The 72,089-nt window shown below is 31.7% G+C and overlaps 1 protein-coding gene and 1 long non-coding RNA gene across 2 annotated transcripts; both read left to right on the top strand.

Annotated features, from left to right (window-relative positions):
* Window positions 1-5,846: 5,846 nt before the first annotated feature.
* On the top strand, window positions 5,847-9,070 carry LOC139487049 (uncharacterized). The gene is made up of 3 exons (XR_011655723.1): window positions 5,847-6,223; window positions 7,545-7,646; window positions 8,969-9,070. It is a non-coding gene; the product is annotated as an uncharacterized lncRNA (long non-coding RNA).
* A 29,712-nt stretch (window positions 9,071-38,782) lies between these two features.
* On the top strand, window positions 38,783-68,201 carry LOC139485921 (leucine-rich repeat transmembrane neuronal protein 3-like). The gene is made up of 17 exons (XM_071270591.1): window positions 38,783-39,131; window positions 39,898-40,015; window positions 42,380-42,491; window positions 47,601-47,786; window positions 49,503-49,574; window positions 51,035-51,106; window positions 52,466-52,537; window positions 54,537-54,608; window positions 56,298-56,369; window positions 57,430-57,501; window positions 61,441-61,512; window positions 61,754-61,825; window positions 63,975-64,046; window positions 64,318-64,472; window positions 65,331-65,498; window positions 66,521-66,558; window positions 67,600-68,201. Exons 4-17 carry the CDS (start codon window positions 47,623-47,625, stop codon window positions 67,609-67,611), a joined length of 1,185 nt encoding a protein of 394 aa, XP_071126692.1. The 5' UTR covers window positions 38,783-39,131; window positions 39,898-40,015; window positions 42,380-42,491; window positions 47,601-47,622; the 3' UTR covers window positions 67,612-68,201.
* The last annotated feature ends 3,888 nt before the right edge of the window (window positions 68,202-72,089 follow it).

The raw sequence follows: 72,089 nt of genomic DNA, 5'->3' as shown, positions 1-72,089 counted from the left end.
AATTTTTATTTAGTCAGTAGTTCATGATGTTTTTTTTTAAACAGAACTATTTAAGGGCATCATCCAACACTCACATCACTGATTCATATACTTTATTTTGAAATGAAAAGTACATGTATGAGAAGTTCTCTTCTTGAAAAGGTATACTGACTATACTGTTAATATAATTTGAAGAAGGAAGATGATTGGTTTTGTTTGTAGCCTTACGTCCAGTGGCAAATATTTCATTCATGTTCAGATCGAGTATATTTTTCTGACGTTCCAGACTCCCAGATATTATTCATTATCGTTATGGATAAGTTTGGCAACGAGATAATGCAAATCTGAGACCTCAGTGCAAATCTCGAGGTGCAAATGTACATAGTTTTCTTGCGTTTAACAACACGGCTGTGTTCATTACTATGATATCCCATAATTCATCCACTGTACAATTTTCGTTTGAGCATTTGTCCAAACAGAATCTTAAATCATGAATGTAAATCCAAGGCAAACAAGGTAAATTAAGATTAAATTTACTTGAATTAAATGCAGAGTTATATTTACGAAGAGACTGTTAAAAACGGGGAACGAAGAAACGTAAACAATGATGTTTCATTTGCAATCTCATAAAAATATTTCTCCGATGAGTTGGATAACCTCCTATCCACCGATATTTGTTTATGTAAATTTTGATCAGTAAAAAATATAGAAAAATCTGCCATTATATATAGTAAAGTAATTGGAACTGATTTTTTCTTCTAAATTCTAAATTGCCCTTTCTGCAGTGACGTCATTTAGAGTTACTGTTCTACAATCCTGACTGATTTAGTCAGTTCTGCTGACAGTTCTACGGTTAGAACTGATTTGGTCAGTTCTACCTAGAACTGATCCTGACAGTTCTACCCTAGAACTGATCCTGACAGTTCTACCTAGAACTGATTTAGTCAGTTCTACCTAGAACTGATCCTGACAGTTCTACCTAGAACAGTTCTAGGGTAGAACTGTTCTAGCTAGAACTGTTCTAGGACAGGTTAGAACAGTTCTATGACAGAATATTCTGACAGTTCTAATGAGAGGTTAGAAGTGATCTCCACTGTATGTAGACCTGTAATATGAAAATCTTCCGCATACTTTCAATAAATTAAAATTAGTCCAATGCAGTTCACAGAAGTAACGGCACTAAAGTTGAGGATTACCCTCCGTCAATAAACAATTTGATGTTCGCAAATGCAGTTTTACTGTCGATGCTAAGGGGAGACAGTAAACGGAAATTTGCAACCGTCAAATCAAAATCGATTGTGGCTACCCTTCAATAACAGTAATGTAATTCCGGTTCTAATGCATTACAAAAAAGAAATAATACGTTCGAGCTTATAAATGGGGAATGCGTCCATGGGACATTGATGATGACCCCTCTTGCATAAACATAAAACATTATAAAGCATTAAGTATAACTTTTATAGCATTTGGTTGAAGCATACTAAACGTATAGAGCAGAAACGAAAAATTCAGAAAACGACCTCATACAAATACTCCTAGCGTCGTAACTACTTCATTATGATCTCTTATATACGGAGAAAATCTAAAACCTAACATTTTCTAGGATTTAAAGTGAGTCCGTGCATGTGTTGAGACACATGTTACCATCCTTGTTTTTATATAAATTGATTCAAAGTTGACTGATATGCATAGAAGTTTGTTTGATTAGTGGTTGTAAAATGTCCAGTGGCAAACACTTCAAGCATGTTCAGGACGACACAATACATTAGCTGTAGATATAGGAAGATGTAGTGTGAGTGCCAATGAGACAACTGTCCATCCAATAACAATTTAAAAAAGTTAACCATTATAGGTCAATGTACGGCCTTCAACACGGAATCTTGGCTTACCCCGAACAACAAGCTATGCAAGAGCCCCAACATTACTGGTGTAAAACCATTCAAACGGGAAAACCAACGGTCTAATCTATATAAAACAAACGGGAACGAGAAACACGTATACACTACATAAACAAACGACAACTACTGTACATCAGTTTCCTTACTAAGGACAGGTGCAAACATTTGCAGTGGTATAAAACGTTTTAATGGTACCAAACCTTCTCCCTTTTTTCTGAAACAATAGCATAACATCACAACATAGAAAAACACACGATAAAATATAAATTGGCAGGCTTAACTCAATCAAAAAACGTAAATCAATACACTAAGAACGAATAAATTTGATCTGCGATATCTGAATGTAAATGCAGAGTTAACATGGTAAATAAAACATTAGGTACAAACATTCAAGGCAAAAAAGCAAACAAACAACAAATTCAAACAAAGCCATGGCAAGACAACACTGCCAAATAGTTAACCCTTCGAAAATTATCACTTTTGTAAAAACACGGTTTTAATAATACAGGTAAATCTTGAAGTTTATACAAATGTAGTAAGTGAAAATTAGAAGACAGTTCAAATAATCAAAGCTGGTATATAGACGATAAAATAGTTGTGTCAAATCTTGAAGTTTATACAAATGTAGTAAGTGAAAATTAGAAGACAGTTCAAATAATCAAAGCTGGTATATAGACGATAAAATAGTTGTGTCAATCATATTTAGATGACGATGATGAAGATGATAATGATGTATTCATCTGTGGGAGACGTGAGACTACTTTTAATTCGGTTTCATCTTTTACAAGCCATAAAAAAACTTCAACATATGTTGTTGGAAAGAACGAAAGGATAACCAACATAAGGATGTGAGTACATTTATTTAAGTATTGATTTAATATGATATAAGAATGTAGGTTTGTATAATTGCCAGTGCATCTGTACAGCAAAAATAAATCGCTAATGGCATCGATTTTATTATTCTAGTCACGTGGTTTTTTTTAGTTTAATACATAAACTTGCTTGAGCAACGGCATTGACGCCACATAATAGTTTCGTTCACCATTACGTGTTGGTTACCCAAAATATTGTTGGTGTCTTAACTCACTGTCGACATGTTTTCGCTGTCTTTGGTTGATAGTTACTAGTTTCGTCGTATGAGTTGGAATTCTACCGACTGTGACCTGTTTCCGATTGTGTAATTTTGATATATGTATAGCAATAGACGCGTAGTTACTAATGTCGACGTATTCGGTTTGCTCCTTTCGATTTCACACGATACTCTCAGTGTTTAATTTATACTTTTGATTTTCTCTATTAGATCGGTTTACAAGATTTCAACATCAGTTACATAATGGTGCTTAAAGATATTGCATTAATATCTCATAAATGTAATATCAAATTTAAGAAATCAATTCTATCCTTGTTTAAAAGAGGGACGAAAGACACCAGAGGAACGGTCAAACTCATAGCTCGAAATTAAACTTACAGCGCCATGGCTGAAAAAGAAAAAGACCTTTTAACAGACGCTAAAAGTACACAACCACAACATAGATAAATAAAATCTAAGCAATACGCGAACCCACACAAAATTGGAAATGTAAGCAGATACTGCTACGCATGTGGTACCGTCGTGTTCCTCATCTTATTACAAACCATTTGTGTTTCTCTTATTGGAAGTTTTCCTAATGGTCGAATATCTTTGAAAACTACTTCAAAATATTGTTATTTCTTATTCATCTGGAATCAAGATTTAACTTTTAAATTTCAAAATACTGGCTTTATCAACTTTGCACAAGCATACACATGGTTACAATCATCTATGTATTTAAATTATTTTATAGACATTAACGTCTTTTTTTGTGATCGCCATTAATCGATTTATCTATAAGTTCTAGTATTAGTAAGGGAATTATCTTGCCGGTAACCTAACATAATTATTATTCTAAAATCTGTTTTTGAATGTGTTGTTCATGTTGTTTAAACTTCTTCTTTGCATTAAATTGATAGATCAGTATCATATGTATATGACAGCATAATGAAATATCAATGTCGTCCTTTAAATTGTATTACAGGATTGCACCAACAGTAGAAAGAATCAGAGACCATCATTCAAAGGTTTGGTGCTATGTTATGTGAGATTTTAAAAGAATTTACGACCGTCAATTAAACACTTGCTTTATTTCAGTATACCGACCGTGCAAGGGCTGTATAGCCTGTCAATGTCGTTTAAAACTTCAATTTGTTTTTTTTTTTAGCAGAGGTATACAGACGTACACTGCGTACTGCTCAGAGTCTAAAATATATCATCTTCGGTGCTCCACCAGTAAGATCGATCACAAATAATCGCAACATCACTTTACTGTACTTAATTGTACTCGACTTTTGTCTCGAATTTAAACTTAGTAATTTTTTTCTCAACTAGAGTTGGCATGTTTATACCTGTCTCGACTAGTCTTAGCCTTTTAAACATATTATCTACTTTTCTAATGAAAGAGTCTGTTCCTTTCAATTGTATATTGATATTACAGAATGCCATGTTGTTTGGTTATTTGATTTATTGCTGTCTAAATTGAAGAAATTTATTCAACAGGTAGAACAAGATTACAACCTTTAAATTAGTTTAAAATCAGAACTTGCCATTCAACAATGTGTCTAACATTTAAATCAAGTTTGATTTTCATAAAACTCTACAATTTTTTACATTGTATTTATTTATCTTACAAATTGCTAGGTTTATAGTAGTTTTGTGAATTTCTCTAATTTTGTGATTTAATTTGTAATTAAAGAATGCGTACTTTTCAATTAGGATTTAATGCAGATAGTCGCCTTTGAAACATTTCTATACCTTTTTTTCAATTCAACTCAGATTTTCAGAACTTCCTGCTTTGGAACCTGTCATATTCTGATTTAACAGAATACTCGGTTATTTTGGTAGATTGATGTATTGCAGTGTCACTTTAGGATATAATGAATAAGTAGAAAAAGCAAGAAGTTTCAGTTCAGACTAATACATAAAGTCACCTTTACAATTTCTATAACGCTTTCAAATCAATTTGGATTTTGATAATTGTTTACAGATATTTAAATTATATATTAATCTTACAAAATACCAGGTTAAATGCTGGTTGATTTGTAATTCCCAGAGAGTATCACCAGCCCAGTAGTCAGCACTTTTTTGCTGACAGGAATCATCGTTGATATGGTCATATTTATAAATAAACTGTTTAGTCTCTGGGAGATAAAACGCGCGTCTGACATAAATACAAAATGTAATCCTGGTATCTAAGTTGAGTTTGTCATGTTTGTTTACAACCACTGGGTCGATGCCACTGCTAGTGGAGTTTTAATTCCCCAATGGTATCACAAACGTTTCAATTTCATAGTAACTACATGGTTAGCACAGCCTGCCCCTGCTATTACCCTCATCTTCTTGCCAGTCTTTGGCATTATTGTATGATCAAGTCAGCCGACCAACATATGCTGCTTTTACTCAAATTAGCAGTCAGAATGTGTCTCGTGGCAAGTCACCTTTTTTTAAAAGTTATCCACATACAGTTTATAAATTTTTTTATGAAATTGAAAAAGGAAATGAAGAATAGGCACAGCAGACAACAATCCGACCAAAAAGCATAAAATAGCCCAATGCAACCAAAGGGTCTATAACACAGCCAGGAAATCCCGCACACGGAGGCAGATTTTAGCTGGCCACTTAACACAAATGCGTACTATTTCAGTGAAATTTTGTACTTAACTCCATAACATATAACATGTATAAATGAACTAAAATTTCGGAAAACATACAAAATAAACCTAACTTGGGACAGAAGCAAAAATGATGCTAAAATACATATATTTGGTAATATACCAACCATCCTCCTATCCAATATACTTCTAAGTTAAGCGGAAAAGAACAAACACACAGCAATTCGCACACCTGATATGTCATTCTCTTCCAAAATTATTACTTTAATTTTAAGATGAAACATGGATATCATATCTTGGAACTAGTACGTAAACAAAACAAAATATGTATGAAAAGAGGCGTGGTTTGTGAATAAGCTGTTCTTACAAAGTGAAAAATGTGTGTGTATACATGATTGAATCCTAATTACCTTTGCCGAGTTTGCAAGTCGATTATTTTATATGATATGTTTAAAAAACATTGCACGTCCATAAAACAAACTTGAATAAGAATGTATAGTCTGATTGTTCTTGTTGAAAGTATTGTTTACGCCTGACGACACATATGTATTTATTGTATGTTATTGTTCAAATAGTTGATAGTTATTAACCACGATCACCACTGCCACCAAAGCCTTTGAAGTCACAAACAAGGACACTAGAGAAGAGTGGTTCTTTTCCTGGTAAGATGTTACTATCAATCGATAAACAAATATAAAATAAGTTATTTTTTTTTCAATATATGCCTATGAATGCTGCATCAGTGTACATATATTACTACCATCACATGTTTATCGCCAGCAAATTATATATGTTAATGTCAAAAGCCAAGAATCTGAAATGTTTTGGGTGCAGAAGGAACTTGTCTATTATTTAGATTCTGACTTTCATCAGCATATTTAAAGCATTAGAATTGAGAATTGAAAAAGGGAATGTGCCAAAGAGACAAAAACCCGAGCAAAGAGTAAAAACACCTGATGGTCACTATTTGGTCTTTAACACAACGAAAAAATCCAGCACCCGAAGGCGTGCTTCAGATTGACCCTACATTAACAATGTTCTAATTCAGTGATAATGAAGAACATTCCGAACTCCAAAATATGTAAATGAACTAAAATCAAAGAACACATTCAACACAAACATAATTTGGGACAGGTGCAAAAAATGCGTTTGAAATACATATCTGTAATAAAATCTAAAAAATCTTCTTACACCTGTAGGGAAAGTGGAATATACAAACACACAGCAATACGCACACTTAATATGTCATACCTGTCGAACACTTATACTACAATTTTAACATAAATGCTTTCACCATTCATACCAAAAACGTTTTTGCAATGCATCAACAGAAACGTTATAAGACTAATAGTTTACCTTTAAAGGTTGTACTTCTGTAAATATAGACAATGTAATTTCCTATAGGAACCATCTTTGATGGCTCAAACTGTATCCCTTTTACTATGAATTTTCGTTGAAAATCATATCCTAGAATAGAAACTTGATGTGCTCTTTTGTTTTATTTATCAGCTTCAAAACATACATTGTTTGTAGTAGAGGCGGGCATGTTTTCAACATTTATATGGCCTGACCTTCTTAATGCTTCAACTGATTCTAAAATACTATACTACCCGTTTTTCAATTTTGTGTTTTCTTCAGAATTCATATTTTGCAGCTACATTTTATATCATGTGGTCTCATTAAGACGAAACATAGAGATCATTTTTGGGAACCAATACGTAAACAAAATAAAATATATTGTAAAGAGGCGTGGGTTGTGAATAAGCGTTTTTTTTTTAACTTGGAACAAATAACAAAACAAATCCGTTTGTATACATAATTGAATTCTGATAAGCTTTGCAGAATTTGCAAGTAGATTATATTATATAGTATGTGTGAAAAAACATAGCACGTCCATAAAACAAACTTTATTACAAAGTATATTATGATTTATATTGTTGACATTACTGTTTACACCTGATGAAACACATCTATTTATTGTAGGTATTGTTGCAATAATTGACCGTTCTTTATCACCACCACCCCTGCCACCAAAGCCTTTGAAGAAACAAACAAGGACACAAGAAAATAGTGGTTATTCTCCTGGTAAGATGTGACTATAATCGATAAACAAATCCAAAATCTTTTCAATTTATTTTTTTATATATATGCATATAAATGCCGCATCAGTGTACATATGGTACTTCAACCACTAGTTTATCGCCAGGAGATTTTATATGTGAATGTCAAAAGCAAAGAATCTGTATGGTTTTGGGTGCAGAAGAAACTTGTGTCTTATTTTGATTCTGACTGTCATCAGCATATTTGAAGCATTAGAATTGAGAATTGAAATAGGGAATGTGCCAAAGAGACAAAAACCCGAGCAAAGAGTACAAACACCTGATGGTCACGATTTGGTCTTCAACACAACGTAAAACTCCAGCGCCCGAAGGCGTGCTTCAGATTGACCCTACATTAACAATGTTCTAATTAAGTGATTATGGAGAACATTCTGAACTCAAAAATATATAAATGAACTAAAATCAAAGAACACATTCAACACAAACATAACTTGGAACAGGTGCAAAATACGTTTGAAATTCATATCTCTAATAAAATCTAAAAAATCTTCTTACACCTGTAGGGAAATTGGAATATACAAACACACAGCAATACACACACTTAATATGTCATACCTGTCGAACATTAATACAACAATTTTAACATAAATGCTTTCACCATTCATACCAAAAACGTTTTTGCAATGCATCAACAGAAACGTTATAAGACTAATAGTTTACCTTTAAAGGTTGTACTTCTGTAAATATAGACAATGTAATTTCCTATAGGAACCCTCTTTGATGGCTCAAACTGTATCCCTTTTACTATGAATTTTCGTTGAAAATCATTCCCTAGAATAGAAACTTGATGTGCTCTTCTGTTTTATTTATCAGCTTCAAAACATACATTGTTTGTAGTAGAGGCGGGCATGTTTTCAACGTTTATATGGCCTGACCTTCTAAATGCTTCAACTGATTTTAAAATACTGTACTACCCGTTTTTCAATTTTGTGTTTTCTTCAGAATTCAGTTTTGCAGCTACATTTTATACCATGTGGTCTCATTAAGATGAAACATAGAGATCATTTTTGGGAACCAGTACGTAAACAAAATGAAAAAATATTGTAAAGAGGCGTGGGTTGTGAATAAACGTCTTTTTTTTACAAATTGGAACACATAACAAAACAAATCCGTTTGTATACATAATTGAATTCTGATAAGCTTTGACGAATTTGAAATTAGATTATATCATATAGTATGTGTAAATACATAGCATATCCATAAAACAAACCTTATTAGAAAGTATATCATGATGAATATTGTTGAAATTACTGTTTACACCTTATGAAACAAATCTATTTATTGTAGTTATTGTTGAAACAATGGACGGTTCTCTATTACCACCACCACTGCCACCAAAGCCTTTGGAGAAACAAACAAGGATACAAGCAAATAATGGTTCTTCTCCTGGTATCAATCGATAAACAAATCCAAAATCTTTTCATTTTTTTTCTTCAAATATATGCATATGAATGCCGCATCAGTGTACATATGGTACTTTAACCACTAGTTTATCGCCAGCAGAATGTATATGTGAATGTCAAAAGCCAAGAATCTGTATGTTTTTTGGTGCAGAAGAAACTTGTGTATTATTTTGTTTCTGACTTTCATAAGCATTTTCGGAACATATAAATGAACTCAAATTAACTATTAGACAAAATTAATATATGTGAGAAGCTGCTGACTTGAGACAGTGCACAATTATATGGAGTTAAACATGTTTTCAGATATCCCAACCCTTTTCAGACCTGAAGCAATTGTAGAAAACACATATACACATCAACACGTCCAGTAAAAACTCGTATGATAGAAGTCCAAGTCCGATGTCAGGGTAGGTAACAAAAGAAACTACACAAAACTAAAAAAATACATAAATAAACAAAGGTCAACTAGCAGTAATTGACATTCCAGCTGCAGACCGCAATTTGACTAATTGAGAGATTATGTCTTCATTATAAAAACATCAAGTAGAATCCTTCCCATTAGCGGTTTAGTATCAACTATCATAAGATTTATGCGAGAAACATAACGCATTATATGTCAATAATTTTAATTTCCATATAGAAAAAATTAAAAGTAAAACTCATATAAGACCAACAAAGGCTTGGGACAGGCGCAAAAATATTGCAGGGTTAAACATGTTTTAAAGAACTCAACCATCGCCTTATGCCCCTAGCCAATTTAAACATAAGCATAGAAAAAACATGCATAGTTAGACTCAGTTAAAAAGAAATCCGAGTCTAATGTCAGAATAGGTAACAAAATAAACTGAACAAAATTAAAATGTTTCATATTTAAACAAAAGACTACTCGCAATTACTGACATGCAAACTGAAGACATCAATTACACTTATTGAAAGATTACACATTTATCATATGAATATCAAGCACACGTTAGGGATTTAGTATCATACTATCATAAAATATATGAGACGAACAGAACCCATATCATGCAGATAGCCGGTTTTATAATAAATGTGTTTATTTTCTACGCAAAGACCCTATAAGTGAATCAATATCAATACCGCAATCTTTAATGACCGGCCAACAGTATCGTAAACACATATTTCTTAATACTTTTCTGAAACGATTGGTTTGGTGAAATTCCACATTTTTGTGCTTTGTTAAGATTATTACTATAAAACATTGGATTTGATATATCCGAGCGTATAAGATAGCAGCATGCTGATTTATATTCACGAATAATGCCCTTGTATCGATGATAAAAGTTAGGAAATGTGTTGAGTAGTTTGTGATATTGAAAACCCTGGTGGAATAAATTTTCAGTAATACATGCATTGTAATTTGTATGCCATAAGTTTAGATTTGTCTTTGGGACCTTTAATTTACGAGGTGAAGATACCTACACAAGATTACTCGAGTTCAATGCGAAGTATTTTGCATCCGAAATACTATTGTATTGAACTTATTCGTCAGATATAGATTTCGTTTAAGGTCTAAATTGTCCGTTTAAAATGTAATTAGCACACAAAACAGTTTAAAGATCGGCAAAATATAGCACACATTGTGATGCGACAAAAGAACTGAACGTTATACGGCGTGATATAGGGCTGTATCATAATAAATGATGTGACATCTTTTACTCTGCGGCTGTTTTCCATAAAAGTGTAACATGTGTAATACAAAATAGAAGTACGATATGATTTACACTAATTTTCAATATTTTTGGTTGTATACAGTTATATAGAATGTAGGATCCATGTCCATCATGTTTAAACGGATTATTAAGCTCTTGTAAAAAACGGAATTCACCAACATGCAGATCTTTGTATATATATTTCTTCTTCATATCATTTATAATTAGCTTCGTTGACCGAAAAACAGTTGTATCCCCGTTTAATTAAGACAATACTGACTATGTTGCGTCATAATGCAGTTTTGTGCACATCTGCTAGATAATGGATGTTTGACTAATTGTTTGATTTGCGTACCGTATAACTCCATAGTACAACTTATTTACGTACGTTTGATTCAATGCACATGTGAATATGACTCGCCGTCATAGTGGAAACATTTGTCAAATGAAAATATGTATTGTCTTTTTCAACTGGTCTTCAACATGTTCTAAGTTTGTTTAATGTGAACTTATATAACGTAAGGCGACAAACCAGATATATTCAATATTGGAATAAGACAATCGAATACTTAATGCAACTGTTAACCGCTCATCGCTATCAGATTATACATATACTTTGTTGTGTAGTATGTAGTTGTCTATGTTGTGTCTTGTGAACTATTGATTGTCTGTTTGTCTTTTTCTTGTTTTAGCCATATCGTTGTCAGTTTATTTTCGATCTATGAGTTGTAATGTCCTTGTATCTTTCGCCACTCTTTTAAAGAAACAGTACATTCATTCTTTATTAAATAATAAGAATACATAAACATGTATTGTATTATCTCCAAAAGAAGTAAAATACCTTGTGAAACGACAGATAACATGTTACATGTATGATATGCATGTACCACAATGCCTATAATCAAAATATGATGGAAAAAGGTACAAGCAAGGAATCTACAGATCGAAATTTTTGCAAGTATCTTAGATCCAGGACAGCGCATTTTTAACAGAGACATACCTGTGCAAATGTTTTACATAGTTTTTTTTGTTATGTCGTATATCATGTATATACAATTGAGAATGGAAATGGGGAATGTGTCCAAGAGACAACAACCCGACCATAGAGCAGACATATTGCTATATTAACATTAGCGATGCAACATTCCGTCGATATCGACATTGGAAAAATCATGGATTTTTTTAATTAATCCGTTGGATGTATAAGATTGAAGTATATTTTATTTGTTATTTTTTGCTGATATGGTGGGCTGAGAATTGTTTAACTGATAATATTTTTTTATAATCATCTGTTTTGCTGTTACAATACTGTGTTTGTGTATTGGGAGGATTTGCTCGAAAAACTGTTTATATCAAACTCATTCTTTTTGAGCCTATCCTATCTCTGGAACAAATAATGGATGGTTGTCGTTTCTTGTTATGTTGTAGTATTATATATGATTATATTGCATTGTTTTGTGCATAAATAAGACCCTTTGATCGTTACAATGAACGAATGAATGAATAAATAGTTTATTAGAGTGTAATCTGAATATATACATTGAGTATTGACATAATGATTCAGCCTGCCAAATAGGCTTATGATGCACTATCATGTTTTAACTTTAAATATTACAGATATAACAAAATGAGGTCAAAATTATAACATTTAAAAAAATGTTGACATGCGTCTACTTCGATATTTACTATAGAAAGATTAAACAGTTATATAAATTCACGTCTTATATTGGAAAATTCTAAAATAAAGTTTGCTACAAGTTTGGTATTAGCATTTAAGAGTACTGTAATGGCTTCGTTTGGAGGTAGCTCATCAATGTGAATAGAAGGTAACTCCCGTAACAGTCTGTTTCGTGATTCAGTATAACGGTCATAATAGATGAGGAAATGTGTTTCATCTTCAATCGAACCTGAATTACACAATTTACATATACGTAGATTAGGTGGAATGTTTCTGTAACGACCTTGCTCAATTTCTAGTGGAAAAGTTCCAGAACGTTGCACCCTTGATAAATGTCTTTTTACATATGGTTCCGTTGAGAATTCGGACTTAAAAGTTTTATACGTTCTCAGTTTTGGCATTGTTCGCAATTCGTTACCCCATCTATCTTTGAAGTCATCTACACATTTACTTTTGGCTGTTTCTAAAACGTAGTTTGTAGAAATATTCTCGCCACTGTAGTTGATCAAATGCGTAAGATTACAAGTATTCAAAACTGTCTTGATATTGTTAAACCAGGTATTGTTGTAGCGTGTAGAGGTTGCAATGTCCCAACAGAACACTTTACGACAAAGTCTATTGTCTGGCATTTTCATGAGGCGACACCATAGGCGTATCGCATTACACTGCGTATGAATATATACAGGTAGCCAACCTATATCCCCTAAGACAACAGGAATCGGAGCACATTTGCTAATGCCAAGGAATGTCCTTATAGCTCTGTATTGTAATCTCTCAAGTGAGTCATAGCGCTTGATACCCCAGATACCAGAGGCATAATCCATAACCGGAATGACTGTGTTGTCATATATCTTTGTGTATATTTCGAAGTCCATATTACCCATATGCAAGAATTTTGATGTTAACGATCCTAATGATCTGCTAGCTGCCGCTGACAGTTCATTAACAGACACCTTATAGTCGATGTTTTCGGACAGTGTTAGGCCTAAATAACGGTACTTTTCTACGTAATCTAATTCCTTTTGTCCGAGTCTGAATAAAACATCTGATCTACTGGAAGATGCCTTACGAACATGCATAGCTTTGGTTTTTTCAATGTTCACATTTAGAAGATGTTTCTTTGTCCATTCATGTAGAACGTTGAGTTGAGACTGTAAGCCTTCACTTGAGTCCGAAATGAGAACGACGTCATCCGCGTAAAATAAACAACTAATCATGTCGTTTCCAACTAATACTCCTTGCGAAAGACCTTTGATAAGTGGCACACGATCGTCAATGAATAACGCAAACAATGTAGGTGCGAGGTTATCTCCTTGACGTACACCGGAATCTACCGAAAACCAGTCTGTGAACATCATTGGCGAAAGTCTAATAGCACTTTTCAAGATTGAATAAAGACATGTTATAACTTTGAACATGTTACCGTGAACACCCGCACCTAAGATAGTGTGGTTTACTGAATCGAATGCCTTGCTAAAGTCAACAAAACAAAGATATGTGTCGAGGTTCATTAATTTTCGGTTTCTCAGTATAGTACATACAGAATAAATGTGGTCAAGGCAAGATCTAAGACGTCGAAATCCATTTTGTTCCTCGCTTAATAGTTTGTTGTTTGCCAGATACTTCATCAATCTACCATTTAGTATTTGACTGAAGACCTTTGCAACGGTTGACATCAGACTTATACATCTGTAACGTAATGGATCACGATAGTCTTTTCCTTTTTTAAGTAATGGACAGATAATACTTTGGTACCAGGCATCAGGCACTATGCCATTCGAAAAGCAGACGTTGAACAGTTCAAGTAATACATGAATCAATTTCTCACTTTTTAAAAATTCGTTAGGCAAATTGTCCATACCAGTTGCTTTCCCGTTTTTAAAATTAAGTAATGCCCTTTTAAGTTCTTGGAATGAGATCGACTCATTAACTTTCGTAATGCCCGTGGTGTCATCTACTTCCTGAATATCACAATTATCAAGTTCTTGTTGGAGTTGTTGATTAAGTGTTTGCACTTGCGCTATGAACTGATTATCGACATTTACAACTTCGCTAGAGAACAGATTAGAGTACCCTTCTTTCCACCTTTGCAGGATGTCTGTGGGATTATGAGACACGGACCCATCAAGCATATTTACGCAGTCAATATAAGTGCGCGTTTTTCCAGGACCTAGTTTGTTAATTTCTCGCCAGAATTCTTTTGGATTGCCGCTGTTGAAAGATTTTATGTTGTTTAGTCTTTGTATTTTGTATTTGCGTTCTTCTTGTCGTAAACTTTTGTCAAATTGTCTTCTCTTTATTTTAAATATGTCTCTCAGTTCCGATTTCTCACGTCGATTTCCTTTAAATTTTAAAAAAACCTTTTCGGCTTTATCCACATCAGCCAGCTGATTACGTAAACTATCGTTCAAATACGGCCTCGCCTTACTTCGCTTACGTGTGCTTCTGTTTTGAATAAAGTCTTTATAGTACGTTTTATCATCCATTTCATCATGAAGAACATTGATTAAGGTATTGTATATAGTATTGATTTGGTTTTCTATATTTCGGATGTTTAGTAAAGAGTCAACTACCTTTTCAAGACTTCTGACGCAACGTTCGCTGCCAAAAATATCACTAGGAATGTTCGATACATTATATTTTCGAAATTGTGTTTTGTTTCCAGAAGACACTTGAGATTGGTTTTCAGATACTGTTTGAAGTTCACTGATGTTTTCGTATTCACAATTCTTAAAAGTGCAAGTAAGAACCGAGTGATCAGGGAACCTCGAGTCGGAGTACACATCAATATCGTAGTCTATAAGTAAGTCTGAGATAAGCTTTACCTCAAAATTGTTATATTTATCAGTGTCGCTGTACGGTATAATCATATAGTCAACAACGGACTTTCCTTGTGTAGACACATATGTGAAATTGTCATTCGAAGGGTCTCCGCGACCGTTTAACATACAGCAGTTTGCAACTGACAAGAAATCTAGCAAATGTTCACCAAACGCATTCTTTTGCTCGTCTATATATTGTCGTTTCGGTAAATCGTCTAGCGAATCGTTAAAATCCTGCGAGTCTCCTATTCGTCCATTGAAATCGCCACAAATAAAAATAGGATTGCCTGTGTTATAAAGATACAGTTGCGAGAGTAAATGCTGGAAAACTCTTGAGAAATGTTCCCTCTACTAGATCTCTCAGGTTGTAAATAGCATACACTGAAGTATAAGACTAAGTTCGGATCATTTACAGATTTTAAATATATCCAAAGTATATCATCTCTACTTTTGTCGAGAATGTCAATTTCAAAATATTCAAATATAGAGTTTTTAATAAGGAATCCTACGCCCCCGCTTCCTCGCCAAGCCTTATTTGAAATAACATTTCTATTATTACCTATCCAAGTGTAACCATTCATATTGATTGTCTGATTGTCTCTTAGATGACTTTCGCATATACCAACAATATCACAGTTTAGAATGTTTAATATATTTTCCCTTAAAATTCGTACCATTGACATACCAGCCATTGCAATTCCAGCTACCAATAGTTAATTTTGTATCTTCTCTATTTGACTAGCGTTGCTGTTAATTTTGTTTTTTAATAACCCGTACGTTTTTAAATTGTAGATTTGGAATAGATTTTGCTAAGCGTCGAAAGTTTGCCTCTTGCGATCTTTCTTGACGAGAACGATCCGTTTCTATATATATGTTTTTAAGATCATCAATACCTTTCAGTTTTCTTTTATTCTTTAGCACATCAACGCAATGTTTTCCCTCTTGGAATGACACAATAACGGGTTTCGTTCTAATTTGATTGCCCGTATTGGCTGTACCGTTATTTTGACCGATCTGTTGAACATCAATTACATTAAAATATAATCCAATAGAATGTACGATACCGTTAACGTATGCCTTACGGCTCTCTTGATCGTTGTTTTCGAGTTTCATGTTTTTAAATACCAGTTTATGTTGTGAGTTGTTCTCGTTTGTAACCGATTGTAAACTGTCTGTATTATGACCTGATTCATATTTTGACATCTTTGATTGTAGTTCCTTTATTTTATTGTCAACATGTGCAAATTCTAATGTCATTTCATCTTTCAGAGATTTTACATGTCGTTGTATCTCTTGTGTAAACTTAGACTCCAAGTTTGTTATTCTATGTTTTAATGAAGTTCTGAGAGAGTCTTGGTTTTCTTTAATGGTCAGCATTAGTTGATATAAATCATTTGTGGAGATTGTGTTATCTTTCGACGGGTCAGACATGACTGGTTTTAAAGAAATATCAACAGGAGCAGTGTACGATTGTGTGTTCACTCGTTTAGGTGGTGGACGATATAATTCACTATCAGTGTCTGAGGAACTGTATCGTGGCCTACGAGGACCGTTTTTGTATCTATGCATATTTTCGAGAGTGTGGAATGTGTGTATACTTTCCTAGTCTATATAGCAAACTTAGACGTATCATTGACAGTTCAAATACACCAATACTACTAAAGTTATTTAGATATCTATCGGACAAAAACATAAACGTCCATCTTGACGAGCCTCATTTTCATTACAAGTGGGGTTTTTTTTGCGACTTTGCTACCTTTCTATTCCATTGTATTCGGTATGGCTTTTTTCATTGTTGTAGACCGAAAGGTTTTATTACAGCTGCAATCGTCTACGTCATATTGTATCACCAGCAAGGATACCACAACTTTTCATTTTTTATATCGAATCTTACATCACAATATGTGTTAACCATTCCAGTCGCGTAAAAGCTGTTTAGTCGGGAACGCATAACTATTAGTGAAGTTCGTATAGTGTGTGAATGCAGCAGTGTAAAGCGGAAATATAAATATATGAACGGAATACAATCAAGAAGCATGTGTCATGCATACTATTGCGAATTAGTACCTGTTTATAGGTGACCTTAAAACATTGCAATTTTCATAGATTTGTCTTCTCCTTGTGTCAATACCAAAGAAAAATATCAAAATGTAAAGTACTCTTCTGGTTTCCGTAGACTCTTTAAAACTGTGATAGTATTGTTTGTGAACACATAGATTCCCCAAATGGTCCACATTTAAATTTTGCAATAGTATTTGTTGGTCGAATCAATGCGATTTTTGTCAGTGCAAAACACCTAACATGAGCTGTGTATTCACGATTCCTTTTTTCTGGAGGAAACGGCATGTGTACTGGTACTTAGAAGATGTAATCGATTTCTTAATTAAACAAAAGTTTCGACACAAGAGTAGATTTTAGCTTTCCAATTGCAAACTTTCTTTTTCTTCATAGAAACATTCCTGCGTTGGCCTCATACGGATTATATATAAACCTGGGTATGCAATACTTCAGGGCTAGAAATTCACCTCAAAATTTCATTGACTAGGGTTGCACTTATAAAACTAAGTATTTCCAAGAGGTGAAGTAAAATTCAGCCCTTTTGAATTCATTTGGTAGATCAGAAAACAAATGATATATTCCGACACGTCATACATACAATCCAAATTTCTTTTCTCCAAATGTGACCTACTGAATGAGACATACAACCTGGTTTGTATGTACATGAACATCACGACAGGTGTCACATGTGGAAGAGAATGTGCTTAATCTCTTGATATTACCCCCTTTTTTGATGGGGTTCTTGTTTTTCAGTCTTTAGTTGTATAAGATGTGTTTAGTATAGTTGCTTGTTTTTTTGGGGTCTTTTTCTTTTCTAGTGTACTGGAATGAATTGTCGAAACCTTTCTCAAACTATATATTTACAAATTAACTTAGTGTTTCAACTGCTGTAGACAGTGTTAACTCTCGATGAATTTTTGTTTTGATTTCTTATATCCATTTTAGTCATATTTCTTTATATGGTTTTGATCTTGTATAAACGTGTCCAACATTTGAGTTTGAAAAGAGGGACGAACGATACAAAAGGGACAAATACAGAGGTAGAAAAGCCTTAGTAATTTCAAAAAATTCAATATTTTGTAAACAGTAAATTTATAAAGTCGATCTGAATGTAAAATCAACGAGATTTTGCTTATTCCTGTGAATTTGTTTCCCCAAGAAGCTATTTTTTAATAATTTTTAATCTTTGCTTAAAGTCATAGCTTACAGACCAAAGTATTTACTTTCAGGTTTTTACACGGTCAATGCTTTTTCTAAGTATATTCAAATTTAATTTTTCTTTAACACAATTTTTTACCACCTCAGTGAAAAAGAAGTCTCGGTAAATAAATATCGGTGCAATTTAGTATAAATTTGAAAACCATTTCACGCATCAGCCATGTTAGCTGTGCATTTTGTATATAAGACGTATATAAATATGTATTGTGCGTAATCATTTTGATACATTTTGTCTTATTTAGAAATTCATGCATTGTGAATGTAATGTAGGGTTAAAAGGTAAATAAATAAAGTTGATACGCGTCAATTAGTTTTGCATTGAAAAGAAAAGCTGGAGCAATTTTATTTTCTACTACTTGTTACTAAGAAAAATATAATTCGAATAGTAATAAAAAAAAGGAAAATATTGAACTCATAAATCTAAAACAACTGACAACACCATGGCTAAAAATGAAAAAAAGACAAACAGAAAAACAATAGTACACATGACACAACATAGAAAACTAAAGAATAAACAACACGAACCCCACCAAAAACTAGAGCAGATCCTGCTCCACATGTGGCACCCGTCCTGTTGATTACAAATCCGGTAAATAGTCTAATTCGGTAGGTCACGTTCATGAAAGGGAAGGGGATTGTAGTGATCATCTCTGGTGGATTAAAATTAACTGATTTCTGTACACTAATGGTAAAAACTGATAAAAACCTTTGACATGTTTACGTACCTTCACAGGGATTTTAATTCCTACTTGAAGTCGGTTTTGTGTGACAGTCATTCTCTTTTTCATTTTCTGTCATTTTTTTAATATAGAGAAGGTCGTTAGTTTTTCTCGTTTGATTTGTTTTACATTGTCATTTCGAGGCCTTGTATAGCTGACTATGCGGTATGGGCTTTGTTCACTGTTAAAGGCCGTACGGTGACCTATACATTTTTTGTAGTTTGTAATTTCTGTGTCATTTTGGTCTCTTGTGGACAGTTGGTTCATTGGCAATCATACCACATCTTTCTTTTTTATATTCATACATTTACAGAACATCACGGCTACAAATAGGTATAAATAAACTCATCATAGATACCATGACCAAATTTTGTATATACGCCAAACACGCGTTTCGTCTTCAAAAGACTCATCAGTGACGCTCGAATCCTAAACATTTAAAAAGGCCAGATACAGTACGAAGTTGAAGATCATTGAGGACCAAAATTCCTAAAATATGTTAAGACATTAGAAAATGTGATATGAGTGCCGTGGAGACAACTCTCCGTCGAAATAAGAATGCGTAAAAAGTAAACAATTATAGGTCAGACAAGACACTCGAGACGGAGCCTTTGCTCTTTTGCTAAAAGTTCCGTTAACATACTTTGAAATAAGTTCGAATATGTCTTTTTGTAAATTACCCCGTTTTGTCTGTATTCAGCACACACCTACATGCACACCATTTGAACTATTCATGATTCATTTCAATAAAAAAAATGTCAGAAACAGTAACGTTTGGTGAGAGGTGTCACATTTGCTACAGGCTTTGTCAAGTAAAATTAAGAATGGTTATTATCTTATATGCAAGGAAATGGTATGTGAAATTTTGTCTCTAGTACTAGACACGATAAAACTGTTTTCATGTACTCATATATTTTGTTTATTTGAAACACAATTTGCACTAAGTGGAAAATTGACAAAGACTTAAAGTGGTGGTATTACACCTTAACTTGTCTTTTAAAACGAGTTTGAAAGTTTCTTTTCTCTTTAATGAAACAACATGTACGTAACGTTATGTTTTTTTTTTGTGTGTATTCTTCTTGTCATAATGGCTGTAACTTGTTCTAACAATAGAAACAAGTTTATAAACATTTTTTTTAGAAAATCTAGACTCAAAACAGCAGTATGCTATATCAAGTAGGATAATACACATGTTTTTATTGGCGTATTATTGTTTACTTCCACTCAGTAGCAAATTTTTCACGCATATCTAAGACGAGAACAAACCAATATTAAATCAGAGAGCTACGTTCTGCAATAGATTAACCAGAGAAATGGCAGGAATTTTTATAGTTGCTTAAAATAGAGGTATTTTAGATACGGACAGAAACATTTCCTCGAATTTATGTATTATTCACAGCCAAACAGATTGCCTCTTTATAGAATAAGTATTTCCAACTCAATTTTGTTTATGTCTAGTAACGGACAGGTATATGAATTTCTTCCTCTCGAATGTCCAAAGAATCCTTGGATCTTTAACCTTGAAATGATCTAATGCATCATTAGTTAACCAATGTCAAATCTTGAAAATCGAACATGATGAAAGACAATAACAATCTAAACCAAGGGGTAAACTAAGACTAAAAAAACCAAGGGACATTTACATTAAAAGTTATAAATAATGAATAAGAAACAACACGAACTCAATTTAAAACCAGGAGTGAAATCAGTTCCATTTCCTGCACCGTATACGGCTACCGTCGTGTTATTTATTTGTTCAGTTTGGTAATGATGGAATGTAATTATGACTGAAGAAGAATATCGGATATGATTTCTGACACACTTTTGTCATAATGGCGAATCAGCTCATGATGGCGACCATTATATTTCTTGAGTGATGACCCTAATTTGATTGATGTATAGCCCCATCTAAGCAACTTTTAAGAAAGCAGTATTCCTAGTTAAACAAAATCAACGTACTTTGAGCTAGCCTTATAGGAACGTTTCACTTGAGACACATATACTCCATATGCTGGTGCCGCTGGGATGTTGCTACATAGAAATGGAAAGTTGACCATAGGACAATTAAAATCATCGCGTTTGTCATAAATTTTGGTATTCAACCTACCAACAGTTGTCATTTCGAGAAAAACTGTTTAAATGTGAGGCAGATTTATCTGTGTCGGTAGTATCTTTTATTTCAAGTTCACTTGAATATATTAAATGTAAGTGATCACTGAACCAAATACAGTAATCCCAATATGGAAAGTGTCCCCTGTTTGGATGCATCAGCCGATATTCGTGTATCTGCCTCACCCTATTATATTTCATGATAGCGTAAGATATATCAGTCAATCTTATCAATGTTATCTGACATTGCAGATGTTGGAAACACATATTAATGTGTCTGATTTTTGCCAAGCGTTTATTTTTTTTTATCAGAAAAGGTATTGCCAAAGCTGCATGTGTGATAGACAGGGTTTAACCAGATGGCGTTGTAGTGTTAGACGCGATTTTATTCCAAACAATGTATTTAAAAAAAACCCAGGACCAATGTGTTACATATCCTGCCATCGAAACATTCTTTAAAATGAAATGAAAAATTAAGTAACTGTCTATTATGAACTAGTAAACAATTCAGTAAATCCATTAGTAATCATGATTAATTCTTTTGGTTTCTGAGATAATGATTCATTCTATTAAATAATTTCAGGCATTTCAATTATACCTTTCAATTTGTCCAGGTATTTTGTAATATGCAGATACAAACTAGTAAATATTATTTAGAAAATTCCTAAATTATATAAGCATTTTACAAAATGGCTTAATTTAGGAAAATGCATGTAAAATATAATAATTTATGTCATTATCTAATAACACCGTTTTTTTTCTCTCACACAACAGGTATGAACAAAATAAAATACTCATATACGCATTTATTTTTCAAGTATTGTAACCTATTATCAAATACAAATGTGTTATTCATTAGAACAAACTATTCAGAAAATATCTTACACAGATACGGATGACCGTTACGAATTACGAAGAAGGGGAAGAGTATTGTTACACCATGAAAAGTTTGGGTATGCAACCTCTAAATCAGTTAGAATTGAAAACCTATGTTAAAGTTTTATTATTTTTATTTTATTACGTTTTTTTTTAATTCTTATCTTTTCAAATTAATGCATTTCATATAAGAAAGAAGATGTGGTATGATTGCCAATAAGACAACTCTCTTAATAAGCTACCGCCTTTATATAATTTCAGAGAATAAACTCCAGTATGATCAAGACACTAATGATGAAGCAATCTCGGATGAACCAGTAATTTATGAAGACCCACTCTGGGATGATGCTCAAGACATTTATGATGAAGCACTCTATGGTGATGACGCAATCTCGGGTGATCAAGAAACTTATGAGGACCCGGACTCAACTGTTGAATATGTCACTGAGGAATGTGAAGGTATAAAAAATCAAAGTTCATTTCAACATCAAATAACATGAGCTTTTTGTGCCCAATTTATACGAGTTATGTTTTCTGGTCTGTGAATCCGTTTGTCCGTCCACTCGTCCGTTTGTCCGTTCGTCCGTTTGGTCGTCGGTCTGTCCCGCTGTAGGCTACAAATGTTGATCGAAGACTCGAAGTCGTTTTCGAGGAATTTGAAGTCCAATAAAATCGAAACCTGCGACACATATTACCTATGATAAGATATGTCTAATTGTATTGCCAAATTAGAGATTTTATCCAATTTTCACGGTCCACTGAACATAGAAAACTATAGTGCATATTGGGCATATTGTACTATGGACACATTATTGTTTCATAGTGATTAATATATATTAAATAATGTTAAAGCATGTACAAGCATTTCAATTGAAAAGAACTAAATAAACAAGATAATATCATATAACATGTATAATGTATCGGCATTTTGTTCTGTATAAATGTGTAGATGAAAAATGCTACTGAAACATAATGTCAGCTCATTGAACATTACAAAACTGTGTGTTTGAATGCATAACGTCAAGAAACAATATCATCATATTTGCAATAAAGAGTAACAAGAAAATGATGTTCACGAACACGTCACATTTAAAGATGAAACACTGCAAACTTGTTTAAGCAATCGTGTGTTTTTAGGTTAAAAAACAAAAAAATTACAAAGACGCATAGGTGGTAATTAAGGTTCGACTTGTTGGAACTTAAATTTCTAAAATCAAAAAGTTGCATAAATGTACCAAGTTCCATCCTTCAGATGTTCAAAAAATATCAGTCTTTCAGACATTCTTATTTATGTTTTTGAATGTTGTCCTGGTTTTATTTTTGCACACGAGCTTCAATGTATTACATTTATTGACCAAACAAAGCCAAAACTACTAAACATTCATGTTCAGAGCTTATATTCATATATCTGCAAAAATAGTTTGCCACACAATGCATAATACAGAATTTGTTTGAGTTAAATATCTGATGCGGTAAAGCTGTTGCTCGTTTATACTTTGACCAAACAGCTAACTTGAACTGAGGTTTTAAATATATTATATTCCTACATGTGTATGAATTTAAACTAAGACGTTGCGGTTGGTTAAAACCCTATCACAAGTACAATCATATGGATCTGTCGGGGGTTGGTAAATTTCATATGGCTGTTAATGAAGTCACGTCTTCTGTGTTAATGGTTACGTCATCTATTGATTTTGTTGTATTTCATTGTTTATTGTTCTTTAAATCGCGTCAGAAAAAGTTCTTTGTTCGAAACATTTGCTATACGGTTCACTACTGACACCATACAAACCATAGATCATTTATAAAATCTGTATGAGATTCCGACTTCGGACTCAACCCCTTTTGTATTTCACAAACCCTCTATGGTCCTTAAGGGGTCAGTAGTAAACCGTATAAACCATTTATCGGTTCCGTAGAGGAATTATTTATGACAGAAATAAACATCATTTTCAGGATCGTAACCACATGTACATTTTGTGTGTCCAGTGTCCAAAATAACACAATTATGTCTCTGAATAAACTGGGTAACATAGAAATCAAAACTAAGCATTCAATGTCTGATTCCATTTTGTATATACCCTTAAGCCAAGGCGTTCATTTCATATGAATACATTTCCGTTATGTTTGAAATCTTTTATGCACAGATCACAGTTGAAAAGGTTGTCTTGCAACAGTTCTGTTCAACCAGTAGCTAAAATGTGATCTTCATAAATATAATAGGTACACAGATTAAAATTTAATACGGATGTGTATAAAGTAATGCATCGTCTACACGCAATTGAACTTTACATCTTAGTTATACTGGAAAAAAGTACCACAATTCATAATTATTGGTTACATAGATAGATTGTCATTATTGCAACATAACTAACATCTCATATTTAAATTTATGTCTAAGAACGAAATCCATCCCTTGAGGACAATGAAGACGATGTTTACCTCATTTGCAATGAACTGCTTGTTAGTGATGCAGATGTAAGTTATTATGAATAGTGTTATCTGATGGTGTTTGTCTTTTACTTATTTTAAGCATGTATATTAATCTAGTATCACACTGTTCGGAGTGTGAATAAATACGTGATATGAAATATACTATATATAAAGTACTTTGTTATCGCTTAAATATCATTGCATAACCTCAATTTCATGTGTTCAAAAAATTGGAATCCTCTTTTAGCAAATGTTTTGGATGTTATGCAAACAGTAAATAGGTCAATACCTTACTATAGTTAGTAACATATACTTAATACAGGTATATCAAGAGGAAATGTGCGAAATTAGTTATGGATGTCTTATGTATGTTAAACATTTTAAAAATCCCCTTATCAAAATAATGTGAAAGAAAAAACGGGATCACAAAGTAACTGTTTTTATGAAATTGAACTACAAATAATGAGTTTAAGAAATAAATCCGATGTTATGGTTGTTCCTTAATAATGTATAATCTGAAATTAATACTAATATAAAGTTCTTACAATCATGAAATTGCTAGCGTTTACGTTATTTGAATCTTGGTTCGACGTTGACACATGATCAATCATTATCAATCAATCATTAATCCCTTATTTCTAATTCTGTAAGTATCAATATCATTATATTATATTTTCGATAGACCATTAGCTAAACTAAACCTTTTCAGACCGATCAAAATATTAGGCCTCATGTAACTTTTCGTGTGCGAACTATATTTTAACAATGTTGTTTTCATGTTTAAAAAGATAAAAAAAAACCATTAGAATCATATTTCAATGCTCAAAACTTCATAAAATTTAGTAAAACGGATTTCAAAATTTAGTTGTAAGTTCGAATTATAAAGAATTACTGAATATGTAACTGTTATTTGTTTTTCGAATCATCATACAATCAGATTTTCAAATTCAAAAATACTTTTACTGTACATATACTGATTTTTTTCAATGAACGGAAATCGTTTATTCCTAGTTTTACTATGGTGTCGTGTTGTCAGCTGTCACATATTTCAATTGCTAATTGTAGAGCTTTATTCTAATTGATACTTAAAATTTGTTTATTTTTATGCCCCGCAACGAAGTTGTCGGTGCCATATTGTTTTACCCTTGTCCGAAATTCCGCAATTCCGCAATTCCGCAATTCCGAATTTCTGCATTTCCGAATTCCGTAACTCCGTCATTCCGTTATTCCGTTATTCCGCAACAAACTATTATACAGAGTTTTTTTTCTAAACAGGATTTAAACCAGACGATGCGTATTCTGAACATTTAAATCTCGTCCGAGCTGCTAAAGACCACGCATGTCTATATTCAGAGACATCATATAACCTACAATAGCAAAACGTATTCAGTCCAATAGGAACACGTCTCAATATTATGTTTTTCATGTTAAGGACCTGACAACGGCATTTTAATAAAACAAGTAATAGCTTGTTTGGTTTGGTTTATGACAAACAAAAGTATATCAAAAAGGTATATCACTTCAAAATATGACGTAACAAAAACCGTTATTTCGATACAAATAGACAACAATGAATATTTCTGTTTTTGTAGAAATCACAGTAGACAATGGTAAAGATGTTCATTGGTGAACAAGTAGACTATATATTTGATGAAGATTCAAGTCGATACATATCTGAATATTTTAGATTAACAGCAAAACGCTTGTTTTCCATGAAGAGAATGATTAGTTCTGAACGAAATATTGACGGAAGTCTGTTGATCAAGTTGGTTTTCGTTGTTTTTGTAAATAGAGTATATAGCCTTTTATATTGCTAGTGTATCATTTGTATAGTGACTTATAAATTATGCACTGTTATCATGGTTATAATGTTTTTCTATGTTTGGTGTATTTTCTTAACACACTTAATGCATTTTTATATGCCATGTTCACTGTAATAACTAAACTCATCGAAGATTGCAAATTATTCAATTCAAAAAGGACAAAATGTAATTTAGGTTACACGTAGAAGATTAACCATAGCAACGAAGTTCAATGCATTTTCATGGTGTTAGTTCTCGTTGCTTGAAAAAAAAGTTGTTTATTTGGTATTTAAAAGAATCTTTAGAAATTTGTCACAAGTTACAAGCGAGTCCTCTAAATGCAATCACTATGAAATTGTCCAACCGATGAAAGTGTAGACTATTTTGAAGTTATGAGATCCTTGAGGTCTGTAAAGGTTTTTTTCAACCATCAAATTTTTGGTGAGCAATTTTGATCTGTTTGAAGTGGTAGTATATTAACAGCAACAGAGTGGTCTTATGCTGATAAAAGTGTTCATAGAAATAAGAAGATGTGGTACAAGTGCCCACGATACAACTCTGTATCCCTATTACAATTATAGTTTTAGAAGTAAACTATTAAAGGTCAAAGCACGGTCTTCAACACGAACCCTTGGCTCACACCGAACAGAAAGCTATAAAGAGCCTACAAAATTACTAATGACTAACAGTTCAAACAAGATAACTAATGGTTTAATCTATATAACAAGAGGCTTGCAAGAGCCTGAATCGCTCACCTGGTAAACAATGCCTTATTGAACATATTGAACCATGCCAGGCAAACATGTACAGCTAACAATTCTTCAATATTACAAATATATATGACTTACTGTTTATAAATAAAGAAAATGAGACCAAAACACAAAAGGACATTTACCTCTTAAGGGGTCAATTGACAATTTTGGTCATATTAACCTATTTGTAGATCTTACTTTGCTGATCATTTTTGCTTTTTACAGTTTATCTTTATCTATTATGATATTCAAGATAATGACCAAAAACTGCAAAATTTCCTTAAAATTACCAATTAAGTGGCAGCAACCCAACAATGCTTTCGTTTTTGAGATATAATCCAAAAACTGCATTTGACCCCTATGTTCTATTTAAAGTAAGGGCGGCCATGTTTTTTGACGGATCAAAAATCGAAGCACACACTTTGTGCAGGATAATCTAAGGAACTATCATGCTAAGTTTCATCCAAATCCATTCAGTAGTTTCAGAGGAGAAGATTTTTTAAAGTTAGCAAATATGATGAACAAATTGTGAAAAATTGTCATTAAAGGACATTTACCCCTTAAGGGGTCAATTGACAATTTTGGTCATATTAACCTATTTGTAGATCTTACTTTGCTGATCATTTTTGCTGTTTACAGTTCATCTTCATCTATAATAATATTCAAGATAATGACCAAAAACTGCAAAATGTCCTTAAAATTACCAATTAAGTGGCAGCAACCCAACAATGGTTTCTTTGATTCATCTGAAAATTTCTGCGCTGATAGATCTTGACCTAATAAACATTTTTACTCCATGTCAGATTTGCTCTAAATGCTTCCGTTTTTGAGATATAAGCCAAAAACTGCATTTGACCCCTATGTTCTATTTAAAGTAAGGGCGGCCATGTTTTTTGACGGATCAAAAATCGAAGCACACACTTTGTGCAGGATAATCTAAGGAACAATCATTATAAGTTTCATTCAAATCCATTCAGTAGTTTCAGAGGAGAAGATGTTTGAAAAATTGTTAACGACGACAGACGACGACGACGACGACGACGACGGACGCCAAGTGATGAGAAAAGCTCACATGGCCTTTTAGGCCAGGTGAGCTAAAAAACGATTAAATATTTTCTGACGTTTAAATTGTAACCTTTTCTCAAATCAAACACTACAATATAATGACAGATTTTAGTGATTTCCATCATTAGAGGCTTGTCACATAATATGAAACAGCCGTATAAATCTTGATTTTGTATGCATAATGTGTAAAAGTAATAAACACGATTGTTATGAAGAACGTCGCATGTCCCTTATAAGTTTTGTCTGGGTTTTATTTGTCCTACATTTTCAAATAACTCCCGAATAGATGTGATATTAATTGTTTTAAATAATTTTGGTCGATCGCTTTCAAAGCATTATGACATTAACATTACATAGATTATTTTGCAACCATTTTGTAACTCTTACATCTTTACTATGCACTATCACTTCGTACACATATTCAATTTTACTTGTTTAATGTAATTTCTTCTGTTTTTGGTGTTTTGGTTTATGTATATACAATTGTTTTAGAAACACCACTAAAGATAAAATAATACGTAGGACTACAATGCAGTTGTCATATTTCTTTTACTTTTTTTTGCAAGATTAATGGAAGGATTTATGTTCCAACATTTGTGATACAATTATATAAAGAGTAACACTCTTTCAATCTGGATTCAAGCCGGGATACTATTTTGGTACATAGTTGCAAGATGCAACAAATTCTTGATCGTAAATGTTCAATATTATTAATTGAAAGTGGGCTGCAATGTTTTTATTTTATGGTGTACCTAAACATTGTTAATGGTTGAAGCTGACAATTAATTATTTGATATAGACTAAGATCATTAATGTAGAGGCTTCCATTTTTACTGAAATTTTTTGTAGATGTTATCTAAATCTGTTCAAGTTCAAGGACTAACGACATTAACAATTATACCTGTGCATGCATGTACTGCGTATACTGCCTATGTCTCTTGTACTTAACATTGCACATTTGTAAATATGTATTTTCTACTTTAGTTAAAATCCAGTTAAAATATATGATTGCTATTTTATACCTGTTTTATTGAACTGGTCATATAAGCTGCACCGTCGGCTCAACCTTTTAATATCATAATGATTAAATTATGCTCAAAAGCAAAAAAAAAAAACAAGTTTTACATATGTTTAAATTACATGTCATTGAATAAAATGAACATTAAATGTAAAACTCTGAATTTCCTATGCCGATAATCAATACATTTGAAAATTTTATATTATACAAAATGCTTACTTGAAATTAAACCACTTTTATATGTACAATGATATTTGGAACCGCAAGATAACTATAACTGTATAGTTGTAATTGTGTACTGATTAATTTAGGTTTATTTATATTGAATATATTGTTTAATAAATATATCACATAATTCTCTGTGTTTCTTCATTTCAGTCACATGCTAGGATTCAAATTGTGAAGAACTTGGCTGTCTTTCAATGTTCCGTAATGTTAAGGGCCTCGGTTGTAATGTGATCTACTAGTTCATCTTCTATATCACGATCACTAGGCTGTTATCACTGAGCGTGTAAACTCGAACCCCTCTAGTTAAATTCTTATCTTTCGTTCGACTCAAATATTTTATGGATACATGTAGTTGTCTCGTTATCTTCATAATGTTTCAATTTTTACCTGCATGTACACTTTTTGATGGACATCATTAGTAATTCAGTGGTTGTCGTTTGTTGATGTGTTACATATTTGTTTTTCGTTAATTTTTGTACATGGATTAGGCCGTTAGTTTTCTCGTTTGAATTGTTTTAGATTTGTCATTTTGGGGTCTTTTATAGCTGACTATGCGGTATGGGCTTTGTTCATTGTTAAAGGCCGTGTGGTTACATTTAGTTGTTAATTTCTTTGTCATTGGGTCTCTTGTGAAGAGTTGTCTTATTGACAATCATACCACATCTTTCTTTTTATAGTTACTATATGTTGATCATGACAGTACGTTGATATTTAAATTATTTATTGGGCTTTTTGTGTAGTTGGGTTTCTGTCTCATCGACGTATTATTTTCTACATATCTTTTATTCATTTCCTATATAAAAAAAGACATACAAAATTATGAATGTGGATTTGATTTTTTTTCAAATTTCAAGTTAATACTGTTGACTTTATTATTAATGAATAAATAGAACAATTCTCGTGATCTGGCCGATTTTCTTAGCGCGCAATCGGATTTATGACGTGAGTTGATTTTCTGCAAATGTGACTACATCTAAAGCGACGTCGCGAAATGTAATTATTTCTTATTAGAAACATCGCAAAATTACAACGTTCTGATTAATAACGTTGCGAAAACAACACGAAAAGTTTTGAAAACGTGATTGTCTGCCCCTGCTATTTTATCATATGCCCTTAACACATGGAGTCTGAAAGCTAGATATACATGTAGTGTGCATTGTATAACACGGTTACAATTAGTATAAACGCACTGTACCATTAAACGATTGATTGAAATAGATGACCAAAGACATACGAACACTTTCTAATCATCTAACTCGAACCCAACAAGTGTCGGAGGACATTCTTATATGATTAGCCAGTTGCGTTTAGGATAATTTACTACTCGAACATGGAAAAGTATGTTGTGCTTGCTAAGCATTTGATTGGTATTTGCCTGGTATAGTGACACAGGGTAATATGAAGTGGCAGGTGATCTAAAACTTTAGCTACATAAAATGTCTTTGACACTAAGCTCACTTGATACTAGATTCAATCCATTTGGCTGATTACGCTAAGGTTTTAAGTGCAAGCATACAGACCGAAATTAGAGCAAGACAATGAAAGAACTGGTGGTAAAAGTAATATATTTTTTTTAATCAAGCAGGCCATACTTTAAACATTTTCAAGTTCTTATACATTCAGATAGAGACACATTATTTACGTTCACAGTTAGGCAGTCTTAGTTGTTTAACCAACAGCTGAATGGATTCAACTGCTGGTGGAGGTTTCTCTCCGAAGGAATTTTGTGTTCACATGAATTAACAATGATATAGTCATAATCATAAATTAAATCTTCACAAGATCTGTTTTCGAAGAACTCAGAATTTTCTGTCACAGGTATAGGAATATTTGGTCCACGACGCGCCTCAATTTCTAACATTATTTCCCTTTTAATTTTGTTCGAGCGTCATGGACAAGTCTTTTGTTGACGAAAAATGCGTCGTGTGTACATATTCTTAATCGGGGTATCTATGATTAGTTTATGAATAGCGACGATTTTGACAACAATCAACAAGTCTCTGTTTACAAGGTATCCCATGATTTTATTATATTTGTGTACGCTTTGCAATGTGTGAGCATAAATTACTCCCTTTTCATGTTTTACTTGAATTAAATTTAAAAACTTTTTTCTTTCATGATACCACTTGATAGCGGGACTGAGGAAAGTAGTTAAAATGATTCTTCCGCATATAACATAAGCATACGATTTAGAAAAGCAACTATATACGTCACAAGCAGATCACTTTACTTCGTTAGAAATATTTAGTGTATGCCATTTTAAACATTTGAGCTATTACATCGAGCTGCAACTCGAGGCACTAGAAGCTAACAACTTAGACGTAGATACTATTTTTTTTCAAATTTTCCTTTCATTTCTTAAAATGACACCACGATATATTCTTACGAACATAACATCGTCACTCGATACCAGGTTACCATCAACTGAGGTGGTACAACACATAAGAGAAAATCTAGCAAACAAACAAAACAAGCATACAATGAACCTGATAGCGTTTATCATCGAAATGATCATCTCTATTGAGAGCGACTCATGAAAACCATATACAATTCCAATGAGGCTCCTGTATCCGTTTGTGAAATGTAGCAACATTGTAATGCCGTAACAAAACATGTGATCAAAAAGTAAAAAATATTGGTAACTTATATTGATACCGACAACAAATTTTGAAAGTGTAAGCTTCAAATCATACCCTTTAACGCCAGGAAATCTGTTTGGAGGTTTTGGGTACCTAATAATCATGTTCGTATAAGAAGACCATAAAAAAGAAAAAAATGACACTTTTAATTGATATCCTCTTGCAATGTACATAAAGTAACCGCAGACTAAAAGAGCTCTTTTTTACATAAAACTATTCAACCTGAAGTACCAAAAGTACCAAATTTTAATTACGGAACTATATAATCAATAAACAAGGAAATCATTGTCGGCACCCCATATTAACAATGATTAATGCTGACAACAAATTTTGCAATTTTAAACTCAAATCTCTTCAATTTTCTGTTTAATCATCCATCCTGAGATATAAGAAGTACACAATTATCAGACCAGTTCATGAATATAGTATCTTGTTAGTTTTCAATGTTATCAAAATAAGTATTAGCAACTGTAGACTTATAGAGCTCTCAACGTGTGTGAAACTATTTCTGAGGTACCAAACAAAAATCAGAACTGTAATGCAGTTGTATAATATTCTGACATAATTGAAAAATATATGCACCTTTTCTTGATGCTGATAATAAATTTTGCTATTTTTAACTTTAATTCCTTTCATTGATGTCAAACAGTCAAACCTGAGGGGAAAAGTACTCAATTATCAATGCAGTTCAAAGATATTAAAAAGAAGAAAAAAAAGAAATATTGTATCGTTTCTTTTTTTTTATCGACATAAAATTAGTAAACGTAGATTTATAAAGTTCTTAGTTTGTGTTAAACTAATTATCCTTATATAGCCAAAAGAACAACATGTTCATTCCATTGCATAATGATCTAACAGAATGAAAAATATTGGCACCTGGTTTTGATGCGACAACAAATTTTGCAATTCTAAAATCAATCTCTTCCCTTGTGTGTCTAACAATTCATCATGAGGGTTAGTTCAAGAATATGTATAAAATAAAGAAATATTGTCACCTTTTATAAATATTTTAAACCGTAGACCTATATAGATCGCAATAAGTTTTTTTTTACATAATTTCATTACATATTTACACTAAGTCTTGTTGATAGAAACATGAAATACCTCATCGGCCTCTTTAGCATAAATATATATCATATACTATGGTTAGTTTTGTTGGTAAACAAATGGTTATTAATCCAGATTTAATCTATGTATTCATCTGAGTTATTTTATTTTTATCAGCTGTTTTGTTTACAAAGTAGCTTGGTTAACACGTGTAGTGTTATGTAACATATCTAATCAAATGGATTCGTCATGACATTGTACAAAAAATTTATTTTGTATGAATTATGATATGCCGTCATTTCATTGTGAGGTAATTGTTTGATCGAAATTCGTTTGTGCTTTACAAAAAAAAATATCTTCTATTTCCTTGTTAAATTGAGAATGGAAATGTACATACACTCCAGTTTTTTTATATTGACGGTACCAATTCAATTTTGACAATTTGTGTTCCAAATGTCTTCTGCTACAATTGATGATATCAACAATTTGTTTATTCTATCGTGTGGGATAACATTTTGTGAGAGAATTCGATGTTTGCTATATCACGGTCCATTTCAGTGCAATTTATGACAATACCACTATACCAATCAGAATAAAAAAATTTGCAGTGTTTTAAAAAATGATTTTATTTTATATCCACGTAATATTTGTGAAACATGGTATGTTTTAAAAGAGCAAATTTTCTGTATAAAGTCAATAATTCTGTAGACTTTTGAAGTCCAAACTTTCTTTTGCCTTAAATTCGCAAATGAAAGATCCGAAAATTATACCAACGCAGTACTTAAAATATCTGTCACCTTCTCCCTACCCAGTTTACCCCTATTACTTATTATTATGTGGACCGCTCATTGTTATTAAATCTTATGCAATTTGATTGGATTAAGTTTTTATTAGTTTATCTTCAAACTGCTTTTGGTTTTCTTACAAGTATATATTTTTTATTTTTATTTTTATTTTTTTGTCCAACATATATAATATACAACAGAACAGTTATCAAACAGTGAGTTCATATATATGAATGTAATATAATACAACCTATCAGACGATGTATAGAACTTGAAAATAACATTTTGTTGGGATTTTATAATTGTAAAAATAACAAAAAAAAAAAAAAAAAAAAATAGTTTGATGTCCTCTAATTTTGTATAGTTGCTAATCCACCAAATTTTCCTGTAAAGCGTCTTGGGAAATGCATCAAGCTTGATTAAACTTGACAAAACATTTATTTTTAATTGATATCTTCTTCTCCAAAATATAATCATGATGCTTTATTTTTTCAATCAATGCTGTTAAACTTAATTCTACTTTAAAAAATCGTGTATTATATATATATTGTTTAATCTAGAAAAAAATATTGTTTTGAGGGTCACCTTTGTACATTCGTGATAAATTTCCAAGCAAAAAAATATCCTGTGTAAATGGTATACTAATATCATTCTGGAGAAACCACATTTCACTTTGCTCAATACATTGTTGTACATAATAACAGTTCCACAGTATATGTTAAATTGATTCAAGTTCAGTCTTACAAAAAGTACAATATGGGTTTTGCACTATCCCAATTTTGTTTAAAAACGTATTTGTTGCCAGAATTTAATGATTAATTTTATACTGAAGCCATTGTAGCTTAGTATTTTTTGTAATAGCAAATGGTAGTTGAAAAATCTTTTTCCAGTTTTGATCGATTTTTCCCTCAGTTTTAGTTTGTTACCCCGATTTTGTTTTTTTGTCCATGGATTTATGAGTTTGAACAGCGGTATACTACTGTTGCCTTTATTTTTCTAAAACTAAAATTGCTTCCCATCGTTTTAATCCTGTAGGAACAGTGTTGGTTTTGTTTAGCACCAAATACATATCTTTAGATCCCTTTTTGCTTTTGAGAATAGTCTTTATAACTGATTGTATGAAAGGAGATACTAGTTTATAATCTCCCTTATTAATTTTTTTGGAAGTCTTAGTTAGCATAGGAATTATGCTATTATATTTCATAATGTCTATATCCATCTGAAAACACTCCTGAAATTGATAAAATTTTAGAAAGGTACCATTCTCCACAACAATATCATTTACATGTAGAATACCCTTACTATGCCAGTCTTTAAAAAACACTGGTTTGTTGTCAATTTGAAATAGGTTATTCATCCAAATTGGACTGGAAAGAAAATATTCCCAGTCGTGCAAATTAATTTCGTTTTCAATTACCATTTGCCAAGCACCCAATACATCTTTCCAAAATGTATTCTTAATACTTTGCTGTAGTTGCTTTACATAGCTATAACCACAACTAAATAATCTATCTTTATCAACATATGACAAAAATATATTTCGCCATTTACAATTGTTTTTACAAATTCTTCTTATCCAAGTACATTTCAAAGCATTTACAAAAGCATGTAAATTAATCATTTTTAAGCCTCCATCACAATAATCTTTTTGTATTACATCTTTCTTCACTCTATGAACTGGTGAGTTCCAAATCATTTCATGTATCTGTTTAATAATATCTTCACTTGGATTAGATAGTGACACTACTAAATGATTTAAATTTTAATTGGCAACATAAGTGTCTTTACAACAGTAATTCGACCAATAACAGTAATGTTACGTCTAGACCATTGTTTGACTAGTCTTTTTATTTTTACAATATTTTCATCATAATTGATTTTAACTAGTTTTTCTAAATCAACATCAAAATTAACACCCAATAATTTAAAGGGTGTGCCTCCCCAAGTATGATTTTGATTTCTACAAAGTGTCTCTGTACTGTACTTTTTACTTCCAATCCAAATTACAAGAGTTTTGGAAAAAAAATTATATTCAAACCAGAAATGTTAGCAAACCAATCTAGTCCCAATAATGCCTCATTTAAAGATTCTTCACTTCCATCTAAAAGTAGTGATGTATCGTCAGCAAACTGCGTGTTCAACATGAAGAACTTTGATTCCATTTATATTTTTGTTATTTCTTATTTTTAAAGCTAAAATTTCAGCACAAAGAATGAAAAGATAAGGCGATAATGGATCACCTTGCCTACAAACCCGTTTAACAGTGAACAAGTTTGAAAAATTCCCTCCTTGAATGACTGCTGAATTAATATTTTGATAGAGCACTTTCACCCAATTTATAATAGAATCGCCAAAATTTAAAAAAATCAATACATTTAAAAGAAATTCCCATGAAATGGAATCAAAGGCTTTTTCAAAATCTATCAACAATGAAAGGCCTGGTATATCATTATCTTCAGTATATTCCATGATATCATAGATCAATCTTAGATTTTCCTCAATATATCTTCCACTCATAAAACCTGTCTGATCAGTATCGATAAGTTTAGTCAAAACTGTTCTAAATCTTCTTGCTATAACCCCAGAGCCAAGTATATTGATTACATCAGAAGTTGCATGAATGTGTACAGTAACTTAAATGACCTTTAAGCTGGACACAGGACGAGTCCATATAGACTTGCCAATAGAGACACTGCAGGCACGGATAAGCCATTTTAAAACATGTGGGCTCGAACCAATATAAAGTCATGTAACCTTTACATAATAAAAAATATATAATAATCGGAAAAAGGGGATATCACCCACCTCCCTTAATCTTGATTATATAATGGATGTCACTATTTGAGAAACACTTAGTGACCCGTTAAAATTCACAAACGTTTTTTGGCATGTTACTGTTGCGCAAGTTTAAGTGTGTAGTGTTTTGTACATTGTTGTACATTTTACTTTTTGTGGCCGTGATGGTGTTTATATAAATATAATTCCTCGTATAGTATCTTACAATAATTTGTTAAAGAAATAATCGTATTTAAATCGAAGTCTACAAATATCGTAACTCTACCATTACTGTCAGATATATTTAAAAAAAAAAAAGAAGAGTTATCGCTCTTGCGTTATGCATCTTACCTATTTTAATGTAGTTGTATCTTGAAACATGTAAATAGAAATAGGTAGAAACAAAAACTTTAAATGGCAAAACAAACTATCAACACAGAGAAAAAACAAAATACATGATGAAATATCGTTAATTTCAGTTGAATATTGCTTTTTGTGTGATAAAAGGTTTATGTTTGCATTCATATCTTGAATAGGGAGTATTTTAAAGGCAATCGTCCATACTTAGTATTGGATAAATTCCATATGAAAAGCAATAGTTATACTTTGAAATTGTATCGCTGCATCATCATTATTATCTACTTGATTTAAAACATGAAAATAATGACCAACGATCGCCTCAGTTGCTTTCTCTAAAATTCGTTAAAAAAGTTGTACACTTATTCTTTACTCAATGACATATTAAGATAATAGACATTTGATATAATAATCGATTTTAAAACGTCTTTTTTAATTATAAAATTACAATCTGTTACATTATTATTCAAAATATAGTCCTAGGTGTGAAAATATACTAAATAACCTTTCTAAGTGAAAGTTTTTTGTACGATACAGATGCTACTGTTTGAGTCAGCATAAGCTTGTCACACACGCACATATCAACATTCGTATAAAGAAAAAAACGGCTTACAGTAGGATTTAAATTTCAAGTTAAGAAAAGAAATTAGAACGGTCAATGGTATACAATCAGAAAATGTACAATTCTATTTATTACTAGTACATGTAACTAAATTGGCATATCATGCCGAAATGAAATGAAAGTTCGATCAACATACAATAAAATCATAAATTATAAAAAGATGCCCAAATTATAGATATTAAGAAAAAGGGGAATATTCGAACAGGCACAATTCCAGTGTACAATCTAACAAATAGTTGGTTACTCTCTAAACATATCAAGTAGTAGTAAGTACAGACGAAATCGATGTTATCGAATTATTATTCAGGTATTGTGTTTGGTCGCCAGATACCATGACATGATGTGTAGAAGAACATTGGAACTACAGACATAAAATCATGTTACAGTTTATACAAATAGTATACTTTGTTTGATATGCAAATTGTGAAGAAAAGTAAATATGCTTAGTACATACTGATGCATATGTTTTGCATATCTTTTAACCCGTTTATATTATAACATATAAAATTGTGCTAACAAATGCATGTAACATTAAAGATATACATGACAGTCGTATGATAGCACGAGAGACAACTACCAATTGAGTTCAAATGCAATAACTATAAACAACTAAAAGGCAAAAGGAGCCCTTCAAACATAACCACAAGCCCGCGTACCGTATAGCCAGAGATACAATACCCTGACTCGAAAAAAATGTAAAACGAGAAAATAAAATGTTGTCATGCAGACACCAACGACAGCCACTGAGCTACATTCATGCACATAACTTTGGGCAGGCATAATATAAGTATACCAGGATTAAGCATGGTTAGCGTTCAAGTCGCCTCTAATATCGGATATTGGTGTAACAGCACAACCTAAGAAAATGTCAATATTTCATTTTGTTTTGCTCTTATCAAAGACTTGATTTTTGATTTTTGGTGTTTTAACGCCACTTTTAAGCACCGCTTTTGAGCTATTTCGTGGCGTTCAATTTTTATTGGTGGAGGAAGCCGGAGTGCCCGGAGAAAACCACCGACCTTCAATAGGAAAACTGACAATCCTAGTCAATAAAGATTAGAGTCGAGTGCAACCGCAGGAGCGGGGTTCGAACTCACAACCTCAGTATTGACTGGCTAGTGATTACAATAGCAACTACTTAGACCACTCGGCCACCGAGGCCCCCTCTTATCAAAGAGTTTATATATTGAATGAAACGATGGAAGACATTCGAAAAATGCATTTTTCTAGCTTGATGAAAGTTTGCAATGTTACATGAGAGATTTAATACTTATTATGTCAATTATGTAAAAATGTATGATATGCGTTTTCTATAGACATTGATCAGTTTATGAATACCATGTATGATTACTGATACAAGCAGAAAATAAAGTAAATAAACTCAGCATAGATACCAGAACTAAATTTTGTAGAAACGCCAGACGCGCGTTTCGTTTACAAAAGACTCATCAGTGACGCTCGAATCCAAAAAAGTTAAAAAACCAAATAAAGTACAAAGTTGAAGAGCATTGAGATCCAAAATTCCTAAAAGTGTTGCCATATACAGCTAAGGTAACATATGCCTGAGGTAGAAAAGCCTTATTATTTCAAAAAATTCTAAATTTTGTAAACAGTTAATTTATAAATATAACAATATCATGCATTCAAACTTTTACTTTGTTTTTCGAGTGATATGAGTAATAAAGCACGATGTAAGTCATATAATATCATGAACATGTATAACACATATTATCAACCTCAGCCAACATCAACCCTGCCACATAGGGGTAAACTTTGAATTTTCGGTTTAATAATCAATGTTTTAGGAAACAAAGTTGTGTATAATGTTATGTCGTTGGTTTTGCAATGATTATACGTTATATTCGTAATTCTATCATGTTAATAAAAGTCCCTAAATTAAATGATTCGTATCATGTATAAAAAAACAACATACTGATTACTTTTCCATTTTCGTTGCCAAGTCAATACCTAGTTTGTCTGATAAGAGTGTTGAAATGAATCGAGCCAATTGTTTTTTTGTTTTTTGTTTGTTTTGTTTTGTGTTATAATACATATGGCTACTTTGCAAACATTATGATATGATATGAATTACATTTCTGAACTTTTATTCAAATACATTGTACGTTTGGAATTGCAGTCAGTGAAACGCGATAGTTGCCACAACGAACGACCAATACCAAAGAAGATCACGTTGCATAATGCAACAGAAAGAGACATTGTTCATCATCACTCCCAGAAAAACAAGTTTTTGTACAGTGAGGGACTAATTATTAATTGTTAAGGATTAACACAAGAGTAGAGAGGATAACATCATAGGTACATTGCAACTTATAATCAATATGCCAAATACAACGAATACAATTATCTTAAACAGACAACATTTCATCACCCCCCCCCCTTTTACCCCGAAAACTCATTGTCTATATAGCGGCTCTAGAAATGATACCTTTTGCGACGCGAACCATTCATATAACAAACGAGTAAAAGAAATGAGGAGTCGCTAGGGGATGGAACGTATTCATAGTAATCTTGCCTTTTTAACGGATGTAGTCTGTAGTGCTAGATATGCATGTGGTGTACATTGTAGCTCACGGTTACAAATTGATAAAAATACACTTTGTACGGCAAAAATTAATTAAACGATTTACCAACAGAAAAAAAAGTCGCCATTCTATATCCTCTTTTTTTTTGCGATCCCTTAACTCCGACTAGTACAAAAAGTACTCCGTGTTTCAAAATACTTTGTTTAACATTATAACTTGGCCATGCTTTACTTGATCTTGTTTTCCACGGTGATGACTATGATATGCACGTTGTACAATGTAGGCACATTGCATAATCAAACGTTCCTTCTTTGTCAGATAAAAGGGGAGCGACAGAAACCAGATTGACATTCAAACTCAATTGTTGAAAATAAACATACAACGCAATGGCTAAAAATTAAAATAAATAATGTTAACTCAAACGATACTGATACTAAGGATATTGAATCGAATTCGGTGTTATCGATATCTGTATCAATTGAATTTGAATTTGCTTGATTTGGACGGTTTGTATGTCGAAATTGATATAATAGATCAGACTTCAATGTATGGCTCAATCCACTTGTATGTACTACATTATGGATAAGATAACTATCGATTATGATTCAATGTCCACGATATCGTGACTTGACTGTGTACTTAGACAAACAATATTAAATATTGACTACTAGTATATCGTTTTCAATTTTGACAATTTATGTTGCAAAATAATGCTTATTTATAAATTTGTAAAATTGTTGACTACATGACTTTTATATTATTTTTCCGTAAAGATTTACCTATAACGTCATTCAAGCGCAAGTTTGAGGTTTTATATATGTGTCGTCCGCCTCAAAATCGAAATTTTGGATCTGCCGAAAATATTTCTTTTAGATCATTATAAAGATTGCAGTAAAAAGGTAACACTTAAACACTCTTTGACAACATAAGATTTATTTTTACCGGGCTAAAAAACGGTAAAATTGATTCAAAATGGTTCCGAATGAATTGTGTTCTGCCTTTTTTCTCAGGTTTGTACAATTAAATTTCAATATTGAGACACATTATAAGTCTTCTTCGTGTAGACTTATGCTTCCCAACAGAAACACTACGGGCACGGATATAGCCATTTAAAAAAGGGGGTTCCAACCCCTAGAAAGTCATGAAACGTTCACATAAAAAAAAAAAAGAATAAAGTTTAGAAAAAAAGTTTTCAGTCCTCGGAATACTCTCCCCCACTTGGATCAGTCAATGCAATGCGGATGCCGATATTAGGGAAGCACCTCGTGACCCGTTAAAATTCACAAACAGGTTACTGTTGCTCAATCTTTAGTGTATTGTTTAGTGTTTTGTACATTGTTATATATTTAACTTGTTCGTGTTTTTGTGGCCGTGATGATCGTTTTGTTTTCTTTTATTTTCTCCTATAGTGTCTTATTCTAATTTGTTAATGAAGCAGACGTGTTTAAAACGAAATTGACTGGTCTTTTAATTTTTTCATTACTGTCAGATATATTTCAAAAAGAGTTATCACTCTTGCATTATGCATCTTAACTATACCAATGTAGTTTTATAATGAAACAAATAAATAAATGTAAACAGGTAGAAGAAACAATCTTTAAATGGCAAAAGCTTAAATATCGAACATATAGGAATCATCATAAACTTGTATTAACTGTATCGTGCTGTTGCGTGCGACGAAGGATATTTGTTTGCATTCATACCTTGATTCGAGAAGATTTAATTGTCAATCGTTCATAGTTTTGGATTAAACTCTATGAGAAAAACAATATTTATACTTGGAAATTGTATCGCTACAGCATAACTATGTGTGTATTTGAACAATATGTCTGAAATGGACATAATGACCAACGATCGCCTCAGTTGCTTTCACTAATATCTATTATATAGATTGTACTGTTTTTCTTTACTCATTGACAAAGATAATAATTTGATATATTATATTAATCGATTATGCAACATTTGATTTTAATTATAAAATTACAAGGTGTTACATTGTTATACTGAATATAAATTGTCTATGTGCGAAAATATACTAATTTACATTTCTAAATTAACTTTTTTCTTACGATGCAGATGTTATTGTTTGAGTCAGCATAGGCTTGGTTTTGACACGTACGCACATATCAACATTTGTATAAAGAAAACCACGGCTTACGGTATTATTACTCAGTTATATCTCGCCAAGGTAAGACGTTTCTGAAATTATTCTAAAAGTAAGTTAAGATTTAAATTATGCTATATTAAGTTTTATACCTACAAATGTACAAGTGAGAACTTCAAACATAATATACAGTTTTATTTACATTTAGATTATGTTTATATTATCGAGTAATGAATCCAGACTATATAATATTTCGACAGGTAACCTACGCTGTGGTATGACATCCTGGTACTCAGTCAAGTAAGAGCAAACAAAAGAAGTAAAATCAAATATATAATCGGTGCAAATTATTTGGAGGGAAGTTTATTGTTTTCCGAGGATATTGTCGTGTATAGGATACATAAAAAAGTTAATTTCCCCCAACAAAATTGTACAGATTGAAATCTTGATTTCACTTTTGTATGTTGCTTTTACTAAACGAGTACCAGAATGTCCTACCACAAAGAAAGTAACCTGTCGAAAACATTTAAACCCTGGAGTTAACGTTAAAAGTCAATAATTTGAAAATAGTCTTTAATTTGAAAATGGTATATTGAACCATAGTCTGACGGTTAAGAACCACTCCCAGTCACGGTGTTTATCGCGATTGTGATTTTACGAAAATGCTCTTGATAATGAAATGAAGTGATCATTTATTGTAATTTTGGTGTCTTATTTTCAATATTTTCAGTTTGTTATACTTATTATCTTAAACTTTTTAATAAACTTATCTGGTGCCTTTACTGAAATAACAAATCACAAAAAAGGTTGTTACATTTTATATCAAAAGAAGAAATATTTGTTATTTGGTAATGTTAAAACATTGCGAATGACTTGTTGTATCTTTCCTCTGATATTTATTTAATTTTGTGGTAAACAACCCATTATGATGTTAAAAAATCAAATGGCCGCCAAAAAGTTCCCCTCAATTAAAGTAATGATGCATTCTATTTAAAACAAAATCAAATAATTTCGAGTTCTTATAGAGAAAATCTTATCTTGAGGCCTTTGAAATAACTAGTTAAAAATAGCATCATTTTTCGTCAAAAGAAGAAACATTGGTAATTTTAAACAATGCGATCAACATTTAAGTATATTTTTTCTGATATTCTTTAACGTTTAAGAAAAACAATTAATCCTAAACTATAAAAGGTACAAAATTCCAATGGCGATCAATAATTTCAATTAAAGTGAAGAAATAATTGCATTCTTATCTAACAAAAACAAAGTTTATGCATATTTATCCTTCAATTATTCACTTTTAATACACAATTACTTATCTAAAAGCATTAATTATAAATGATTGCAATAGATGTTGCATTATTTCTGATATAAAAGAAGAATTTATGCATTTTTAAGCAATGTGACCAAAGGTTTAGTATTGTTTCCCTCAAATTCAACATATTTTATGTCATTATTATTGAAAAAGCAACCAAACCTGATGTACAAAAAGAACCGAAATCAAATGACGGTTCATACATTCTATCATAATAAAGAAATTATTGCATTCTTATCTAACAAAAATATAGTTTATGCAATTTATCCTCCAATTATTATTATTTAATACAAAATTACTTCTCTAAAAGCATTAATTATAAATGATTGCAAAAGATGTATTAATTCTGATAAAAAAAGAAGATTTTTTTCATTTTTAAGCAAACGAACAAAAATTCAGTATCTTTTCCTCAAATTCAGCATATTTTATGAAAAACAACCAATCCTGATGAACAAAAAGAATCGAAATCAAATAACGGTTCATAATTTCTATCAACATAAGGAAATTTTTGCATTCGTATATTAAAGTTTGTTTACCAACACAAAACAAAAGTTTGAGTAATTACTGCTTACATTATCAAAATTCTTACAAAAAAAAATCTTATTGGAAAACTGAAATAGCTAGTTACAAATAATGTTGCATTATTGGTTATCAAAAGAAGAAAATTGGTAATTTTAAATAATTCGAACAATATTTAAGTATGTATTCTCTGATATTTTTTTTTAACTTTTATGGAAATCAATCAATCCTAAACTAAAAAAAAGTACCAAAATAATTTCAATGAAAATAAAGAAACCAGTGCATTCGTTTCTATGAAAACAAATGTTTATGCATATTTGTCCTTCAATTATTCTCTTTTTAAACAAACGTACTGATCAAAATGCATTGTTAATGACTGATTGCAGTTGACGTTGCATTATTTATGATATAAAAGAAGAAATACTTGCATTTTTAAGCAACGCGAACAAAAATTTAGTATCGTTTTCCTGACATTTAACATATGTTATGAAAAACAACCATTTCAGATGTACTAAAGGTACTAAAATGAAATGACGGTTCATATTTTCTATCAAAATAAAGAAATTATTGCATTACTATTCAGTACAAAACAAAAGTTTAAGTAATGTTCCCCTTCCATTATCAAAATTCTTACAAAACAAACCTTATTCGAGGACTTTATAATGACTAGTTACATTATTGTAAAATTGGTAATTTTAAACAATGCAAACCTCATTTTAGTAATTTTTTTTAGATATGATTTTTATTTTATAAAAAAGTAACCAGTACTGAACCATAAAAAGTACAAAAAACCACAGGTGGTCAGTAATTTCCATTAAAATAAAGAAATAATTGAATTCTTATTTAACAAAAAAAAGTTTATGCATATTTATCCTTCAATAATTCATATATTATACAAAATTACTTATCTGAATGCACTAGTTATGACTGATGTTGCATTATTTCTGTTTCGAAAGAAGAAATATTTGCATTTTTACGCAACACGAACAAAAATTTAGTATCTTTTCCCTGAAATTCAGAATATTTTATGAAAAACAACTAATCCCGGTGTACAAAATACTGAAATTAACTTTCAAAATAATGAAATTATTGCATTTTTATTTAACACAAACTAAAGCTTAAGTATTTTAATCCTTTCATTTTTTTAACTTCTACCAAAAAACTTTTTTGAGGCCTATCACAAATAATAACTTTAGTGGTACATATTTAATGAGTAAAGATGTCTTATTAGAGGTCCGCATTTATCGACCGTAAAAACTGTGGAGTTCGTTTTACATAAGAATTAATTATATACGTATTCGTCCGATCCGTGGATAAACTTAATTTACTGATCGATCGCTGACCATTATCACGGTAACTCTCATATAGCTTATTTGACGTATCTGACGGATTCTATGGGTCATCGATCACCGATATTAATCGATCAGTCAAACATCCGTCACCGATCGTTCACCGATCAGTCAAGTTTACGTCAAGCAGTAGCGCATAAGGTTGCACGTACTGTATGTGAAGTAAGGAGGGGCATTGGTTTTGGCAGTGTGGCATAAAATATAGCTAAACTCAGTATAACTTATAGATTTGGACTGTAAATAAACAAAAGATAATCCCTCACTGAACAATTATATATGATCTTTATGAATTGTTTTGTTCAAAATGAAGCCTTTAGTTTTCAATATTGAATTGTTTCATATTTTTCATTTCGCTGCCTTTTATTTCCGACTATAAAGTATTGACTTTTTTTCTTTGTTGAAGTCCGTCTGGTTGCCTGTAACTGATTACATCTTCTTCACTTCGACTTTGGTTGATAGTTGACTCATTAGTAATCATACAACATCTCATTATATTTATATACTCACAATTAAGAAAAGTATACAATTTCTGCCATATCATCGTTCTGTTGTGTCATTTATTGTCGAGAGAGCATTTAAATTTCCCGAATTATTAGAAATTCATAACCCAGAAATGAAATGCCTAAATAGGAAGTCAGGCGTTAAGTCTTAACATTACACTTGCCGAGAAATCAATTCTAGATTAACATAACATTTAATATTTATCAAACAGTTAAATAATTCCTATCATTTGTAATGCCCTTGATTACAGTTCGTCATTTACTTTTGTTTTCTAGGTATTTTTTCAATTGGCAAACATAAGAAATGATAGAAATGTCTTAATCCCAGAGATAGACTATCATATACAAAAGAACCAGTATAATTGGAACTGGTATTCGAGTACTGGTATGACCTTCTGCCATTAATCACGCCAATTTAAATAAAAAAATTTACTGCGTCTAATAGATCCGAAACATAAAATGATGCTGTAGTAAATTTAACAGCAGTAGTTGTTGTTTTCAGTTGGCAATGTATGTGCTCTTATGCTGTACTGTTACACGGTCCCAGGATAGGAGGAGTTTTTGTTTTACCAGCAAACAAGTCCAACCCGCAATATTCTGTATTTCCCTATGCCAAGTCAGAAGCCTGTCATTCAGTTGTTGTCTTTTGTTGATGTGTATCATATTGGTTTTTGTTAATGGTTTTGTACATAAATCAGGACACTAGTTTTCTCTTTTGATTTGTTTTACATTCAACATTCGACATTTCTTGATTCATAATAGCTTACTATGCGTATGGGTTTTGAACATTGTTGAATGTCATAAGACGGCTTATCATTCTTAACCTTTTTCATTTGGTCACTGACGAGGGTTGTGTCATTGGAAATCATACAGAACCTTTTTATTTGTTTTATATTTAACTTTCTTTTGAAGAATGTTTGGACTGTTATAACATTTTTGTACTTCAGAGAAAAAGTTATTCTGGTGATAAATGATACATTGACTGTTAATCTGTGATAAAGAACAAAATGCATTGAAAAATAGCGATATCGTTATTGAAAACAATACAAAAATACATTTACAGTTCAAGCCCTTCTATATCTTACTATAAGGCATTTGATTTGCTTATTCTTGTAGGGCGTAGAGTAACTCATTTTTTTAACTTCTATGTCATTTGGCCTCTGGTGGAGAGTTGTCTCATTGGCAATCATACCACATCTTCTTACATTTATAAAATTGTTTTCAAAACATAAATAGTCGAAGGGAAATTTTATGATTTTAAACTGGTACGTATGGACAAAAAAATGATAAAAATAGTGATGATAGACCAGTGTTTTTATGTATAACTAACTTTTGATATTAAAGAAAGGTTTGGTTGCTGTAAATTTCTTATATACTTATCTATCTATGTCAAAGATGACTATGTTTAACAAGGAAGCCGATAGTTTTGTGAATATTTACAGATATGGCTGCAGGAAGTTCACGTTTTGCATTTATTTCATTTGATTCTTTTATTGTTTATTTTTAAAAGGACAAAAGAGACGAGTTTTAGAATGATGTTAACCGTAACGATTATTCTAATAATTGGCTCATTGCAAACAGCTTGTGCCAATCCGTGTTCAGACTTTTCCTGTGATTGCCAAGGCACAGAAGTGATATGCAAATCACGAGATTTAGAAGATGTACCTGATGGTATACCTAATACTACAACACTATTGTAAGTGTGGTTCGCTTTTGTATTTTATCTAGAAATAGTTAATAGTGAAAGCAATTAAAATGTAATTTCTCTCTCTCTCTCTCTCTCTCTCTCTCTCTCTCTCTCTCTCTCTCTCTCTCTCTCTCTCTCTCTCTCTCTCTCTCTCTCTCTCTCTCTCTCTCTCTCTCTCTCTCTCTCTCTCTCTTCTATTGTTGTTCTTTAAAAATAAGTAAAGAAACCTTGAAGACAAAACAGTGAAATATAATGTTGATCGTTAATTTTCGTCTTTCGTCATTCTTCTTTTTTGTTTTGTGATTTCAGTGTCGCTCTTATGATTCATGCCCTTTCAAACTTTGTTTTTTTTCTTCAATTTGTTCTAATTTTATGTTGTACATCACAGTTCTAGATAAGCTGTAAAAGAGAGGCGAACAATACCAGAGTGACATTCAAACTAATAAGTCGAAAATAAACTGATAACTGCCATGGCTAAATAAGAAAAAGTCAAACAAACAAACACCAGTATACAAAACACAACATAGAAAACTAAAGACTGAGCACACGAACCCCACCAAAATCTGGGGGTGATATCAGATGCTCCGGAAGGGTAGAATTGACACTGGCGTAGCCTAACTTTTATTTCTAGTAAGGTAAATGAATCGAATGACTGAGCGCAACCGCAATGCTAATTGGGAAGGGATGACCAAGTGGCAAATTCCGCGTCCCAAAACAGTTTTCAGCATGTTTATCAGCAAAACAGTTTTAAACCTGCCGGGGCACATGAGATCACCCCCAGTTTTTGGTTGGGTTCTTGTTGTTCAGTTTTAATTTTTTTCTGTTGTGATTGGTGTACTGTTGTTTGTCTGTTAGTCTTCTTATTTTTTTTTGCCATGGCGTTTTCAGTATATTTACGACTTATGAGTTTAAGTGTAGTGGTATATTTCGCCCCTATTTTAAAGATAAAACAAGCATTTTTCATGCTTGCTTTTCGTATAGTGGAACATATTTCGTACATATTTTTATCTAAAGAAATCAACAATAAATCCAGAAAGTCACTGCTGTCGCTTAATAAACCCCGACATAGTTTATTTGAGCATGTCACCAGTCACGTCACATTACTGAAAGTGTACACCTTATGAAAAGGACACTGCTTTGAATCAACAAAAATCCACAGATTTGAGTGTCATGACGTCACGGATATACACCTAAAATATTTGGCTTTTATCGTTCGTGACGGAAGTAAATCTAGAAAAAAACGCTGCAGACGTATAACATGTAAACATTGTTATTTTCACTTGTGTTTAGCTATATCATTTAATATTTGTTAACAATCACACGTGACCTCTTTTGTCATTTGACACTGTTATGTTTACCATTTGTCTCATATTTCTGCTACGTAAAAAAAATGCTTCACTTCCATAATTGGTATTCAGCAACATATGCATTTCTCTATTTTTGGTTTCTTGTAAAAGCTTAAAGAGTTGTGTTATGCTCCATATATGTTGATTTCAAGCCTGATAATATTGGAAAAGTTTAAATCAAAGACCAGTGGCGTGTTCAATAAATTATAATAGTGTTACATTTCATTCAATCTTTATCATTTTCAAAGTTTAACTCGAAATCAAATTTCGGCTACAACAGTCAATACGTCAAGTACTACCTTTGTTCTATTAGCGCGGGTAATTTGAATAGTGTTTTAATGACAAATCTTAATCATGGTAATTCTTTAACTCTTTTCAGAAATTTAGGATTCCACCAAATTTCATCCTTAACAGCAAATGTGTTTAATGGTCTTGTTTCATTGAAAACCATGTAAGTACTTGTTTCATTAAAAACCATGTAAATCTTGCTTTTGTATTGAACGTCTTGGTTGTATGTGACCCCATGTCAGATTGGTTTAAATCAAAACAGGTGTCACGTCCAAAAAAAGTGAATCATCTTTTACGGATGATTCATTTATCATGTTTATTCTTTTACAAATATATTTATTTACATGGTATATTCAGATACTGATCCACAAACCAAATGTATTTATCTAGTATATGATATTTTGAAATCTTGATACCCAATATCTGTATCTACACGGTATTTTCCGATCTTGATCAACAAACCAAATGTCTTTATCTACATGGTATTTGCAGATCTTGATCCACTAACCCAATGTCTTTATCTATATGGTATTTTCCGATCTTGATCCACAATCTAAATGCCTTTATCTACATGGTATTTTCAGATCTTGATCCACAAACTAAATGTTTTTATCTACATCGTATTTTCAGATCTTGATCCACAAACTTAATGTATTTATCGACATGGCATTTTCAGATCTTGATCCACAAACCAAATGTATTTATCGACAGGGATTTTCAGATCTTGATACACAAACCAAATGTTTTTATCTATATGGTATTGTCCGATCCGATCTTGATCCACAATCTAAATGTCTTTATCTACATGGTATTTTGAGATCTTAATTCACAAACTAAATGTTTTTATGTACATGGTATTTTCAGATCTTGATCCACAAACTAAATGTAATTCTCTATATGTTATTTACATATCTGAATCCACAAACTCAATGATTTTACCTACATGGCATTTTCAGATCTTGAACCACAAACCAAATATATTTTTCACCAGTTGCGTTTAATGTTGTTGTCTCCTTGTATTCCTTGTTAAAATTTGTTTTATAATAGAATAAAAAAAGACGGACGTTCCAGTTTTCCAATTCTATGGTCGATATCAGGAATTGATTGATCGTCCCTTTTGGTTTTAAAGCTTCACAAGCATTTATAAATCTTTGGCTTCTATATGTTGTTAGCATTCCTGATAAATGTAAAAATTCCTAAAAAGGGAGCAATTGGCAAACAACAATTGAATAAAGTGTCACTTGATTCATGATTCCGGAAACCGATATTGGTCATGCGGCAGATCTTTTAGTATCAGATGTATTATTACCAAGAATGCATTGATCAATCAGATTAGAAGCATCTCATCCCAATATTTATTTAAGGACTGGTTTACTGTAGTAATGATAGTAGAATAAGATTTTATCAGACTGATTATATAAATCATATAGTTCTTGTGTAGTGTAGATATGGAGTACTAATCTGTTTTTCAGGATTCTAAGCGATAACCAAATTTTAATAATCGCAGCAGATACGTTTAAGGATCATGTGTTATTGAAAACCCTGTAAGTACTGATTTTAAATGAAAACAAGACCGAAATTCAAGTATTCAATTTTTGTTTATGTTACATACTCTATTTTCAGGGATCTAAGCAGTAACCAAATTTCAATAATCTCAGCAGATACGTTTAAGGATCTTGTGTCATTGGTAACCCTGTAAGTATTGATTTCAAAATAAAATAAAAGACTGAAATTCCCGTATTCAAATTATATGATCGACATCATGAATAAGTTGATCGTACACGATTGCATAACATTTAAGGAGTTTTATTTCTATAACTTATGTGAGCAGACAACGCTATCTAGGAAACTATCAGGAGGTGGTGTCAGCACAGCATGAATCAAGTACATTCGAGATGCCAAACGCAATGATTTGATTGCATACCTACCGGAAGCATGCCAAGAGTCTGTTGTCTGTCCTCATTGCCTCATCCAAGGATAGACAATGCAGTTAGCGGTATAAACAACATTGACATTGACATATTAAAACGCAGAAAAAAAAAACAACACTTAAAATCAAAGCAAAAGCATGGAATTTAATGGGTTTTTTAATAACATGATTACGTCATTTCATGCCCGAAGTTCTAAAACTTCGTGTCAAAACTGTTAACAATAGCAGAAAACATAGTTTATTACATTAAGCCAAGAATACCCTTTCCTTCATATTCGTATAAAGTTTTAAAAACGTTTTAAAAAATCAGGTGTTGCAAAATATTTTTAAGACATACGTTATTTGAAAATATTTATATGACTTTTTGATAGATAGTTACATCAAGTCCGAATAGAAAGGCAAACAACGAACACAAATGTCGTATTCAAAACATTTAAACATTGTTTTACCTACGATTCATCATTCCCTTATCTGGTTTCAAACTTTCACAAGGAAACCAAATTTCAATTATAGCAACAGATAAGTTTAAGAATTAATTTTTGAGTCATTGAATATCTTGTTAGTGTTATTGTTTACTTATGGTTGTCTTAAATAAAACTCTCCAATTTTTTGGTCGACATCATCATGATCATCAATTTGTTAATCATCCCATTTGGTCAAAATATTTTTCGACTATCGATGGGCCTTAGCTTTCAATTTTTGTTTTGTTTGGTGCCTTCCTGATGAATATGACGTCCAGGCTTATGCAAAAAAAACATGTCGTGTTCAATAAATTTGAATAATATTTTACTGACGATTCATTAATCTCTTTTTTAGACTATTAAATAGAAATAAAATTTCAATTATAGCATCATACACGTTTAAGGATCTTGTGTCATTGAAATACTGAAATTTGTATTCTCCATTTCTATAGTCGACATTATAGATTTGTTTATCGTCCCTCTTGGTCAAGACTATTGACACACATTGAGTGTCAATAGTTTGGACTTTTCGTGAGCGTTCCTGGTGAATGTGACTTTTAGTCGTATTTGAAAGGTTAAAATAAAAGACGTCGTGTCGTGCTCAATAAATTTGAATAATGTTTTACTGACAATTTATTTATATGTGACATACTCTATTTTCAGGGATCTAAGCTATAATCAAATTTCAATAATCTTAGCAGATACGTTTAAGGATCTTGTGTCATTGGTAACCCTGTAAGTATTGATTTCAAAATTAAAAAAAAGACTGAAATTCCCGTATTCAAATTCTATGATCGACATCATGAATAAGTTGATCGCCGCGAATAGTACTGCAGTTTTTCAAGCTTTAATAAGTTGGTGGCTTTCTATTTGTTATATTCCAGATGAATGTATTTATCAAGAAAAGCGTTTTAATATGCATACACCAAATGAATATACTATTTTATTTTTATCATTATCGTTATTTTCGCTCTTAACTTATAACATTTAAACACCGGGGCTAGGGTATAAAAGGGAGACAATTCATAAAAATATGATTTTATTCACATATTGGGCAATGTTAAGAAGTGAGAAGCATTTTTCAAAATTAATACAAAAATTGCTATCTGCTTTACTTTTAAACTTGTACAGTTGTCAGAACATAAATTATGGTCAGTTTAGGCCAAACAGTGAGAAAATAGAATAACTCACAATAAAGATATTACAAATTAAAATCCTGAAGCACAGCTATTTTTCAAATTCAAATTCCTGTGATTGACAAGTAGGAGGAGATAACCATGACAACAACAGTCTGTTTATGTTTACAACGAAAGTAGCATACCACATGTGGCTTTAAGTAATCTAAAGCATGCATTTGTGAATTGAGAATCTACTTACATATTGCAGGGGATCAATCAATTATATAATCCTTTCAAAGCTTCAGAATATAGATAGTATTTTAATCTGTTGTGCCAACTAATGTTAAAAAAATGTTATATCCTATTAAATAAATGTCACTTTTATAAATTTATGTAACTATTCCCAGAGGTGGCCCATATAAGTAATATTTTCAGGATTTGGACGCCACCCTCTTACCAGTTTTAGGACACACTTAGGCATAACATCTCTTTTTTGCCATGTGTCATTTTTGAATATAGGGTCCCTTTCAAGAGCAGCTTGTTTTCCCATTAAATATCTGTCATTCTTCCAAGCTTCTCGGTGAAACATCATTGTCCAGAAATATTTGTACTTCTCCTTTCTATTATTTCTTTGATGTCTATTTTGAGGTTCACTTTCCCACCACATTTGCCTGTTTTTTTTCACTATTAATGCAAGGTTTGCAAAAACAAAAGGGACATTCCTCACATGCTTGGTCTCGTTCTATGAGGAATTGGTTTTCTTCAATTCCATCTTCTATCTCCTCCTGTACATTGTCACTAGTTTGTGTGGACATAGTTGTAACCTTTGCTATCTCATTGTTACTATCTACTAAATCTACATCCCAATTGTAATATCCAATTAACTGTAAATAGTTTCCTTTTGTTCTTCAGTGAATCGAAGTGCTGTTTTCTCCATTTTGTCAAGTGTGTATATTTTATATCTAGTTTACACGACTTGACCTTTTATCAAACTGTAGCAATAAAACAACAATATCTTTCCCTCCAAATCTTAGCACCAAATATCTTGGTTATCATATTCCCAGTGTTTTACACACCTAATTTTATAATAAGGTACCTACAGGAATGATGAATATGTTTAAACATATCTAACATACTTGTGTAAGACATTGCGTCTGTAATGCTTTAAATATTATGTCTATTACTCCTTTAGAATCTCCTCTCAAATTAAGGGAGGCTATCATGCAGGGAAATGCATGTTTCATAAGGCTTTATTATGAATTCTGTTTAATTCTTACTGCCCCCACTCCCTATAATTCCATATTTAGAAAATGTCCCTTGCTATAATGTAATAGTTTAATTAGTATATCCATGATATGATCCCTTGGATTTGTTGTTAAAAAATGTAAATAAAACAATCCCCTGCCATGGTCCGAAATTTTCTTAGACTGGGTCAAATTACACAACTGTTTACATATTTATCATGTAGATAATCTTTTAGATGTATAATATTATATTGCATCAGTTACTTTTAGTATTATTCACTTGTTATTGAAAATGGAAAAAGAAACAAAACGACCTCCTTGCTTCAAAATAGTGTTTTACTGACGATTCATTAATGCCTTATCTATTTTCAGCAATTTTCGAGGAAACCAGATATCAACTATAGCAAAAGATGCGTTTAATGATCTTGTGTCATTAAAAAACCTGTAAGTTAAATTTTTTTTTACTAATGGTTATCCTAAATTTCATTCTCAAAATATTTGGTCAACATCATAAATTTGTTTATCGTTCCGTTTGTTCAAAACCTTTTACTTTTATTTGTGGTTATAATGATGTTAACCGTAACGATTATTCTAATAATTGGCTCATTGCAAACAGCTTGTGCCAATCCGTGTTCAGAATTTTCCTGTGATTGCCAAGGCACAGAAGTGATATGAAAAAACATGAAATTTAGAAGATATACCTGATGGTATACCTAATACTACAACACTATTGTAAGTGTGGTTCGCTTTTGTATTTTATCTAGAAATAGTTAATAGTGAAAGCAATTAAAATGTAATCTCTCTCTCTCTCTCTCTCTCTCTCTCTCTCTCTCTCTCTCTCTCTCTCTCTCTCTCTCTCTCTCTCTCTCTCTCTCTCTCTCTCTCTCTCTCTCTCTCTCTCTCTCTCTCTCTCTCTTCTATTGTTGTTCTTCAAAAATAGGTAAAGAAGCCTTGAAGACAAAACAGTGAAATATAATGTTGATCGTTAATTTTCGTCTTTCGTCATTTTTCTTTTTTTTTTTTGTGATTTCAGTGTCGCTCTTAGGATTCATGCCCTTTCAAACTTTGTTTTTTTTCTTCAAGTTGTTCTAATTTTATGTTGTAACGTCACAGTTCTAGATAAGCTGTAAAAGAGAGGCGAACAATACCAGAGTGACATTCAAACTAATAAGTCGAAAATAAACTGATAACTGCCATGGCTAAAAAAGAAAAAGTCAAACAGACAAACAACAGTATACAAAACACAACATAGAAAACTAAAGACTGAGCACACGAACCCCACCAAAATCTGGGGGTGATATCAGGTGCTCCGGAAGGGTAGAATTGACACTGGCGTAGCCTAACTTTTATTTCTAGTAAGGTAAATGAATCGAATGACTGAGCGCAACCGCAATGCTAATTGGGAAGGGATGACCAAGTGGAAAATTCCGCGTCCCAAAACAGTTTTCAGCATGTTTATCAGCAAAACAGTTTTAAACCTGCCGGGGCACATGAGATCACCCCCAGTTTTTGGTTGGGTTCTTGTTGCTCAGTTTTAATTTTTTTCTGTTGTGATTGGTGTACTGTTGTTTGTCTGTTAGTCTTCTTATTTTTTTTTTTTTGCCATGGCGTTTTCAGTATATTTACGACTTATGAGTTTAGGTGTAGTGGTATATTTCGCCTCTATTTTAAAGATGAAACAAGCATTTTTTCATGCTTGCTTTTAGTATAGTGGAACATATTTCGTACAAATTGTTATCTAAAGAAATCAACAATAAATCCAGAAAGTCACTGGTGGCGCTTAATAAAACCCCGACATAGTTTATTTGAGCATGTCCCCAGTCACGTCACATTACTAAAAGTGTACACCTTATGAAAAGGACACTGCTTTGAATAAAAAAAATCCACAGATTTGAGTGTCATGACGTCACGGATATAGACCTAAGAGAAGGACATATATTTGAGGTTGTACATATATTTGACACTTACACAGTTTCTCCATATCGATACACTTTTACTTTACATTTTGTATTCTCTTGAGTCTTACTGATGAATAAGTGTGCAGGACATATTGAACAGCTAATTTAATAAACGCGTTTGATGCATTTGAATAATATTTTAATGACAATTCATTAATTCTTTATCTCTTTCTAGAGATCTATCCCGAAACGGCATTAAAACCATAGCAGCAGATGCGTTTATTAATCTTACATCGTTGGAACAATTGTAAGTTCTGTTTATTCAATAAATGAATTACTAGAATTAAAGCTGTCTAATTTAATGTGCGACATTATGAATGAGTTGATAGTCTCTAATCATGATAATGGTCATAGTTCCTTTCAAGCATGAATACATCCTATGATTTCTACCTTTAGCAACTGTTACGAATTCCTTGAATTCCTTACGAATTTAAACAAAAACAGAAAAGTGCCTCAATTTGCAAACACCAATCATCAACCATTTTTGCATGTAAACCATTCCTAAATTGTCCATGTATCAATGCATTAATCATTAGAAGCAAAGGTTCCAACAAATTCAGGAAAAGTTGATTTTAAATTGATTTTGTTAGAATGTTTAGGTCCGTTTTGGTCAATGTATGCAGTTTTGCTTGTATCATTATCTACTGTTTTTGCATGTACACCATTCCTTAAATGTTCGTGTGTCTATGTATTAATCATTTGAAACAAAGATTCCAACACATTCATGCAAAGTTGATTTTATATTGATTTGGATAGATTCTTTAGGTCCCTTTTGGTTATCAAACTTTTCATTCGTATGGTTACTTAACCATCTATGGCTTCCAAATATTTGGCTTTTATCGTTCGTGACGGAAGTATATCTAGAAAAAAACGCTGCAGACGTATAACATGTAAAAATTGTTATTTTCATTTGTGTTTGGCTATATCATTTAATATTTGTTAACAATCACACGTGACCTCTTTTGTCATTTGACGCTGTAATGTTTACCATTTGTCTCATATTTCTGCTACGTAACAAAAATGCTCCACTTCCATAATTGGTATTCAGTAACATATGAATTTCTCTATTTTTGGTTTCTTGTAAAAGATTAAAGAGTTGTTTAAATCAAATACCAGTGGCGTGTTCACTAAATGTTTATAGTGTTTACATTTCATTAAATCTTTATCATTTTCAAGGTTTAACTGGAAATCAAATTTCCGCTACAACAGTCAATACGTCAAGTACTAACTTTGTTCTATTAAGGCGGGTAATTTGAAAAGTGTTTTAATGACAAATCTTAATCATGGTAATTTTTAACTCTTTTCAGAAAGTTAGAATTCAACAAAATTTCATCTTTAACAGCAAATGTGTTTAATGGTCTTGTTTCAATCAATACCATGTAAGTACTTGTTTCATTGAAAACCATGTAAATCTTGCTTTTGTATTGAACGATTTGGTTGTATGTGACCCCATGTCAGATTGGTTTAAATCAAAACACGTGTCACGTCCAAAAAAAGTGAATCGTCTTTTACTGATGATTCGTTTATTCTTTTACAAATATATTTATCTACATGGTATATTCAGATATTGATCCACAAACCAAATGTATTTATCTAGTATATGATATTTTGAAATCTTGATACCCAATATCTGTATCTACACGGTATTTTCCGATCTTGATCAACAAACCAAAATGTCTTTATCTACATGGTATTTGCAGATCTTGATCCACTAACCCAATGTTTTTATCTATATTGTATTGTCCGATCTTGTTCCACAATCTAAATGTCTTTATCTACATGGTATTTTCAGATCTTGATCCACAAACCAAATGTTTTTATCTATATGGTATTGTCCGATCGACATGGATTTTCAGATCTTGATCCACAATCTAAATGTCTTTTATCTACATGGTATTTTAAAATCTTAATTCACACACTAAATGTTTTTATGTACATGGTAATTGCAGATCTTTATCCACAAACTAAATGTATTTCTCTATATGTTATTTACATATCTTAATCCACAAACCCAATGATTTTACCTATATGGCATTTTCAGATCTTGATCCACAAACCAAATATATTTTTCACCAGTTGCGTTTCATGATGTTGTCTCCTTGTATTCCTTGTTAAAATGTGTTTTATAATAGAATAAAAAAAGACGGACGTTCCAGTTTTCCAATTCTATGGTCGATATCAGGAATTGATTGATCGTCCCTTTTGGTTTTAAAGCTTCACACGCATTTTTAAATCTTTGGCTTTCTATATTTTGTTAGCATTCCTGATAAATGTAAAAATTCCTAAAAAGGGATCAATTGGCAAACAACAATTGAATAAAGTGTCACTTGATTCATGATTCCGGAAACTGACATTGGTCATGCGGCAGATCTTGTAGTATCAGATGTATTATTACCTAGAATACATTGTTAATCTGGTTAGAAGCATCTCATCCCAATATTGTTTTAAGGACTGATTTACTGTAGTAATGATAGTAGAATAAGATTTTATCAGACTGATTATATAAATTATATAGTTCTTGTGTAGTGTAGATATGGAGTACTAATCTTTTTTTTCAAAATTCTATACAGTAACCAAATTTCAATAATCTCAGCAGATACGTTTAAGTGTGTGTTATTGGAAACCCTGTAAGTATTGATTTTAAATGAAAAAAAGACTGAAATTCAAGTATTCGAATTCTATGATCGACATCATGGATAAGTTGATCGTACACGATAACATAACATTTAAGGAGTTTTATTGCTATGGTAGATTATTTTCAATAAATAATGTGAGCAGACAACGCTATCTATGAAACTATCAGGAAGTGGTGTCAGCACAGCATGAATCAAGTACATTCGAGATTTCCAAAACGCAATGGCTTGATTGCATACCTACCGGAAGCATGCCAAGAGTCTGTTGTCTGTCCTCATTGCCTCATCCAAGGATATATAGACAAGGCTGTTACCGGTATAAACAAAATTGACATCGAAATATTAAAACGCAGAAAAAAAACAATTAAAATCAAAGTAAAAGCATGGAATTTAATGGGTTTTTTAATAACATGATAACGTCATTTCATGCCCGAAGTTTATAAAACTTCGTGTCAAAATTATTAACCATGTTAACTATAGCAGAAAAATTAGTTTATTACATTAAGCCAAAAATACCCTTTCCTTCCTATTCGCATACAGTTTTAAAAACGTTTTAAAAAATTAGGTGTTGCAAAATATTTTTAAGTTGATCGTCGCGAATGGTAATAAAATTGAGAATGGAAATGGGGAATGTATCAACGAGAAAACAACCCGACCATATCTCAGCTGGCCCCTAAACAAATATATACTAGTTCAATGATAATGAACGCCATACTAATTTCCAAATTGTACACAAGAAACTAAAATTAAAATAATACAAGACTTTACAATAATAATAATGCAGTTTTTCAAGCTTTAATAAGTTGGTGGCTTTCTATTTTTTATATTCCAGATGAATGTATTTATCAAGAAAAGCGTTTTAATATGCATACACCAAATGAATATACTATTTTTTCTATCATTATCGTCATTTTCGCTCTTAACTTATAAGATTCAAAGACCGGGGCTCGGGTATAAAAGGGAGACAATTCAAAAACATATGATTTTATTCACATATTGGACAGAGTTAAGAAGTGAGAAGCACTTTTCAAAATTAATACAAAAATTGCTATCTGCTTTACTTTTACTTAATTTTTACAGTTGTCAGAGCATAAATAATGGTCAGTTTAGGCCAAAAAGTGAGAAAATAGAATAACTCACAACAAAGATATTTCAAATTAAAATCCTGAAGTACAGCTTTTTTTAAATTCAAATTCATTTGATTGACAGGTAGAAGGAGATATCAATGACAACACCTGTCTGTTTATGTTTACAACGGAAGTAGCATGCTACATGTGGCTTTATATAATTTAAAGTATGCATTTGTGAATTGAGAATCTACTTACATATTGCAGGGGATCAATCAATTATATAATCCTTTCAAAGCCTCAGAATATAAATAGTCTTTTAATCTGTTGTGCCAACTAATGTTTAAAAAACATCTTATATCCTATTAAATAAATGTCACTTTTATAAATTTATGTAACTATTCCCAGAGGTGGCCCATATAAGTAATATTTTCAGGATTTGGACGCCACCCTCTTACCAGTTTTATGACACAATTAAGCATAATATCTCTTTTTTGCCATGTGTCATTTTTGAATTTAGGGACCCTTTCAAGAGCAGCTTGTTTTCACATTAAATATCTGCCATTCGCCCAAGCTTCTCGGTGAAACATCATCGTCCAGATGTATTTGTACTTCTCCTTTCTATGATTTCGTTGATGTCTATCTTGAGGATCACTTTCCCACCTCATTTGTCTGGTTTTTTTTCACTAGTAATGCAAGGTTTGCAAAAACAAAAGGGACATTCCTCACATTCTTGGTCTCGTTCAATGAGGAATTTGTTTTCTTCAATTCCATCTTCTATCTCCTCCTGTACATTGTCACTAGTTTGTGTGGACATAGTTGTAACTTTTGCTATCTCATTGTCACTATCTATTAAATTTACATCCCAATTGTAATATCCAATTACCTGTAAATAGTTTCCTTTTGTTCTTCAGTGAATCGAAGTGTTATTTTCTCCATTTTGTCAAGTGTGTATATTTTATATCTAGTTTACACGACTTGAACTTTTATCAAACTGTAGCAATAAAACAACAATATCTTTCCCTCCAAATCTTAGCACCAAATATCTTGGTTATCATATTCCCAGTGTTTTACACACCTAATTTTATAATAAGGTACCTACAGGAATGATGAATATGTTTAAACATATCTAACATACTTGTGTAAGACATTGCGTCTGTAATGCTTTAAATATTATGTTCATTACTCCTTTATAATCCCCTCTCAAATTGAGGGAGGCTATCATGCAGGGAAATGCATGTTTCATAAGGCTTTATTATGAATTCTGTTTAATTCTTACTGCCCCCACTCCCTATAATTCCATATTTAGAAAATGTCCCTTGCTATAATGTAATAGTTTAATTAGTATATCCATGATATGATCCTTTGGATTTGTAGATAAAAAATGTAAATAAAACAATCCCCTGCCATGGTCCGAAATTTTCTTAGACTGGGTCAAATTACACAACTGTTTACATATTTATCATGTAGATAATCTTTTAGATGTATAATATTATATTGCATCAGTTACTTTTAGTATTATTCACTTGTTATTGAAAATGGAAAAAGAAACAAAACGACCTCCTTGCTTCAAAATAGTGTTTTACTGACGATTCATTAATGCCTTATCTATTTTCAGACTTTTAGGAGGAAACCAGATATCAACTATAGCAAAAGATGCGTTTAAGGATCTTGTGTCATTAAAAAACCTGTAAGTTATATTTTTTTTTTACTAATGGTTATCCTAAATTTCATTCTCAAAATATTTGGTCAACATCATAAATTTGTTTATCGTTCCGTTTGTTCAAAACCTTTTACTTTTATTTGTGGTTTGTTTTGTGAATTCACATGAATGTGACTTCCAGTCAGACTAGAAAGTATTATATCATATGTCGTGTTCAATAGATTTGAGTAGTATTTTGACGATTCATTAATCTCTAATCTATTTTCAGATTTTTAGAAAATAACAAAATTTCAACAATTGCAACAGATACGTTTAAGGATCTTGTGTCATTAACATACATGTAAGTATTTTGTTTTTACAGAAATAAGTACTGAAATTATAGATCTCCAAATATATGGTCGACACCATATATTGGTTGGTAAAACTAAAATTCGACTATTGACACATTGATCGTTATTTTTTTTTTCGTGAGCGTTCCTGGTGAATGTGACTTTCAGGCTGACTGGAAAGGTTAACAATTAAAAACAAACTATTTGATCTTTGTTAAAAGTTGAAACGTCTTGTGTAACTTTTTTTTAATATAACCATGTGAAGAATTAAGTTTGAATGGTAGATCTTTGGTTGTTACTGTTTAAGAGATAGGGTTCTCTCACACTGAAACATTGGTAAAGTTGTTGAAACGATCGAGATAGTAATACCGAGTCCAAGTTTTTATAACCAATAATAAGATTATAAAAACTGTTCAGTCAATAAATCATTAATACCTTTACATTGTTCGACATGCAATGAAACATATTAGTCATCGCAATAAATCTATTCAAGGTGCTTTTTTTTGTTGAAATACTTTTCTGGAATGCAATACACCAACTGTTACACACATCAAACATCGTATCTTGTAAACAGACGACCAGGCAAGAAATTAAAAAAAAAAAACAACATAAAAACAAGAATGTGAATCTAATGGTTCCTTTAAACACGAAAATCACGACAATCTTAGCTAACCTTTGTCTGTTTTACTGACAAACAATATTTGTGGGCGAAGAATTAAACATGAACAACAGTACCTAAATATCCCAAACAGGTTTAAAAAAGTAGTTTTTCCATGCGATATGCATGTTTCGACAGATATGAAAATTATTTTGGAAAATTTTCGAACTAATACATGAATCTGAAATTTTGTTTGTTTTGAAAAAATAACGATATCTGAGGGTAAGTTCTATGGAATGAAAACTCTGTTATCAGACATTGCCAAAATCTGGAACATAAATTGGGATCTAAGATTGTGTTGAAACAGGGGTTGCTGATAGAGTTTTTTTGTGAACGGATGTATGCACAACAGTTTCTGCATCAAGATCAAAGATAAGTAATTTGTTTGAAACAGGAAAAGGAGAAGGTAGGTTTAGAAGGAAGATCATTATGAAAAGAAAACAAACGACAATAAGATATTTTCACCGCGAGAAAACAAAATAATGACTATAAAAAATAGTTGAACACATGGTATACACTGCGACATGACGTTATAAGGGCCTTGTATAACATTAGTATCCAACACATAGTTAGCAGGTAATCCATGTTGCCAATGACGGAAAATGATAGAGAGACTTCTGAATTTGAACGTTTTCGTTGTAGCGTGCCTGTAGCAAGTTCCGGATGCCATTATTTCGGTTAAATGATTGTCGAATAATTTTCAATTGTTTCTTGATTCATCTTGCCAACGGCATAATAACCAAAAGTAAACACATGAACAAGTCGACTTGGGGTCTTTCGATTGTTACCTTTACAGCAAGCGCGTTAAATGAGGGGGCCGGTGAGGTACAGAGTGTCTTCGTATAATTTCCAGTTTATTTCCTGCATATCCACAGCTTAGTGTTCCAAGACGTGAGACATATATCAATCAATCAATGTCTCTTCTAAGTTTTTCCAGTAATGCTCTTTTTATGACAATATTCACTGTAAAAAAATCAACCTTAAAAAATTATGTAGTGTTTAATGAATAAAATGTAATGTGATGTGATGTGATTGACAATGATACAACTACTCAACAGAGCCCACATGACGTTGATATAAACAACTGTAGGTCACCATTTTGTCTTCAACAATGAGCAAAACCATACTGTTCACCATGTGTATGAGCGTTTTAACCTCCCATTAACCAGCTATAGTCGTGTAAAAGTACAACATAAGAACAAATTGAAAACTCAGTTAGAAATGACTTTACTCATGCGATTGGTACGAACCACAAAAAAAGAAACAACAAACATAATGAACAAAACAAACAATGCACCGATATTTTTACTCGAACAGTACTCGTTGTTACTGAAAGCTAGTTAATCAATGACAATATCAACTGAAAAATAAATTATGTTCTAGATCATCCATATTGAATGAGGGTTCAATGCTGTTATAAATTGAAATCTTCGAAAAGTCTCAGATATTATATCATTTAATTTAATTTGACATAACTAACTTTTTAAACGTTTTCATTTCAGAACCCTTTATGGCAACGCCTTTACAGCAATATCAGCCGATATATTTAGAAAACTTACTAATATAACCAGGCTGTACGTCATGTAAACTTATCTTTTTATACTATAAGAAGCAATGTCATATGATGATAAAAATAGTAAAAGCACAAAAACAAAAGAAATGAAAATAAATATTGTTTACCTTAAGTCATTTTATAAGTTGTTCTTATGTTATCGTTAAAATATTTTGTTTATATAAGAAACAACTGTAGTATATATCATCGGTGCAAATAAGTAGTTAACTTTGGTTTGATTAGCCTTGATGTAGCTTCTTTTTTGTTAGAATGCAATAGTATTTATTTTTCAGCAATTTGAGTTACATCGTTACATGTTGCAATATGACCGACTTCTTCAAATGGAAAGCTTCTCAAACTGAACTCAATGAATTGGTAGGAAAATGCATTGACTTTGATTCAGTCACGGACATCACTGAATTTGACATATCTAACTGTACAATTCCGGGTAAGCCGTTTATTTTAATAAATTAAGGATCAGAGACTTGAATAAAAGGTCAAGCACCTCGAAAAGATGATAATAATTATGAGAAAACATATATCACATTACACATAAAATTATTCCACCGAAAGAGAAAGTGCACAAATGAGGAATCAAGTCGGGTTCTAAAGCTTATGTTGCCTGTGCATTTCTAATGGGACCTCATTACGTCGCTATTAACACATTAATTTTCTTGCATCGTCATCGGTTGTTTGTGGCAAAACATGCTGGGTGACGTGGCGGTTGTGACTACTAAAATGAAACAAACCGTTGCCACTTTGTGTAACCAGAATACTCTATCAAATATCTACTAGAAACATAACATCTGCCCTATAGTGGCAAATGAACAATCATTATACTCAATAATGCTAAATGGATATCAAATTACTTGTGTTTTGTGGGTGTCTATTGAAGAGAGGCGAAAGATACCAAAGAAACATGTCAACGCATAAGTCGACAACAAACTGAGGATGTCATAGCAAAAAAAAAAAAAATGTAAAACGACGAAAGGAAAAACAGCAGTATACAAACTGACAAAACACAACATACATTTGTAAAAACTAAAAGAAACACGACACAAAAATGCATGTATTGTTAAATTCACGGTATCCAAATAACTTGGATAAATTTTGATCAAATAGATTTTAACGCAATTTACATGGTTATGAACCTTCGATTTAAGATAGGCAGATAAAACATGATAAAATTAGGAATTTAATATTCATAAAAAAATGTTGTTAAAAAGAACTATACTTATTTTCTTCGCAAATAAAAATATACCCTACCAATGTTTGTTAATTCTTTTTTATGATATTTGTATTTCAGTGGATGGTCATTGGGGATCTTGGTCAACAACATCATGTTCAGTGACATGCGGGAGTGGCACAAAATATAGGAATCGAATTTGCAATAACCCCTCGCCATCTGATGGGGGAAAACATTGTGTTGGCAAAGACACCGAACTATCACAGTGTAGATTAAGACATTGTCCAGGTACATCTTACTTTCAGTTCAGGAGAAAATGACCTGATAATATGGTGTTCAAACAGATTTATTTATTTTGTAAAAATTATTTCCGTACTCCATGTTTACCTTACAACAAAATGATTTGTATTTACCTGTGTACGTTAACGATGTTTCATACAAAACCTTCTTATCATTACGAAGAAAGATACTGTACACAATACAAAAAATTATTAAAGGTTTAATGAATGAACAATACCAAATAAATATAAATATTGATATTCGGGATTACATATTACATAAAACATTATGCCGATTTTAAAAAATTTTGAACTAAATACAAATTAAAAACCGTACAAAGCTTGTACAAAAGTAATTTTGATCATTCTGAATGTACATGCAAATTATGTATTTACAATAGACTGGCTGCGTATGTAGATATACCGAAATTGAAACATAATCGAATTAAGAAGTTAGGCAGATGTAAATTGACTATTAACAAAATTGATAACTTAACAACACAGCTTGGTCGATAGAGGAGAGAGTCATTTGGGATGCAGCACGTCAACAGATCTTTGTTTTCTAAAATATTTAATAATGTTTGTATTCATTCACATTTTTTTTTTATTTTTGACTCATTTCTATATAATTTTTATATGCATCAGTTTGTTCTCAAAGCACCACGTCAAGATAGATTGAATGTTGATTATTATCTTAGGAAAATGCTTATAGTAACATTTTATTTATAAAATAGAAATATTAAATTAAACATATTCATATCTGAAATGTATATAAAGTCATTTTTTCCGAATTGCCAGTTTACATTATTGATTTGAAATTGCTAATAAAAACACCATGTGTCAAAGCAAATTCAAGGAAGATAGGGAAAACATCTTTACAAATTTATATGAACCCTTGTTATGTTTATTTTTATTTCAGTTACGTTGTGAAACTGTTAATAAATTGTGTTTATATATCAAGCCAAAATGACAAGTAAATTATGTGTATATATTCATTATTCATTAAATTCACTCTGGTAATTGTATTTATAGCATCCTGCAAACATTCAAAAGCACAGACAAGAAATCAGGTATGTTGTTTAAAACATACAATACATACCTCTTAACTTTACAGTGATAATATGTATGTGTTAAATGATGAATAAGTCTGTTATCATACCGCGGAAATCTTGATCAAGGAAATTTTCTTTAAACATGTCTAATATAAACAGCAATATCTGTTCTGGTGCACATTTACATATTTAACTTTCACAAACAAAAACTTACATAATAAAATTTAAGACAAACAATTTCTCCCTATTGCTGATTTTAATTTTTAGGCGGTGATGTTCGTTTGTCCACAGCGTATGATATTCATATTTCCTAACACTTTGTTTACCTCCTGTCTGTATAAACGTTTTAGATTTCAATGAGCGTAACTTTTGATTAACTTGTAAATTAAAAGAAAGTCACAACTTACGTAAAATATTAACTAAATTCTTTCATAGATACAAAAATTTGGTTTGGAAGTTTTGTGTAGAAACATAATTTTTGATTGTTTACCTTTTTATGTCTTCTTACTGAAGTTATTTTTTCTTTTCTTACGATAACATATATGTTTATTTAAGCAATGAGTTCCAGATATATAAATACATAAGTAGCTCAGGTTACACTCTTATGGACCTCTGGTTTTTCAACAGCCTCACTTGACCAGGGAACAATTTAATGAGTTTAAAAATGAAAACAACACGTTAAATACTTTCAAGCGTCCGAGGCGCTTTTCTTGATTGGTCTTCATCAGGAACGCTAAAAGCCAAATATTTAAGAGCCGTGGATGTCTATACATATAGTTTAGTTTATAACGTCCATAGTTTTACATATTTAAATAACCAGTACATGCTTCCCCAGAACGCAAAGGTTTAATTATTAACCTAAGCAGTCATATTAGCAATAAGATATAGTGATCTGTGTATAAAATACATATCATACTTCCATTCTCTATTATATTTCTCAAACAATTGTTGGTAAAATTTGGGCAGTTTACGGAAGGTGATTTTGTTTTCGTAACATAGTTTTGACAATAAGGCAAGAAAATAATTCAGTATAATTTTACAATACTTAATTTTCTTCAGATAAAAGGTTGAAGAAGGCAAGGACATGGAAAAGGAATTCTCATCCGTGATCTTGATTTGACTAGTACAAAGAAATAAAGAATAGGGATAATGGACTTCATATTTTAACATGATGGCGTATGAATGAATGCAGACTTTGCTTTTATTTTCTTTGAAAAATTTATTTTGAATGATAATCGGTTTAAAATATTCTGTTTTTTCTTATTACATTTATCGACTATTTTACTTTTATAAAGGGAACATTGAGGCTAAAAATGTTCATTGGTAGCTTTCAAATACATCAATCTACATTAATTTAGCTATAATCGTTGCGTACAAATACATTATCATTTTATTTAATTCTATTTGATGTTACATTGTGGTTGTGGGGATAAACATTGGAATCATGTTTTTGGTTTCTGCAAAAAAAACAAAATTACATATTTTTTTTGTTAATCCATATCATACATTCATTAAGCTATACTCGTTGCTGACATTTAAATTATCATTTGAATTAATTTTATTTCATGTTACATTATGGGGATATACATGGGTACATGTTAGCATCAATTGCCATGGGTATGATTTTTTTGTTTTTGCAATAAAAGATGGGATGAATTTGATGTTTTATTTTGTTTTTCAATTCAAATCTACAAGACATTAATATATTTCTAAAAAGTCGATTCTTTTTTCAAAAGAGTCCACAGATACCCAAAAGGATATTTAAACTCATATGTCGCGAAAGAGCCGATAATGCCTGGGAAAAACAGAAAAAAAAGAAAAAATATCGAACAACAGGTTGCAAAACACAACATAGGAAACTGAAAACTAGGCAAGACGAACCCCTCCAAAAACCGTAGGTAATCTCAGGGGCTCCAGATGAGTAAACAGATCCTGTTTTACATGTGGCTCCTGTCATCTTATTGATGTCCTGTTCTACTTGTGGCTCCTCTATATCGCTCTGCTTAGTTCAGGTGACTAAATTTGAAAAGTTGGAACGAAATAACTAGCTTTAAATCATCAACCTTGTGCTTAAATGTGCTCTTTGTATGAAGGTGGGGTTTGAGTTCAATATAAGGAATATATGGTTATAGGTAATCACGATTTTGAGCAGTCTGTGAAAGTTGAACTATTTCTACTGTCGATTTATCGTATCACTATATTTTGTAAACTAAGAAGTTTTGTAATAGTTTTGTAAATTGTTGTGAAGAAAGTGTACGATAACCAATTTCCATGTATTAAAAGTCCGAAACTTATAATGGCAAGGTTTAAATTCAACACTCCAAATTACATAATATTCAATAAATACAACCGTAGTTTACCGATGTTCAAATCATCTAATACGGAAAATTAAAGATAGGAGTATCCATCCAAGACATAAACCAGTACATACACAGCAAAAAACAAAAAAAATAAAAGGAACAGCGCTATTATTCACTACAAAAGTCGAAAAGTCTGAAAAGACCAGTTTTTGTCTTAATTTGCATGAATTTTTACTCGACATTCTCCAAAAGTATGACTTGTGTCTTAATTTTTCTTGACAAATTCTCATTTATATCAAATTTGTATGAAATTTAATTGACATCTTCTCGACATTCTGAATATTGTCGTAAAATTTCTTGACAAATTCTTGACATTTGAATACTGTCTTGAAATTTCTCGACATGTTCTCGACATTCTTTATTTTTCGCAATATGGCTTGACATATTCTGAACATTTTGAATTGTGTCTTAAATTTACTTGACAGTTCTGAGTTTTATAAATCAAGACCAATATTCATGATATAACTTTAATATTTATTTTTCTTTATATAATATACTGTTGTTTCAAGTTACACTTTAATAATAACAGTTGGGCATGTAAAATAATTGAAAATTTGGGTGTGTTGATATAAAACAATTTAAAATTGGGTTTTTAAATAATTACAAATTACTTAATCTTATAAATTAAATGATTAAAACCAATCATACTGTAGACATATTTCATTCTACATTCATAATATTCAATGTTTATATGGTAAATAATTATTGTACCAAAATGTGGTTTATTTAAATAGCAAATTATGATGATATATGTATACAAATGATTCATTTAAGAGAAGAAAAATTTGTGTAATGTCATCTGTTGGAATATATATATTAAGTATTACACATGGACAGGATGTTCCCAATACAATTAAGGTATTCCACACCCAAGATTACACGCAACTGTCAAATAGAAATTACTGCTTTACCTGTAATAAGATTATCAGTTGACCGACCATGCCACTATAATTTAAAAAGTTTGTTCATAGATGAAAATGAAAATCATCATTTTGATGAAAAAAAAAGTTACTTAAAATTGATTTTCTTCATCAAAATTATGAAGTTAATTATTTTAACATAAAAAAAATTTGAATATTTCCCAAAGATTAAAAGAAAAATATTATCTACTCCAGGAATAAAATTTTTTTTTTTATAATGGGTCCATTTTAACTGCCTACGAGACACCTATTTTAGTAAAGCAATTTGACTGGCAGTTTTGCGAACGGCAAATATCTAAATACTGTTCGTCAGTAACTTCAACTTTATTCCAAGTGAAAACAATGAATTAAACGTTTAATAAAAATAAATCAAAATTAGACTACATTGGGGATTATTCAGGGTATTCCAACTTAGTTGAACCAAAAGGGTATTTTACTATACCAAATTAATCCTTGATTCTTCAAAGTCTAGTTTAGCTATAATAAGTATATAACAGCAATATGATGTCATAAACAATGCAGAATAAGTCTGTTCACATTTAAGGCGAAATTTATACTCTTGAAATAGTGTCAAGACATATTCAAGACTGTAAAGAATGTGTCGAGACATATTCAGACATTTTTTAGAATGTCAAGAATATGTCGACATATTCAGACATTATTAAGAATGTCAAGAATATGTCAAGACAAATCGAGACATTATCAAGAATGTCACGAATATGTCAAGACAGATCGAGACAAATTTAAGACAGTCAAGAATTGGTCGAGACTAATCCAGACTCTTATCAGATGATACAGGAAGTGTCGAGAAATTTTAAGACAATGTTCATACTGTCAAGACACTTCTCAAGAAAAATCAAGAACCTTATCAGACAAATTCATACTATGTCGAGAACTTTTAAAAATGATTTAGACAAATTAATAATGTGGAGTAAAAATTCATGCAAATTCAGACAAAAACTGGTCTTTTCAGACTTTTTGACTTTTGTAGTGATTGCTGATCTTCATCTCAAAATAACAGTAAAGCCTTCAACACGGAGCAAAATATATCACTTTACTGCAAGTCCAAGACGGCTTCTATTACCAGTTTGAGTGAAATTCATTGAAAACTGATGATCACGCCACAATTGTGAATTGAAGAACAAAGCCGTAGAGTAATATCAATAAACAAAATCTAGCAAAGATATCAAACATTTACTGTCATAATCTAATCCGACAATTACACTGTGGCGTATGAAACAATACAAACATTAAGACAATCACGGGCACATCGAGATATGTGTTAGATAACTTGATCTGCTGATTGGTCTTATACAGACGAAACGCGCGTCTTCCATACCAAGTTATAATCAGGGTATGTTTGATTAAGATTAGCTAAACGTAAGTGAAAAAAACGGATAAAATAGCATGACCTACAAAAGAAACATCTCGGGGCTCTTTTCGTAAAAATATCTTAAGTTTAAAAAAAACATATTTCAGTATTACTTATGATCAATTTTAATCGTAAGATTTTTTATGAAAAGGTTCGTCGACTGGTCAATTCAAACATAATCCAGCTAGATATACAGACTACTACTCTTCTATAACCTCCACAAGATAGAATGTCGTTAGTTTAGAAACAATGTATCATTCAATTAATTCATGATGGTGGCCGTGAAACTCGTTTACTAATCATTTCAGTCGTTCTTCCATTTAACTACTCAAGAAAATGTTGCATTATAACAACACCATTACATTTCATCACTTCCAATTCCACTATACAACATTGCTGAAGCAGGGTTTGAACCAACAACTCCAGCGTTTACAGACAAGTGATCATTCCATATTAACAAACTAGACCACTTGTCCATTGAGGTCACTTTTATTTTTCGCTGTCAACATTTGCCGTAAAAGATAACTCATTGTAACGGTAACTTTTACATCTTTTGATTTTGTCCAATGGTCAAAACGTACATGATTATGATATTGTTATGCTGTGGAAAAGGTCATGGAACAAGATAAAGTAATAATCAAGTAAAACCTTAAAAAGAACATTCCAAAACAAATATACTTGTCAAATACAGACATTCAAAGATCATGGTAAAATCTCGGTGGCATTTCGATCAAAACATAGAACAAAAACCTACGAAATAAAGGACAAAATATTTCGAATTCCCTATATAAAAAAAAATAACAACAGAAAAAATAATTTATTTGTGCTTTGAAATTAAAATCAGAGATACATGAAAGCACTACTAAATTGATTAATAGATAGATTGTTGGATGGTTT

Source organism: Mytilus edulis, chromosome 8 (genome assembly GCF_963676685.1).
Source record: "Mytilus edulis chromosome 8, xbMytEdul2.2, whole genome shotgun sequence".
Classification (NCBI taxonomy): Eukaryota; Metazoa; Mollusca; class Bivalvia; order Mytilida; family Mytilidae; genus Mytilus; species Mytilus edulis.
This window is presented reverse-complemented; position numbering and strand designations above follow the sequence as displayed.

Excerpts from the sequence above, each read along its gene's own strand:
- LOC139485921 (XM_071270591.1), top strand. The coding sequence starts at position 47,623 with ATGATGTTAACCGTAACGATTATTCTAATAATTGGCTCATTGCAAACA. Across the intron at positions 61,513-61,753 it reads CTTGTGTCATTAAAAAACCT|ATTTTTAGAAAATAACAAAA; the intron begins GTAAGTTATATT and ends ATCTATTTTCAG. Across the intron at positions 65,499-66,520 it reads TAGATTAAGACATTGTCCAG|CATCCTGCAAACATTCAAAA; the intron begins GTACATCTTACT and ends TTGTATTTATAG.